At 41.5% G+C, this 72,089-nt stretch overlaps 3 protein-coding genes across 3 annotated transcripts; all 3 read right to left on the bottom strand.

The window, feature by feature from the left end:
* Window positions 1–16,847: 16,847 nt before the first annotated feature.
* On the bottom strand, window positions 16,848–17,918 carry LOC311123694 (4-galactosyl-N-acetylglucosaminide 3-alpha-L-fucosyltransferase 9-like; the record flags this gene model as incomplete). The annotated part of the gene is made up of 1 exon (XM_084197938.1): window positions 16,848–17,918. The coding sequence occupies one exon, from the start codon at window positions 17,916–17,918 to the stop codon at window positions 16,848–16,850; it is 1,071 nt and encodes a 356-aa protein (XP_084054064.1).
* A 19,006-nt stretch (window positions 17,919–36,924) lies between these two features.
* Window positions 36,925–37,995, bottom strand: LOC311123693 (4-galactosyl-N-acetylglucosaminide 3-alpha-L-fucosyltransferase 9-like; the record flags this gene model as incomplete). The annotated part of the gene is made up of 1 exon (XM_084197937.1): window positions 36,925–37,995. The coding sequence occupies one exon, from the start codon at window positions 37,993–37,995 to the stop codon at window positions 36,925–36,927; it is 1,071 nt and encodes a 356-aa protein (XP_084054063.1).
* Window positions 37,996–54,139: 16,144 nt separating this feature from the next.
* LOC311123696 (4-galactosyl-N-acetylglucosaminide 3-alpha-L-fucosyltransferase 9-like) lies at window positions 54,140–55,210 on the bottom strand (the record flags this gene model as incomplete). Its single annotated transcript, XM_084197940.1, has 1 exon — window positions 54,140–55,210. One exon carries the CDS (start codon window positions 55,208–55,210, stop codon window positions 54,140–54,142), a length of 1,071 nt encoding a protein of 356 aa, XP_084054066.1.
* Between the last annotated feature and the right edge of the window lie 16,879 nt (window positions 55,211–72,089).

The following is a 72,089-nucleotide window of genomic DNA, read 5'->3' on the forward strand; positions in this document are numbered from 1 at the left end:
TTCAGTAAGATTGGATTTTTAGCATTTATAGCAATGGTTATTAATTGTACTGCAGGGATGGAACGTAAGAAAATGGAGGTTGTGGTGGCAGCTGCAGAGTGGTATTTGGGTGTGCGAGACTTGACATCAGAAGAGTTACAGGGAGTGTTAAGTGGTGATGTCCCATTTCAGGTTGAGGGCATGAGGTAGGCATGAATATATTTAAATAGTGGAGTAGTGTGGTGTTAATTATTAATATTTTTGAATTTGTGAGTGTAGTGTTAGATGGTAGGGTATTTCTTTATTTTATTTTTCAAGCAAAATGTAAGGGAGTTGTACTCCAGTCTAGTAGGTGGCGGTATTGCATCAAATTGGATGCCAACCGCCGTTAAACCTCATTGAAGAAGAAGGGAAACTGTTCCAATTGTTCTTTTCCCTTAGAGGATTTTAGAAACAGTTAAAATAAGGGCTGTGTTTCGTGTAGGCTTTCCCTGGCGTGACATTTTGACGTGTAAATCTCTCTCGGACAAGGTGACTTTTATCAATATATTTGCCTGTATTTACTCCCAACTAATGAAATGCTAATTAGCTGCTAATGTGGCTATCATAAAGAACTACAAATGCCATCATGATCTGGACGAGACTGCCAAATGGAGGCAAAAGTAACTTTCTCTGGATGAACTATCTAATGTTAGCTAAATGTAGTAATGAATAAATTGGCTACATTTCTTTAAATGTACCTGTTAGCAAAGGTGCCTGCTAGAGATGAGTTGCAGGAGCTTGCAGAGATTTGTAGTCTTGCATGATGTCTACTTTGATGCTAAATATCATCGAATCTGAGCATAAATAGAGCCGAATATATTGATAAGTCACCTTGTCCACGAGAGATTTACATGGTTATGAAGGGTAAACCTACACGAAACACAGCCCTTATTTTAAGTTTTTCTAAAATCCCCTATGGAAAACTGGATGGTGGAAAAATGATTGGAACCATTTCCCTGTTTGACCGCTAGGTTTTATGGGTATTATGACACCTCTACTGTGGGGGCTCTATTCATATGTTTCAACTGAAGTGAATTCAAACTTGTTGATTTATTTAAGCCCGTGTGTCATTGCATACTTTTAACTTGGGTGTCTGGTTCCTCCAGGAGAAACTGCAAATGCCTGCAAGACTTGAATAAACTCAAACTCATGTTGGAGAATATTCTGTATTCAGAATACAGAAAAGCTACAGCTTCACAGCCTGTTCCAAACAGCAACCAGGTCCCCTCTTCTTGTGAGCCTCTGTATCCATGGGGTAAGTTGCCAGAATCCTTTTTCTTTTGTTTAGCAGGGCTTCTGCTGTGTAACACATCCCACTGGGCACAGACATCAATTCAACGTCTATTCCATGTTGGTTCAATGTAATTTAATTGAAATGATGTGAAAACAACATTGTTTCAACCAGTGTGTGCCCAGTGGGATGTTCCCAGTTTGATAGACACACAATCTGGGACAAGCTAGCTGTTGAAAATGAATTGGGCAACTAATAGATAGTAATCAACCTGTCACTTTGCAGTTGGTCCTTTTGTAGGTAGGAATTTGTGAAGAAATATCCACAGGGAAGTATTATTAAACAGAGATTATCACCTGGCACATGCGCAAAAACATGTAAACGCATGCAAGACTTTGGGGGTAGTATATATGCATGGTGTCTTGTGCTCACGCCTTGGTGATGAACAAACAAATCGTGATAGCCAAGTCAAAACTGACTTGTTTTGAAGTCAGTTTAATAATACTTTCCTGTGGATATTTTGTCTCACATTTCCAACGGCAGAAGGATGAAATCAGCTGACAACAGGTAGAGTTCTGTGACCCAGGGTTTCCCAAACTCGGTCCTGCCCGAGTTTGGAAAATGTGTAGTTTCCAAGGATGAATGTGTACTTTCCAAGTACAGACTCCGGATGGCAGTAAAAGACAAATAATGTGTTTTCATTGACGTCTGCAGCTGGCGTATGGTAGCATGAACCCAATCACACCACTATCACAGCACTGTCATGGCAGATCTGAAAAGGAAGCCACTATAATAAGTCTCAGTTGTCTGGACTAGCAAGTACAGTGATGTCTAGACTCACATACATACATTCTTATAAGCTGTTTTTACCCATGGGAACCAATTATGCACTGCAAAAAGTGAAATCTAAGCAAGTCTAAATATGTTATATTGAGTGATAATTCACTTAAAATGTGTGTTCTTTCCTTGTTTTTTCTTACCAAGCTAAATTATCTAACATCATTGGCAAATTATTTTGCTTATTTTAACTTAAAAAAGGCTTAATAAATGTAATTCTTATTTCAATATATAAGGTAAAATATCTTGAAACATATCTTGAAATAAGATAAGTGACTTGTATTAAGCATTTTTTAGGTGAAAAAAAATATATTTATCTGCCAATGACATCAAATAATTTCGCTTGGTAACAAAAAAACAAAAACCCCCCACTAATTTTAAGTGAATTATCGCTCAATATAAGATATTGAGATTTCACTTTTTGCATTGTGGTCTTATTTTAGGTTATGGTTACGGATATGGACCAAAGGATAGTTTTTCATTTCTGCAAAATCCCCCTTAGAGATAAGCATGGCTTTCTCATTTGAGAAGATTTCAGTGGAATGGGAATGCAGTGCTCTATATAGCAGCTGCAGGAAAATGCCTCTGTCCTTGTAGCCTCTCTCTCTCTCTCTGCCCCCCCTCTCTCTCTGCCCCCCCTCTCTCTGCCCCCTCTCTCTCTCCTTTCTGCTCTCCCTGATTAACCTGTGAGCCCTGCCGTGTCCAGTGTCAGCCTGCTCCATCCTCAGACAGAGCTATTTCATTTTCACTAGGATTCTTTTCATTTTCCTCTTCAAAATGGACTCCATTGGTGCCTGCAAAGAGATTAAATAACTTTTAAAGGTAGACTCAGTGATATGCCGTAGATGCAGAACGTAAACAGCATAGTGGGTCAATTTCCACAACAACTAAGAGTGCTGAAGCCTGAGGCTACACTTCTCCACTGTTTTGGTCCCCTGGCTACCACGCTGTAACAGCGTGAAGCGTATCAATCAATCAATCAATCAATTTTATTTTATATAGCCCTTCTTACATCAGCTAATATCTCGAAGTGCTGTACAGAAACCCAGCCTAAAACCCCAAACAGCTAGTAATGCAGGTGTAGAAGCACGGTGGCTAGGAAAAACTCCCTAGAAAGGCAAAACCTAGGAAGAAACCTAGAGAGGAACCAGGCTATGAGGGGTGGCCAGTCCTCTTCTGGCTGTGCCGGGTGGAGATTATAACAGAACCATGCCAAGATGTTCAAAAATGTTCATAAGTGACAAGCATGGTCAAATAATAATCAGGAATAAATCTCAGTTGGCTTTTCATAGCCGATCATTAGAGTTTAAAACAGCAGGTCTGGGACAGGTAGGGGTTCCATAACCGCAGGCAGAACAGTTTAAACTGGAATAGCAGCAAGGCCAGGCGGACTGGGGACAGCAAGGAGTCACCACGGCCGGTAGTCCCGACGTATGGTCCTAGGGCTCAGGTCTCTCAGTTGGCTTTTCATAGCCGATCATTTAGAGTTGAAAACAGCAGGTCTGGGACAGGTAGGGGTTTCGTAGCCGCAGGCAGAACAGTTGAAACTGGAATAGCAGCAAGGCCAGGCGGACTGGGGACAGCAAGGTGTCATCATGCCCGGTAGTCCTGACGTATGGTCCTAGGGCTCAGGTTCTCAGAGAGAAAGAGAGAACGAGAGAATTAGAGAGAGCATACTTAAATTCACACAGGACACTGGATAAGACAGGAGAAGTACTCCAGGTATAACCAACTAACCCCAGCCCCCCGACACATAAACTACTGCAGCATAAATACTGGAGGCTGAGACAGGAGCGGTCCGGAGACACTGTGGCCCCATCCGAAGAAACCCCCGGACAGGGCCAAACAGGAAGGATATAACCCCACCCACTCCGCCAAAGCACAGCCCCCGCACCACTAGAGGGATATCCCCAACCACCAACTTACAATCCTGAGACAAGGCCGAGTATAGCCCACAGAGGTCTCCACCACAGCACAAACCAAGGGGGGGGGGGCGCCAACCCAGACAGGAAGATCACGTCAGTAACTCAACCCACTCAAGTGACGCACCCCCCCCAGGGACGGCATGAAAGAGCACCAGCAAGCCAGTGACTCAGCCCCTGCAACAGGGTTAGAGGCAGAGAACCCCAGTGGAGAGGGGAACCGGCCCGGCAGAGACAGCAAGGGCTGTTCGTTGCTCCAGCCTTTCCGTTCACCTTCACACTCCTGGGCCAGACTACACTCAATCATATGACCTACTGAAGAGATAAGTCTTCAGTAAAGACTTAAAGGTTGAGACCGAGTCTGCGTCTCTCACATGGGTAGGCAGACTGTTCCATAAAAATGGAGATCTATAGGAGAAAGCCCTGCCTCCCGCTGTTTGCTTAGAAATTCTAGGGACAATTAGGAGGCCTGCGTCTTGTGACCGTAGCGTACGTATTGGTATGTACGGCAGGACCAACTCGGAAAGATAGGTAGGAGCAAGCCCATGTAACGCTTTATAGGTTAACAGTAAAACCTTGAAATCAGCCCTTGCCTTAACAGGAAGCCAGTGTAGGGAAGCTAGCACTGGAGTAATATGATAAAATTTCTTGGTTCTAGTCAGGATTCTAGCAGCCGTATTTAGCACTAACTGAAGTTTATTTAGTGCTTTATCCGGGTAGCCGGAAAATAGAGCATTGCAGTAGTCTAACCTAGAAGTAACAAATGCATGGATTAATTTTTCTGCATCATTTTTGGACAGAAAATTTCTGATTTTTGCAATGTTACGTAGATGGAAAAAAGCTGTCCTTGAAACAGTCTTGATATGTTCGTCAAAAGAGAGATCAGGGTCAAGAGTAACGCCTAGGTCCTTCACAGTTTTATTTGAGACGACATATATGCAGCACATATGCAGATCATCTCAATGGCCGTGTTCGAGAGGATCAAACCGTAATGTATCATGGGTAAATTGATCTACAAAATGATCTACAAATAATAATGAGTAGTTATTTATGATGCAAGGTTCTTTGTAGATCAGTCAGTCGGCAGTCGCCTGCACTGTCGGCTGCAATGTCGAACAAGCCCATTATATACAGTGATACTTTTAGCTGATGCCTGTACACATCGTGACGTATTTCATTATGACGTACGTGATCTTCATGCAATCTCATTCCGTTACTGGACGGAGAGCATATGGTTTCACAATGCAAGACAAGATGGAGGAGAGCCTCTCGTCAGAGATCGCATTTATTTTGGGAGATTGCAAAATATAACCTTTTCATTCAAGACAGGAGACACATATTGTTCCAGGTGATAAAAAAAACATGTTATGTTTAGTTACTTTTTCCTCAACTTGTTTCTCTAACTTTCTAGCATGTCAAATTAGCTTACAGAGCAGCTAGCTAGCTAAAAGCTAGGCTAGGTTGAAGACACTGTAGCTAGCGAACTCCACCTAACAATGATTAAAAAAACAAGCGTCATTACCATCACAATAAACTAAAACAGCAGGCAACAGTCATAATATAATTGGCCTAATGGGCAATGTGTATTATTTAACATTACTATTAAAATAGTACTCACTTATAGGAATGGGTAATTGTTTACAAATTGCTAGCTATCCCATAAAGCCATCGATGACATCAACCTATTGTTTCCTATGTGAAGTCTCAGTGGTGCTTTTGAAGACCAGGAAGTGTTGTTTTGGCGTGTTGCCATCTTGTTTCATGGAGGAGTTTTTGGGAACATTGCATGTGCAATTTGAGCTGCTCTAGGAAGTGATGTTGCAGGCTAGCTCAGTGCTGCCCCAGCTCATTGAGTATCTCAAGTTGAAGGCCAAGCAGGGTACTGCAGGCTGCACATTTCCCCTATAACTTCTTCTATGTGCGATTTTAAAATAATTGGTTAAAGGACCTACATCTGGTGAAATAGAGGTAAGTATTGGCACCATGAGTTTGTTCTAAAAATTGTGTATACCCATGAATATTGACCACGAAGATCGCCATACTCCTATTGACTATAATGCTTTCTGAAAACATTGCCTGCAGTACCCCGGTTGGCCTTGAACTTGAAATCCTCAATAAGAGGGGGCAGTTGTTCTCCCCGGACTGCACTAAAGATGATTCAGTTTGGAACATTTTTAAGTATGTGGCATCCGTTTCGCAACCGAGCCTTCAACCACAAGGGGAGCGCTGCTATACCACTCCGTTGCGGACAGTCCCCATTGAAATGAATGATATCCGGCGCATCGCAACAGACTGCTCAGATGTAATGTGAATGAGGCTTGAGTCTACCTTTAAGTACTCATATGTAGGCCTGACTGTGAAGATACTGTACATAAAGTGCCTTCAGAAAGTATACACACCCCTTGACTTTTTCCACATTTTGTTGTTACAACCTGAATTTAAAATTGATTAAATTGAGATTGTTGGTCACTGGCCTATACACAATAGCCTATAATGTCAAAGTGGAATTATGTTTTTCAAATTGTTTTTGCTAATTAATAAAAAATGGAAAGCTGAAATATCTTGATTCAATAAGTATTCAACCCCTTTGTTATGGCAAGCCTAAATAAGTTCAGGAGTAAAATTTTGCTTAAGAAGTCACATAATAAGTTGCATGGACTCAACCCCTGTAAGTCTAATAATTGTTTTAAGATGGCCATAACATGTACCATTAGCCATTTTGATTTTGAATTTGACAACCCCTGTAGGTATAAAATAAAATATATATACAGTGGGGAGAACAAGTATTTGATACACTGCCGATTTTGCAGGTTTTCCTACTTACAAAGCATGTAGAGGTCTGTAATTTTTATCATAGGTACACTTCAACTGTGAGAGACGGAATCTAAAACATAAATCCAGAAAATCACATTGTATGATTTTTAAGTAATTAATTTTCATTTTATTGCATGACATAAGTATTTGATACATCAGAGAAGCAGAACTTAATATTTGGTATAGAAACCTTTGTTTGCAATTACAGAGATCATACGTTTCCTGTAGGTCTTGACCAGGTTTGCACACACTGCAGCAGGGATTTTGTCCCACTCCTCCATACAGACCTTCTCCAGATCTTTCAGGTTTCGGGGCTGTCGCTGGGCAATACGGACTTTCAGCTCCCTCCAAAGATTTTCTATTGGGTTCAGGTCTGGAGACTGGCTAGGCCACTCCAGGACCTTGAGATGCTTCTTACGGAGCCACTCCTTAGTTGCCCTGGCTGTGTGTTTTGGGTCGTTGTCATGCTGGAAGACCCAGCCACGACCCATCTTCAATGCTCTTACTGAGGGATGGAGGTTGTTGGCCAAGATCTCGCGATACATGGCCCCATCCATCCTCCCCTCAATATGATGCAGTCGTCCTGTCCCCTTTGCAGAAAAGCATCCCCAAAGAATGATGTTTCCACCTCCGTGCTTCACGATTGGGATGGTGTTCTTGGGGTTGTACTCATCCTTCTTCTTCCTCCAAACACGGCGAGTGGAGTTTAGACCAAAAAGCTCTATTTTTGTCTCATCAGACCAGATGACCTTCTCCCATTTCTCCTCTGGATCATCCAGATGGTCATTGGCAAACTTCAGACGGGCCTGGACATGCGCTGGCTTGAGCAGGGGGACCTTGCGTGCGCTGCAGGATTTTAATCCATGACGGCGTAGTGTGTTACTAATGGTTTTCTTTGAGACTGAGGTCCCAGCTCTCTTCAGGTCATTGACCATGTCCTGCTGTGTAGTTCTGGGCTGATCCCTCACCTTCCTCATGATCATTGATGAGGTGACAAGGTGAGGTCTTGCATGGAGCCCCAGACCGAGGGTGATTGACCGTCATCTTGAACTTCTCCTACTTAGCTAGTTCATTTGCTAGCTTCACGTTAACGTTCCATAAGTTAGCAAGATAGCTAGCAATCAATCAATATCCATTGTTGTGCTTAGCGATTTAGCTAGCCAACAATGGATTTAGCTAGCCAAATAGCTAGGACTGTAGTTATAGATAGCTATTTTGCACTAGCCAGCTTGCATTACCTCTGCACTGTGTCAGCAAACTGTGCTCTCTGAAAATCCGCTTCCAGACGTCTGATTTCTTCCCAGGCGGCTGCCATTGTATTTGTTGGCTTCTAAAACTGTTCAATTGTATAACTGTTTTAGTACAGCTTTGCACGGAGGTAAACTTCAGCTTTATGACTATATTGCCACTACTATCTAAACCATGTTGTGTAAAGTACAGCAAGGAGGCTAGTGATCCACAAAATCCACACGTCAACATACTACGGAAAGCATGTGAGTCCAAAAAACGCCACCATTTATTCCACCCCTTTTTCCCGCCACACCTCCTCCTTCCTCACTCGTGACGTCACGGAATTCAATTAATCATCATCATCATCATCTGACAACTGAACACAATTCACACAAAAAACACAATTCTAGTTTGTGAATTTCACTGATTCACACACATTTATTATCAAGCTCAGTTGGTAGAGCATGGCGTTTGCAACGCCAGGGTTGTGGGTTCGATTCCCACGGGGGTATGAAAAAAAATAAAATAATGTATGCACTCACTAACTGTAAATCGCTTTGGATAAGAGCGTCTGCTAAATGACTAAAATGTAAATGTAATAATGGCCTAATTTCATAAAAACTGCTTGAGAGCAGGAAATGCAAGCTTTCTACAAATGGTTTGATCATCCACTGTTGTAAATTGCTCACTGGAAACCAGTGTTAGAAATTGCGTAATTCAAATCTGGTATTGGAATAAGAGAAAACATAATCAAGAGATATTCAATCCAAGCTAAATTTATTATATGCAAAATGTATGTATGATAAGTATGATGGTTCGTATACGGGCTCACTGAAATACCACGCAGGGCAGACAGAGAACTAAACCATTGTTTACAGGTTCTTTCTCAAATACTCTGACAGAGAGTTCCCACCTCTTCTGTTGGCCAATCAGAGTAAAGGACTGAGTGTGGTTTAGACTTTACTCAGCCAATCCGTTGGCGCACGGGTTAGTCCCAACCCCTTGGCGCTCCACCCCTTGGCGCTCCACCGTTCCCAGGCATAAGTTGCTATCATAATAACCTGTAGAGTCAGCACCCAAAAGACACCCTTCCAATCTGTACTCTATGTACCTACGTTCAAGGATGGTTTCACAGACAACAAAGAGAGAGTGTTCGTATCTGTAAGAAATACAAGTCTTATCTGTCCTACCCCCTAACGTTCCTTACATGAATCACAGCCTGTTATGTGAAACAATTTATATCAGTATAGTACAAACCTATTCTTATCATTAATGCATTCCTTCTAAGTTATTCATCACATACAGATCCAATTATGAGAAAAATAGAACCCAACAATCCCCCTTTTCACACCCACTAGGGTGTGAACCCAAAATAAGAAAACACAGGATGTCAGTCATTAAAATACAATACAAACAAAAAGAATCACAGTTTTATTAATAGGCAATAATGATACTGAAAAATAAAAACCCTCAGTCCTTCCATCTACACCCAACTTGCAAACGGTTGGCTACCAGTCACCCAGGAACTTCAAACCTTCACATAAGGAAAGACAAACATTCACAATGGTTAGCTTGATTAATAAAGCATAAAACACAAACAGGGAAGTAAATTTTGGCCCCCTTTAGACACCCTCTAGGGTGTCACTCCTCCAAGTCTGGTAGGTCATATCCTTCATTCCTTAGGTCGGAGTCCGGGATTGGGCCGTATCTCACCATCTGTTTGGAAACCACCTTCTCCATCTCCTTTTCTTACCAACCCTCAGACACAGGGAATAAGACAACATCCACAAAGAACAAGTATACCCATAGAAGCTATAACTTCACCCAGAATAGTTACAACAATAGTTTTCCATTTACCAAATATGTTATCAAACCAACCGTTTATGGAGCTATCAATACCAGAGTTCTCAACCAGTTCGTTCGCCAGTGTGGTCACTCCCTGAAGCGCTTTGGTCACGGACCCGTCCGGTGCTGTGTTGCTGGAGATGAAAGTACAGCACAGAGATCCAAACAGAACACAAACCCCGTCCCGCTCAGCCAAAAGCATATCTAAAGCTATTCTATTCTGCCATGTCATTAAGCTAGTTGCCGCTGTCTGCTCAGCTAATCCCTTTATTGCATCACAAGTGTGGTTTATAAATCTTTTGCTGGTTATATTAAATATAATTTATCCAATCTACATTTTTATTAATTGTTGACCACCAGAAAATACTTGATTCAAACCCAGCTGCGATCTGATTCCTAGCTTTGAATTGTTCTGGAACCCCTCGAGGTACTCCTATCCCATCAATATATATATATATCCTTTCATCAAAGGATCCCGGGAGGAGGTCCTACTTTCTATGTGACAACTCACCAGTCTCTGACACGTTTGATTGTTTGCGTATGTAGGTGAGTTCACAATCAGTTATCACCACACAACCATCAGATGTCAGCACGGGCCTGGTTTTGGATCCTAAAATCCTCTGGCTGCAACAAAGAGGAGAGATTAGTCATGGTCTCTTTAGTTGTGATATTCTCTGTGTGGGAGCAGGAGCTAAGATGCCCTACCCTGTATCCTATCTTATTAGTCCTAGAAAAACAATAAGAATCCCCTGTGACTTCAAACGTAGGCAACCTAGGTCGGAATGACTTTTGTTATCGGGGGATACAGATAGTTCAAGTTACTACAAGACTCTTTCACCACATTCCCAGTGGCTTGCATGGAGGATAAACCTGACAGAGAGTTAAAGCCTGTCAAGGGGAACGGAGTAGTTGTTAACCTTGGTTTGGCTGTCCTACAGGCATAACAGTCCTCTTTAGACCGTATACTGAATCCATTCCAACCACAGGTTAAAATCTATTTACTCCGTCTCCATCTGTACTACTTCCTTCAGGTCTATAGTTTGCACTGTCTCACTACCTCCCTCAGAGAGGTTTACTCTATAGGGTGCCCCAGTTGAAGAGGATATCTCACATGTCAGGTCTGTAATCTGTTTTAGCATAATTCAGACTTTCAGACAGTACCTACCCTTATATGGGTCGCACTGCCATTTCTGATAATTCCCTACTTTCACAATACTACACCTGTCCCTAAACTGTGTATTGAGATTGACATATCCCCCCCCCCCCCCCCCCCCCGCTTGGTATAAGCAACTACATAGTCCCAGGATGTACATGGTGACATACATATGGTGATGTCCTTCCCTAAAGTCCCTAGTACTTCCCCTTTCCCTACGTCTAGCTGTCTCCTATGCCTTATCAACTTGTGTTAGGTTAACTACTACTTCTGGCTGATCAGGAGGGTCTGTGTGTGTTAGGAATATGGCCCCCACAATCAGACAGCTACCTACCGTCGGGAGACCTGTGAATCCCCACCCTCGCCCTGAGAACATGTCAGACGCCAGAGGCCAACCCATTGCTTCACCTTCTATCGAACTCACACAGGGATGATCAGACAGGGTAAGGGAATCTTCGTTAAGGAGCCAACCCCCGAGCCCTAGTGGTGATCGGTTCTTTCTCCTAACTCTGTGTTTGTTCGTCAGGTGTAGCTGGGTTTACCTTTTTGCAGTGAGTGACATACACCCAGATGGATCTCTCAGCTATTCTGCTGGCAAAGGCAGTACTTGGTAGGGCCCTTCCCGCCAGGCCTGCTTCAGTCTCCTGGTTAGATAGAGTGGGTCACCTTCTCCTTTAGTTCACCTGTGGGGCACAAAACCTCTGACATACAGGTGTGGTTAATACATTATCTTCACACATACATGTTCAGCTCTCAATTTCTAATAATTTTTTTTTAAAGTATTTTGTCCTCTCCTTCATATATAGTTATTATTTAATCCTACCTATCACCCTTGACCTGCTGAAAACCCCCCAAAATTGAAACAACAAGGCTTTATAAACATCATACTAGGTGTGTTGTTTTTTGTTTGAAAAACCCAATTTGAAAAATAACAACCACAAATAGCCAGGCCTCACTTAATTTGGTAGCTCACTTTTATGACCTAAATACTGCCTAACTTCACTACTGCTCCCCTAGCCCTGGGCAACATTCCAATGAGATGAGCTAATCTCTTTCTCCTGGTTATAATCTAAAAATGGGAGTACACACAAAACATGATACAGATATCCCCAGTCTTAACCCATCAATAATTGTTTGTATCAATCTAATTCCTCATAACTAATCCATAAAACCACTCAAAATTCCTCGAGTATACAATTATTATTTAATTGATTACCCTAACTCTGCTACATGTGATCTCATCTCAAATGATCCATTATCAATTATTTGTTCAACCCCCTAGGAAAATCTGTCTCCCCTTGCTCCTTCGGGGAAATCGCATGGGGACCTTATAACATATTTTCATAGACCTTTCTAGAATACTTCTATTTAAGCTATCTAATTCAACCTTTCACATTTCTCAATCCACATAGTAATCTAGGTATATAGCCCCACTGCGAAAGCTTTACTCACTGTCCCTACCTGTTTTCGAACCAGGAACCCTTTACATACATCGCCAGGCACTCCACACCATCTGCGATGCTCTCAAAGTAACTACTCCCAGTTCATAGAGCAAGTGACGTCACCAAATGAAAATCGCAGTAGCTTTCACCTCAGCAAAAAACTCTCTCTCCCTTCACCCATTCCCTATTGAATAAGTTAGTTTTTCTATTTAACCCCAAAACACGCTACAAATAGTCCATTCAACATTACCAAACTAAATACTCAGTAGCATCCGGTCACCACCCACACCAGCCGTTGACTTCGCCTCATGCCACCGAAATGCCAAATAAACCATAATAGTTCAATGGAGCCCCCTATTGGTTCTCCACTATTGATACATTACTTCCATAACCACATTAGTTATGGTCCGATTACCCATTAAACCTTATCACATGATCAAACAACGCCACAACCTTAAACTCATATGGGGCGGCAGGCAGCTTAGTGATCAATAGCGCCGCGCCAACAACCGAGAGGTCGCCGGTTCCAATCCCCGAGCCGACCAGGCGAAAAATCTGCCGATGTGCCCTCGAGCAAGGCACTCAACCCCAATCGCTCCTGCAAGACGCTCTAGACAAGAGCGTCTGCCAAATCACCAAAAATGCAAATGTAAATATTCTCTACTTTCTCACCCATGACGTACGTCTACGTTCGGGTGAGCAAGTTTAGAACATCCCTCGTCAGAAACCCACATGCACCTCTCAAATAATCACCCCGTGGTGTTCCCAGCCAACTCCCAGTCTTTCCTGGCTCCAAAAGCCACACTCTCGCTCTCTCCAGCCCCTCCCCTCTCAACTCTCTCTTCCCTCTCCAGCGGGAGTAGGCTTTGAGGAGCTATTTCTCGTTTTAGTGTTTCCAATATTCTGTCGTAATTTAAGGTACTTTAGTCTATTTATTTAAATCAAATCATTCCCACCTAATTAGTTAAAGTTGGTGCACGTTTATATTTCAACGATAAACCGAATTATTTCAGTCTAATTGTTTAACCAGTATTTTGCATGGTCAAACATCAAACGTTACATCAAATAATCAACAAAAAAGCCTCAACCCAAGCACCTACAACCAGTATTATGCTATGTCTAACACCAAACGCCACAGTTCAATCATATCAGCTCAAACGTTTCAGTTCAGTCACACAATTCATCACTTTAGCTTTATGTTCCTAATTGTTATTAACGGGTTATATGGTTTAAGCAACCACAAACCCAACAGTTATCCCCAAATTATACAGTTTGGACAGGCACAGACGTCTTTGATTCCCAATTAGTTTTCTATCAAGGTATACTGGTTTATCATTCACACTCTCATGCATACGTCACCCCGTCTTAAAGAATTGTAAGTGTCTCCTTTTGAACCTAGTCATATCTAGTCTGAACTGATATGTGCCATAGCGTCGTACTGCCTATCTATTTAAAGTATCTCCTATGGGTGTCTTTTGTTAACGTTTGCACAATTTAAACTTTATTTCCTAATTGTAATTCTCATTATTTACTGTTTTAAAATATTGTTTGTATTCTCAGCCAAAATGGTACACAGTTATTACACAGTTAAACGTAGTATACAGTTATCACACAGCAAAATTAGTACACAGTTATCACACTCACTCACAATACACAGTCATAATCCTATCACACAGTCATAAATGACACACTTACACTCGACACACAATCGTAATTCTTTGTCACACAACTAAAGTTTCTTAGGACACACAGATAACAAAGGTATACAATGGGGCACACAGCCTCCTCTACTATGGGGCACACAGCCTCCTCTACTATGGGGCACACAGCCACCTCTACTATGGGGCACACAGCCACCTCTACTATGGGGCACACAGCCACCTCTAATATGGGGCACACAGCCACCTCTACTATGGGGCACACAGCCACCTCTACTATTCCATGGGTTTAACCATCAGAATTATCAAACATTTGCATAGTATATTATGAAATCGAAATAGTATACTGTAATCGTTATTTATAGTACAATAGGGTTCACTTACATCAAACAGGTGTTTCACAAAATTAATTTGGATAAAGCCAATATGCAGAACTTTAGTTATATAAACAATAGGTGTCTGCTTACCTGTGTTTTTAGAAGCCCGGGCACTTTGTGAAACACACAGTTCGATGACAGCGATGTCCAATAGGCTGGATGAATCCCAGCGAAGTTCCGCTACCAGATCACAGTCGGAGGTCACCAATTGTTAGAAATTGCGTAATTCAAATCTGGTATTGGAATAAGAGAAAACATAATCAAGAGATATTCAATCCAAGCTAAATGTATTATATGCAAAATGTATGTATGATAAGTATGATGGTTCGTATACGGGCTCACTGAAATACCACGCAGGGCAGACAGAGAACTAAACCATTGTTTACAGGTTCTTTCTCAAATACTCTGACAGAGAGTTCCCACCTCTTCTGTTGGCCAATCAGAGTAAAGGACTGAGTGTGGTTTAGACTTTACTCAGCCAATCCGTTGGCGCACGGGTTAGTCCCAACCCCTTGGCGCTCCACCCCTTGGCGCTCCACCGTTCCCAGGCATAAGTTGCTATCATAATAACCTGTAGAGTCAGCACCTGGTTGCGCCTGTTTCACGGTCTGCCCACAGAGATTGCGTGCACCCGGTATCAAACATGCTTGTTTTTAGATGCGTGAGTGTGTGTAGGAAAAAACGACCTATTTTAAATATCAACAGTACTGCAGCTATCATTTGATTTACATCATTTTGCCGACGCTCTTATCCAGAGCGACTTACTGTTAGTGAGTGCATAATTTTTTTTCATACTGGCCCCCCGTGGGAATCGAACCCACAACCCTGGCGTTGCAAGCGCCATGCTCTACCAACTGAGCTACACGGGGCCTCATCATCACTATTCTGTATGTCTGGTTGGCTGATACGCGCAGCAGAGAGAGGCAGAAAGACAGATGAGCAGCAGAGAGAGGCAAGAAACTGGATTCTTCCGCTGCTCTATTGGTGCTTTCATACGGAAGTCCAGAGAGGTCATATTAATAAAACATATATATTTGGAGATCACAACTTAATTATCTCATGATCACTACATAACAAAAGTCTTACATGTGAAACAGCCCACAAGGCAGAATCGTGATTTATGCCTGCCAAGACTAGAGCTCACCCACTCTGGGTTATATGCATCAGTCTATAAAGCGTTGACAGCTGATCTGCCTGCAATGAGCTTTACCTATGAAACAGCACACAAGGCAGCATCCTTATTTCTGAGCCTCTGAGGCTGAAATTGAATCTGATCAGCCTGACTGGAATGGAGCTCACCCACTGTACATTTTAATAGTATCCACAAAACATGAAGTGTCCCTTATAATTATACACATATCAGTTATGCAGCATAGATAACAAGCTAGCTTACTAGACTGCCTAGCTAACTAGCTAGCTCACAACACTAGGCAAATTAACTGCGTTATTCCTTGCATGCGATTGGCTGTGGTCTTGGGGGCGGCCTGTCAGGCATGTTCAGGACCCTACGAACGCATTGCGATCAATGCAGCCACAGGTGATGAGTGGGTTATCGTGCATCTGAACAAATGAATGGCTGATGCGTGGTACTTTTGATTATCTCGTGATCTCCACAAAATAACTTTTGTTAGGTCGTGATCACAACAAAATTATCTTGTGATCTCGACAAACAACTTTTGTTATGTAGTGTTGAGATAAATAAGTCGTGATCTTGACATAACAAGGTATTTTTTATTCATATGTCCTCTCTGGACTTCCGTACTTTCAAGACAACTGGGAACTCGGAAAACAAAGCTAGGTCAAATCATGACATCAGTGATTTTCAGGTCGGAAAGTCGGAGCTCTAGAAAAATGCCAGAGTTTGCGACTTGGAATTTCGAGTTGGATGACCGTTCAAAACTACTTTTCCCAGTCGGAGCTCATTTTTTCACGAGTTCCCAGTTGTCTTGAAAGCACCAATACTTCAGTCTGAGACTGCCATCATAGAGATCGCACAATTGGCCCAGCGTCGTCCAGGGTAGGGTAGGGAATGGCCGGCAAGGATGTAGCTCAGTTGGTAGAGCATGGCGTTTGCAACGCCAGGGTTGTGGGTTCGATTCCCACGGGGGGCCAGTATGAAAAAAAGTAAAAATTAAATGTATGCACTCACTAACTGTAAGTCGCTCTGGATAAGAGCGTCTGCTAAATGACTCGAATGTAAATGTAAACTCCAGCAACTGCGGGAAGGATCTGGATGTGCTTATGTTCTTCAGCTTTCGTATATGTTTTATGAGATACCATAACATTGAACCCCAACATTGCAGAAGCAAATGAGCTGTCAACCCCAAAACCAAGTGTCAAGGTTATTACAAACTTTATATTCCTTGTGTCTTTTAATGTAATCGCAGGCATGACATGTGTGTTCAGCCCAGAAATGGGACCTCTTGACATTGAAATGTCTGCGCCAGTCAAAATACCGCAGATACATTTCTTCATTTGTATGTAACAGTGTGAGATGGTTAGCCAGCTCTTTGGGAGAGAGGAAATCATCCACATGTATAAAGGCATCTCCAGGCACAAAGTTCTCATAGTTCTGCCTAGGTGGCCCAAGAGCAATTGGCACAGATCCAGCAGCTAGTGGGTTGTACAGCTTTTCAGTGATGTAATCTTTGTGAATTGAGTTCTCAAACGAAAGATAGAATTTACAACTGGATATTGTGTCCAGGAAGTCTTGATCATTGATGTGTTCTCCAAAGGCTTTTCCATAGGTGTGTATCTCTATGTGTTTATGCAATTCATTGTAGTACCTCGCTCTGGCATGGTCAGGGTTCCAGTTGCTCACAATCCAGCAGACCAATTTAGTTTTATTTGGCAATACGAAAGCTTCCCCCTCCTCTTGGCTGAATACAACTGACCCATACGGCACTTCAATATCTGCATCTTGCCTATAATTCAAAGTCAAATTGAAAATATTTCCAAGACCTGGGTTTTTATACGTGTGTGACGGGGACTCTAGATTCATCCACACCCACTTTTGGAAAGGTGGGCGCTGCAATGGTGGTAGATTTGATAAATCACTTTTTATGTCTCTATGGTGAATGATGACCCCACTTGACTTATTGTATAGGTCTCGGTCAGCTGTTAAAAAACAGCCTTCAATATTGAACAGGGGGCTGCATGTGTCCAGATCATAGGACTGGCCAAAAGGCCACAGCCATAATAGAACAATGGTCTTATTATTAACCTCATTTGCTTCCAGATGTTCTTCCTTCTGAATTGGTAGTGTTGATGATGCAAGCCAATTACTTGACCATTTAAAATACATGAGGAAAACAGTCACAAAACAGCCTATTGCAATGATTGCAGTCACAAGTCGGCGCATTAAGCGGTTAAAAGTTGCCATCGCCATTTTTGTCCTGTAAAAAAATTAATAATGTCATTAGTTTGATTCAAAACAATGTTGATGACACTGGTTCAATAATGAAACAAACAATGCAGTAATGTACTGGTTTGGTTCAGTGCATATATTTTCTCAGGTGATATGGATTGTGTATCTTATAGCCTTTTATATCACAAAAACCTGACACTATCTAGTCACAGATGTCCAACATAGAAACAGGTCTACATATTTTAGCTTACTTATGCAAGATCACAATCAATGCATAGGCTAAGATTATGAAATAAGTAGCCTAGACGTTGATGAATAATGACCTATAACAACTCATTTCATACATGACTAACAAATTGGAACATGGGATAGCTAGAGAAACTCAGAGGATAATCTAATCAATAGGCTGCTGATTCATTATACTACTGCTGCTTGTAGCCTACGTTTTAAAAGGCAATTCCACCTACATGCAGACGTTTAGTTTTACTTTAGAAAATAGCCTAAACATGGCCAATAGCAATATTAACATCATAGGACCTGCCCTTACCTGGCACAAACCTAAAACAGGTATACTTTCAAAATGTCAATGAACAGTGCTAATAGGCTACAATGTGATTGCTCAATTAACATAAATGACCAACAATTAACACATTAAACAATATAAAGGCGATTTGCATAAACATGGTCGTTTCTAATAATAATGAAAATAGGTGCTACCTACCCTCGAAACTTGAGAAAGCAAATAACCAGAGACGCGAAACCTGTGAGCCTTGAATTTGAGCCACGCCCAAGAGTCATATCACAGCGGAGGTGAGCAGAGCAGGGCCAGGTTGTCGAAACAGACAAACATTTCTAAATAAATGACATGATTAGGCTACCGGACTCTGGCGTCTGATCATAATAATGTTTTAAGGGATTAGAAATCACATAGTTAAAGGTCAACATCATGAGTAATCGACAATTGTGTGCAGAAAATTAAGCCTAGGCCTTTTGTGTGGGGAGAAAAGGGATCGAATGTCCAGCACAGGCCTATTATTAGCCTTCTTAATTTATTTACATTAATACATTTATCAACTGAAGTGAATTCGCTTTTAATTTGGGTATCTATCTGGTTCCTCCAGGTCAGGAAAAACAACCTGTTGACTGGCATGGCTCATGTAGGCCCTATATAACCCACAGTGGTGGTGAGCAGATAGAAAGTTGGCAATTATCCCATTTAATAGAATAAAAAGACAAACATCTCTAAATGACTATATGATTACCAGACCCTGGCGTTTGTTCAGTTACATTAACTAAAGCATAGGCCTAATGTTTCAAGCGATTACTGATAGCATAGTCATAGGTTAACAAGAGTAGCCTAGGCCTAAAACTAACAATTAGTCAGTTTGTGTGTGGAGAAATTGAGGGAAATTACCAACATGACTTCACAGGCATAAATAAGATCACCAATAGAGTACCACAGTATGAATCATAATACCCATAAAACCTAGCGGTCAAACAGGGAAATGGTTTTGGGTATAGTGGAATCGGTGAGGGTAACCAGAAGTGGTCTAGTGATAATTGTTTGTGTTTCCGTTGGTCAGAGGGAGAAGGCGCTCAGAGTTAAACAAATGGGGGAAAGAATTGTGAATTGTTTCGCTCTCAAGAAAAGGGCGCCATTGAAAGGAGTGATTACTGGGGTAGCAGTAAATGTAAAAGTTGACCAACTGAAGGGGAAGATTCCTGGTGTTTGTGATGCTCGTTGTTTGGTGCGACGCAAACAGGGTGGCGAGAGTGGGGAAACAGAAGTGTCATGTCTGTTATTTTGAGTTTTGAAGTTGAGTCTTTGCCTGACAAAGTGAAGTTAGGATATACAAGTTATCCTGTACGAGCTTATGTGCCGAATACATTACGATGTTACAGGTGTCAAACTTATGGGCATGTGGTTGCAGTGTGTACAAGGGAGGTTCCAAGGTGTGTAGAAGGGCATGAGACAAAGTAGTGTTATGTGCTAATTGTAGGGGTGCCCATGGGGCTGGGGATCAGAAATGTGTGAGAGAGGCAGGTTGAGGTTTGCAGGGTAAGAGTAGTGCAGTGAAGAAAGTAGAGGAAGATGGGTCAAGGGTGAGGAGTGGTGATAGCAGTAGGTTTGTACCAGTACAGAGGGATAGGCCAACAAGTGATATATGTTTCAGTAAGATTGGATTTTTAGCATTTATAGCAATGGTTATTAATTGTACTGCAGGGATGGAACGTAAGTCAAAGAAAATGGAGGTTGTGGTGGCAGCTGCAGAGTGGTATTTGGGTGTGCGAGACTTGACATCAGAAGAGTTACAGGGAGTGTTAAGTGGTGATGTCCCATCATTTCAGGTTGAGGGCATGAGGTAGGAATGAATATATTTAAATAGTGGAGTAGTGTGGTGTTAATTATTAATATTTTTGAATTTGTGAGTGTAGTGTTAGATGGTAGGGTATTTCTTTATTAGATTTTTCAAGCAAAATGTAAGGGAGTTGTACTCCAGTCTAGTAGGTGGCGGTATTGCATCAAATTGGATGCCAACCGCCGTTAAACCTCATTGAAGAAGAAGGGAAACTGTTCCAATCGTTCTTTTCCCTTAGAGGATTTTAGAAACAGTTAAAATAAGGGCTGTGTTTCGTGTAGGCTTTCCCTGGCGTGACATTTTGACGTGTAAATCTCTCTCGGACAAGGTGACTTTTATCAATATATTTGCCTGTATTTACTCCCAACTAATGAAATGCTAATTAGCTGCTAATGTGGCTATCATAAAGAACTACAAATGCCATCATGATCTGGACGAGACTGCCAAATGGAGGCAAAAGTAACTTTCTCTGGATTAACTATCTAATGTTAGCTAAATGTAGTAATGAATGAATTGGCTACATTTCTTTAAATGTACCTGTTAGCAAAGGTGCCTGCTAGAGATGAGTTGCAGGAGCTTGCAGAGATTTGTAGTCTTGCATGATGTCTACTTTGATGCTAAATATCATCGAATCTGAGCATAAATAGAGCCGAATATATTGATAAGTCACCTTGTCCACGAGAGATTTACATGGTTATGAAGGGTAAACCTACACGAAACACAGCCCTTATTTTAAGTTTTTCTAAAATCCCCTATGGAAAACTGGATGGTGGAAAAATGATTGGAACCATTTCCCTGTTTGACCGCTAGGTTTTATGGGTATTATGACACCTCTACTGTGGGGGCTCTATTCATATGTTTCAACTGAAGTGAATTCAAACTTGTTGATTTATTTAAGCCTGTGTGTCATTGCATACTTTTAACTTGGGTGTCTGGTTCCTCCAGGAGAAACTGCAAATGCCTGCAAGACTTGAATAAACTCAAACTCATGTTGGAGAATATTCTGTATTCAGAATACAGAAAAGCTACAGCTTCACAGCCTGTTCCAAACAGCAACCAGGTCCCCTCTTCTTGTGAGCCTCTGTATCCATGGGGTAAGTTGCCAGAATCCTTTTTCTTTTGTTTAGCAGGGCTTCTGCTGTGTAACACATCCCACTGGGCACAGACATCAATTCAACGTCTATTCCATGTTGGTTCAATGTAATTTAATTGAAATGATGTGAAAACAACATTGTTTCAACCAGTGTGTGCCCAGTGGGATGTTCCCAGTTTGATAGACACACAATCTGGGACAAGCTAGCTGTTGAAAATGAATTGGGCAACTAATAGATAGTAATCAACCTGTCACTTTGCAGTTGGTCCTTTTGTAGGTAGGAATTTGTGAAGAAATATCCACAGGGAAGTATTATTAAACAGAGATTATCACCTGGCACATGCGCAAAAACATGTAAACGCATGCAAGACTTTGGGGGTAGTATATATGCATGGTGTCTTGTGCTCACGCCTTGGTGATGAACAAACAAATCGTGATAGCCAAGTCAAAACTGACTTGTTTTGAAGTCAGTTTAATAATACTTTCCTGTGGATATTTTGTCTCACATTTCCAACGGCAGAAGGATGAAATCAGCTGACAACAGGTAGAGTTCTGTGACCCAGGGTTTCCCAAACTCGGTCCTGCCCGAGTTTGGAAAATGTGTAGTTTCCAAGGATGAATGTGTACTTTCCAAGTACAGACTCCGGATGGCAGTAAAAGACAAATAATGTGTTTTCATTGACGTCTGCAGCTGGCGTATGGTAGCATGAACCCAATCACACCACTATCACAGCACTGTCATGGCAGATCTGAAAAGGAAGCCACTATAATAAGTCTCAGTTGTCTGGACTAGCAAGTACAGTGATGTCTAGACTCACATACATACATTCTTATAAGCTGTTTTTACCCATGGGAACCAATTATGCACTGCAAAAAGTGAAATCTAAGCAAGTCTAAATATGTTATATTGAGTGATAATTCACTTAAAATGTGTGTTCTTTCCTTGTTTTTTCTTACCAAGCTAAATTATCTAACATCATTGGCAAATTATTTTGCTTATTTTAACTTAAAAAAGGCTTAATAAATGTAATTCTTATTTCAATATATAAGGTAAAATATCTTGAAACATATCTTGAAATAAGATAAGTGACTTGTATTAAGCATTTTTTAGGTGAAAAAAAATATATTTATCTGCCAATGACATCAAATAATTTCGCTTGGTAACAAAAAAACAAAAACCCCCCACTAATTTTAAGTGAATTATCGCTCAATATAAGATATTGAGATTTCACTTTTTGCATTGTGGTCTTATTTTAGGTTATGGTTACGGATATGGACCAAAGGATAGTTTTTCATTTCTGCAAAATCCCCCTTAGAGATAAGCATGGCTTTCTCATTTGAGAAGATTTCAGTGGAATGGGAATGCAGTGCTCTATATAGCAGCTGCAGGAAAATGCCTCTGTCCTTGTAGCCTCTCTCTCTCTCTCTGCCCCCCCTCTCTCTCTGCCCCCCCTCTCTCTGCCCCCTCTCTCTCTCCTTTCTGCTCTCCCTGATTAACCTGTGAGCCCTGCCGTGTCCAGTGTCAGCCTGCTCCATCCTCAGACAGAGCTATTTCATTTTCACTAGGATTCTTTTCATTTTCCTCTTCAAAATGGACTCCATTGGTGCCTGCAAAGAGATTAAATAACTTTTAAAGGTAGACTCAGTGATATGCCGTAGATGCAGAACGTAAACAGCATAGTGGGTCAATTTCCACAACAACTAAGAGTGCTGAAGCCTGAGGCTACACTTCTCCACTGTTTTGGTCCCCTGGCTACCACGCTGTAACAGCGTGAAGCGTATCAATCAATCAATCAATCAATTTTATTTTATATAGCCCTTCTTACATCAGCTAATATCTCGAAGTGCTGTACAGAAACCCAGCCTAAAACCCCAAACAGCTAGTAATGCAGGTGTAGAAGCACGGTGGCTAGGAAAAACTCCCTAGAAAGGCAAAACCTAGGAAGAAACCTAGAGAGGAACCAGGCTATGAGGGGTGGCCAGTCCTCTTCTGGCTGTGCCGGGTGGAGATTATAACAGAACCATGCCAAGATGTTCAAAAATGTTCATAAGTGACAAGCATGGTCAAATAATAATCAGGAATAAATCTCAGTTGGCTTTTCATAGCCGATCATTAGAGTTTAAAACAGCAGGTCTGGGACAGGTAGGGGTTCCATAACCGCAGGCAGAACAGTTTAAACTGGAATAGCAGCAAGGCCAGGCGGACTGGGGACAGCAAGGAGTCACCACGGCCGGTAGTCCCGACGTATGGTCCTAGGGCTCAGGTCTCTCAGTTGGCTTTTCATAGCCGATCATTTAGAGTTGAAAACAGCAGGTCTGGGACAGGTAGGGGTTTCGTAGCCGCAGGCAGAACAGTTGAAACTGGAATAGCAGCAAGGCCAGGCGGACTGGGGACAGCAAGGTGTCATCATGCCCGGTAGTCCTGACGTATGGTCCTAGGGCTCAGGTTCTCAGAGAGAAAGAGAGAACGAGAGAATTAGAGAGAGCATACTTAAATTCACACAGGACACTGGATAAGACAGGAGAAGTACTCCAGGTATAACCAACTAACCCCAGCCCCCCGACACATAAACTACTGCAGCATAAATACTGGAGGCTGAGACAGGAGCGGTCCGGAGACACTGTGGCCCCATCCGAAGAAACCCCCGGACAGGGCCAAACAGGAAGGATATAACCCCACCCACTCCGCCAAAGCACAGCCCCCGCACCACTAGAGGGATATCCCCAACCACCAACTTACAATCCTGAGACAAGGCCGAGTATAGCCCACAGAGGTCTCCACCACAGCACAAACCAAGGGGGGGGGGGCGCCAACCCAGACAGGAAGATCACGTCAGTAACTCAACCCACTCAAGTGACGCACCCCCCCCAGGGACGGCATGAAAGAGCACCAGCAAGCCAGTGACTCAGCCCCTGCAACAGGGTTAGAGGCAGAGAACCCCAGTGGAGAGGGGAACCGGCCCGGCAGAGACAGCAAGGGCTGTTCGTTGCTCCAGCCTTTCCGTTCACCTTCACACTCCTGGGCCAGACTACACTCAATCATATGACCTACTGAAGAGATAAGTCTTCAGTAAAGACTTAAAGGTTGAGACCGAGTCTGCGTCTCTCACATGGGTAGGCAGACTGTTCCATAAAAATGGAGATCTATAGGAGAAAGCCCTGCCTCCCGCTGTTTGCTTAGAAATTCTAGGGACAATTAGGAGGCCTGCGTCTTGTGACCGTAGCGTACGTATTGGTATGTACGGCAGGACCAACTCGGAAAGATAGGTAGGAGCAAGCCCATGTAACGCTTTATAGGTTAACAGTAAAACCTTGAAATCAGCCCTTGCCTTAACAGGAAGCCAGTGTAGGGAAGCTAGCACTGGAGTAATATGATAAAATTTCTTGGTTCTAGTCAGGATTCTAGCAGCCGTATTTAGCACTAACTGAAGTTTATTTAGTGCTTTATCCGGGTAGCCGGAAAATAGAGCATTGCAGTAGTCTAACCTAGAAGTAACAAATGCATGGATTAATTTTTCTGCATCATTTTTGGACAGAAAATTTCTGATTTTTGCAATGTTACGTAGATGGAAAAAAGCTGTCCTTGAAACAGTCTTGATATGTTCGTCAAAAGAGAGATCAGGGTCAAGAGTAACGCCTAGGTCCTTCACAGTTTTATTTGAGACGACATATATGCAGCACATATGCAGATCATCTCAATGGCCGTGTTCGAGAGGATCAAACCGTAATGTATCATGGGTAAATTGATCTACAAAATGATCTACAAATAATAATGAGTAGTTATTTATGATGCAAGGTTCTTTGTAGATCAGTCAGTCGGCAGTCGCCTGCACTGTCGGCTGCAATGTCGAACAAGCCCATTATATACAGTGATACTTTTAGCTGATGCCTGTACACATCGTGACGTATTTCATTATGACGTACGTGATCTTCATGCAATCTCATTCCGTTACTGGACGGAGAGCATATGGTTTCACAATGCAAGACAAGATGGAGGAGAGCCTCTCGTCAGAGATCGCATTTATTTTGGGAGATTGCAAAATATAACCTTTTCATTCAAGACAGGAGACACATATTGTTCCAGGTGATAAAAAAAACATGTTATGTTTAGTTACTTTTTCCTCAACTTGTTTCTCTAACTTTCTAGCATGTCAAATTAGCTTACAGAGCAGCTAGCTAGCTAAAAGCTAGGCTAGGTTGAAGACACTGTAGCTAGCGAACTCCACCTAACAATGATTAAAAAAACAAGCGTCATTACCATCACAATAAACTAAAACAGCAGGCAACAGTCATAATATAATTGGCCTAATGGGCAATGTGTATTATTTAACATTACTATTAAAATAGTACTCACTTATAGGAATGGGTAATTGTTTACAAATTGCTAGCTATCCCATAAAGCCATCGATGACATCAACCTATTGTTTCCTATGTGAAGTCTCAGTGGTGCTTTTGAAGACCAGGAAGTGTTGTTTTGGCGTGTTGCCATCTTGTTTCATGGAGGAGTTTTTGGGAACATTGCATGTGCAATTTGAGCTGCTCTAGGAAGTGATGTTGCAGGCTAGCTCAGTGCTGCCCCAGCTCATTGAGTATCTCAAGTTGAAGGCCAAGCAGGGTACTGCAGGCTGCACATTTCCCCTATAACTTCTTCTATGTGCGATTTTAAAATAATTGGTTAAAGGACATACATCTGGTGAAATAGAGGTAAGTATTGGCACCATGAGTTTGTTCTAAAAATTGTGTATACCCATGAATATTGACCACGAAGATCGCCATACTCCTATTGACTATAATGCTTTCTGAAAACATTGCCTGCAGTACCCCGGTTGGCCTTGAACTTGAAATCCTCAATAAGAGGGGGCAGTTGTTCTCCCCGGACTGCACTAAAGATGATTCAGTTTGGAACATTTTTAAGTATGTGGCATCCGTTTCGCAACCGAGCCTTCAACCACAAGGGGAGCGCTGCTATACCACTCCGTTGCGGACAGTCCCCATTGAAATGAATGATATCCGGCGCATCGCAACAGACTGCTCAGATGTAATGTGAATGAGGCTTGAGTCTACCTTTAAGTACTCATATGTAGGCCTGACTGTGAAGATACTGTACATAAAGTGCCTTCAGAAAGTATACACACCCCTTGACTTTTTCCACATTTTGTTGTTACAACCTGAATTTAAAATTGATTAAATTGAGATTGTTGGTCACTGGCCTATACACAATAGCCTATAATGTCAAAGTGGAATTATGTTTTTCAAATTGTTTTTGCTAATTAATAAAAAATGGAAAGCTGAAATATCTTGATTCAATAAGTATTCAACCCCTTTGTTATGGCAAGCCTAAATAAGTTCAGGAGTAAAATTTTGCTTAAGAAGTCACATAATAAGTTGCATGGACTCAACCCCTGTAAGTCTAATAATTGTTTTAAGATGGCCATAACATGTACCATTAGCCATTTTGATTTTGAATTTGACAACCCCTGTAGGTATAAAATAAAATATATATACAGTGGGGAGAACAAGTATTTGATACACTGCCGATTTTGCAGGTTTTCCTACTTACAAAGCATGTAGAGGTCTGTAATTTTTATCATAGGTACACTTCAACTGTGAGAGACGGAATCTAAAACATAAATCCAGAAAATCACATTGTATGATTTTTAAGTAATTAATTTTCATTTTATTGCATGACATAAGTATTTGATACATCAGAGAAGCAGAACTTAATATTTGGTATAGAAACCTTTGTTTGCAATTACAGAGATCATACGTTTCCTGTAGGTCTTGACCAGGTTTGCACACACTGCAGCAGGGATTTTGTCCCACTCCTCCATACAGACCTTCTCCAGATCTTTCAGGTTTCGGGGCTGTCGCTGGGCAATACGGACTTTCAGCTCCCTCCAAAGATTTTCTATTGGGTTCAGGTCTGGAGACTGGCTAGGCCACTCCAGGACCTTGAGATGCTTCTTACGGAGCCACTCCTTAGTTGCCCTGGCTGTGTGTTTTGGGTCGTTGTCATGCTGGAAGACCCAGCCACGACCCATCTTCAATGCTCTTACTGAGGGATGGAGGTTGTTGGCCAAGATCTCGCGATACATGGCCCCATCCATCCTCCCCTCAATATGATGCAGTCGTCCTGTCCCCTTTGCAGAAAAGCATCCCCAAAGAATGATGTTTCCACCTCCGTGCTTCACGATTGGGATGGTGTTCTTGGGGTTGTACTCATCCTTCTTCTTCCTCCAAACACGGCGAGTGGAGTTTAGACCAAAAAGCTCTATTTTTGTCTCATCAGACCAGATGACCTTCTCCCATTTCTCCTCTGGATCATCCAGATGGTCATTGGCAAACTTCAGACGGGCCTGGACATGCGCTGGCTTGAGCAGGGGGACCTTGCGTGCGCTGCAGGATTTTAATCCATGACGGCGTAGTGTGTTACTAATGGTTTTCTTTGAGACTGAGGTCCCAGCTCTCTTCAGGTCATTGACCATGTCCTGCTGTGTAGTTCTGGGCTGATCCCTCACCTTCCTCATGATCATTGATGAGGTGACAAGGTGAGGTCTTGCATGGAGCCCCAGACCGAGGGTGATTGACCGTCATCTTGAACTTCTCCTACTTAGCTAGTTCATTTGCTAGCTTCACGTTAACGTTCCATAAGTTAGCAAGATAGCTAGCAATCAATCAATATCCATTGTTGTGCTTAGCGATTTAGCTAGCCAACAATGGATTTAGCTAGCCAAATAGCTAGGACTGTAGTTATAGATAGCTATTTTGCACTAGCCAGCTTGCATTACCTCTGCACTGTGTCAGCAAACTGTGCTCTCTGAAAATCCGCTTCCAGACGTCTGATTTCTTCCCAGGCGGCTGCCATTGTATTTGTTGGCTTCTAAAACTGTTCAATTGTATAACTGTTTTAGTACAGCTTTGCACGGAGGTAAACTTCAGCTTTATGACTATATTGCCACTACTATCTAAACCATGTTGTGTAAAGTACAGCAAGGAGGCTAGTGATCCACAAAATCCACACGTCAACATACTACGGAAAGCATGTGAGTCCAAAAAACGCCACCATTTATTCCACCCCTTTTTCCCGCCACACCTCCTCCTTCCTCACTCGTGACGTCACGGAATTCAATTAATCATCATCATCATCATCTGACAACTGAACACAATTCACACAAAAAACACAATTCTAGTTTGTGAATTTCACTGATTCACACACATTTATTATCAAGCTCAGTTGGTAGAGCATGGCGTTTGCAACGCCAGGGTTGTGGGTTCGATTCCCACGGGGGTATGAAAAAAAATAAAATAATGTATGCACTCACTAACTGTAAATCGCTTTGGATAAGAGCGTCTGCTAAATGACTAAAATGTAAATGTAATAATGGCCTAATTTCATAAAAACTGCTTGAGAGCAGGAAATGCAAGCTTTCTACAAATGGTTTGATCATCCACTGTTGTAAATTGCTCACTGGAAACCAGTGTTAGAAATTGCGTAATTCAAATCTGGTATTGGAATAAGAGAAAACATAATCAAGAGATATTCAATCCAAGCTAAATTTATTATATGCAAAATGTATGTATGATAAGTATGATGGTTCGTATACGGGCTCACTGAAATACCACGCAGGGCAGACAGAGAACTAAACCATTGTTTACAGGTTCTTTCTCAAATACTCTGACAGAGAGTTCCCACCTCTTCTGTTGGCCAATCAGAGTAAAGGACTGAGTGTGGTTTAGACTTTACTCAGCCAATCCGTTGGCGCACGGGTTAGTCCCAACCCCTTGGCGCTCCACCCCTTGGCGCTCCACCGTTCCCAGGCATAAGTTGCTATCATAATAACCTGTAGAGTCAGCACCCAAAAGACACCCTTCCAATCTGTACTCTATGTACCTACGTTCAAGGATGGTTTCACAGACAACAAAGAGAGAGTGTTCGTATCTGTAAGAAATACAAGTCTTATCTGTCCTACCCCCTAACGTTCCTTACATGAATCACAGCCTGTTATGTGAAACAATTTATATCAGTATAGTACAAACCTATTCTTATCATTAATGCATTCCTTCTAAGTTATTCATCACATACAGATCCAATTATGAGAAAAATAGAACCCAACAATCCCCCTTTTCACACCCACTAGGGTGTGAACCCAAAATAAGAAAACACAGGATGTCAGTCATTAAAATACAATACAAACAAAAAGAATCACAGTTTTATTAATAGGCAATAATGATACTGAAAAATAAAAACCCTCAGTCCTTCCATCTACACCCAACTTGCAAACGGTTGGCTACCAGTCACCCAGGAACTTCAAACCTTCACATAAGGAAAGACAAACATTCACAATGGTTAGCTTGATTAATAAAGCATAAAACACAAACAGGGAAGTAAATTTTGGCCCCCTTTAGACACCCTCTAGGGTGTCACTCCTCCAAGTCTGGTAGGTCATATCCTTCATTCCTTAGGTCGGAGTCCGGGATTGGGCCGTATCTCACCATCTGTTTGGAAACCACCTTCTCCATCTCCTTTTCTCACCAACCCTCAGACACAGGGAATAAGACAACATCCACAAAGAACAAGTATACCCATAGAAGCTATAACTTCACCCAGAATAGTTACAACAATAGTTTTCCATTTACCAAATATGTTATCAAACCAACCGTTTATGGAGCTATCAATACCAGAGTTCTCAACCAGTTCGTTCGCCAGTGTGGTCACTCCCTGAAGCGCTTTGGTCACGGACCCGTCCGGTGCTGTGTTGCTGGAGATGAAAGTACAGCACAGAGATCCAAACAGAACACAAACCCCGTCCCGCTCAGCCAAAAGCATATCTAAAGCTATTCTATTCTGCCATGTCATTAAGCTAGTTGCCGCTGTCTGCTCAGCTAATCCCTTTATTGCATCACAAGTGTGGTTTATAAATCTTTTGCTGGTTATATTAAATATAATTTATCCAATCTACATTTTTATTAATTGTTGACCACCAGAAAATACTTGATTCAAACCCAGCTGCGATCTGATTCCTAGCTTTGAATTGTTCTGGAACCCCTCGAGGTACTCCTATCCCATCAATATATATATATATCCTTTCATCAAAGGATCCCGGGAGGAGGTCCTACTTTCTATGTGACAACTCACCAGTCTCTGACACGTTTGATTGTTTGCGTATGTAGGTGAGTTCACAATCAGTTATCACCACACAACCATCAGATGTCAGCACGGGCCTGGTTTTGGATCCTAAAATCCTCTGGCTGCAACAAAGAGGAGAGATTAGTCATGGTCTCTTTAGTTGTGATATTCTCTGTGTGGGAGCAGGAGCTAAGATGCCCTACCCTGTATCCTATCTTATTAGTCCTAGAAAAACAATAAGAATCCCCTGTGACTTCAAACGTAGGCAACCTAGGTCGGAATGACTTTTGTTATCGGGGGATACAGATAGTTCAAGTTACTACAAGACTCTTTCACCACATTCCCAGTGGCTTGCATGGAGGATAAACCTGACAGAGAGTTAAAGCCTGTCAAGGGGAACGGAGTAGTTGTTAACCTTGGTTTGGCTGTCCTACAGGCATAACAGTCCTCTTTAGACCGTATACTGAATCCATTCCAACCACAGGTTAAAATCTATTTACTCCGTCTCCATCTGTACTACTTCCTTCAGGTCTATAGTTTGCACTGTCTCACTACCTCCCTCAGAGAGGTTTACTCTATAGGGTGCCCCAGTTGAAGAGGATATCTCACATGTCAGGTCTGTAATCTGTTTTAGCATAATTCAGACTTTCAGACAGTACCTACCCTTATATGGGTCGCACTGCCATTTCTGATAATTCCCTACTTTCACAATACTACACCTGTCCCTAAACTGTGTATTGAGATTGACATATCCCCCCCCCCCCCCCCCCCCCCCGCTTGGTATAAGCAACTACATAGTCCCAGGATGTACATGGTGACATACATATGGTGATGTCCTTCCCTAAAGTCCCTAGTACTTCCCCTTTCCCTACGTCTAGCTGTCTCCTATGCCTTATCAACTTGTGTTAGGTTAACTACTACTTCTGGCTGATCAGGAGGGTCTGTGTGTGTTAGGAATATGGCCCCCACAATCAGACAGCTACCTACCGTCGGGAGACCTGTGAATCCCCACCCTCGCCCTGAGAACATGTCAGACGCCAGAGGCCAACCCATTGCTTCACCTTCTATCGAACTCACACAGGGATGATCAGACAGGGTAAGGGAATCTTCGTTAAGGAGCCAACCCCCGAGCCCTAGTGGTGATCGGTTCTTTCTCCTAACTCTGTGTTTGTTCGTCAGGTGTAGCTGGGTTTACCTTTTTGCAGTGAGTGACATACACCCAGATGGATCTCTCAGCTATTCTGCTGGCAAAGGCAGTACTTGGTAGGGCCCTTCCCGCCAGGCCTGCTTCAGTCTCCTGGTTAGATAGAGTGGGTCACCTTCTCCTTTAGTTCACCTGTGGGGCACAAAACCTCTGACATACAGGTGTGGTTAATACATTATCTTCACACATACATGTTCAGCTCTCAATTTCTAATAATTTTTTTTAAAAGTATTTTGTCCTCTCCTTCATATATAGTTATTATTTAATCCTACCTATCACCCTTGACCTGCTGAAAACCCCCCAAAATTGAAACAACAAGGCTTTATAAACATCATACTAGGTGTGTTGTTTTTTGTTTGAAAAACCCAATTTGAAAAATAACAACCACAAATAGCCAGGCCTCACTTAATTTGGTAGCTCACTTTTATGACCTAAATACTGCCTAACTTCACTACTGCTCCCCTAGCCCTGGGCAACATTCCAATGAGATGAGCTAATCTCTTTCTCCTGGTTATAATCTAAAAATGGGAGTACACACAAAACATGATACAGATATCCCCAGTCTTAACCCATCAATAATTGTTTGTATCAATCTAATTCCTCATAACTAATCCATAAAACCACTCAAAATTCCTCGAGTATACAATTATTATTTAATTGATTACCCTAACTCTGCTACATGTGATCTCATCTCAAATGATCCATTATCAATTATTTGTTCAACCCCCTAGGAAAATCTGTCTCCCCTTGCTCCTTCGGGGAAATCGCATGGGGACCTTATAACATATTTTCATAGACCTTTCTAGAATACTTCTATTTAAGCTATCTAATTCAACCTTTCACATTTCTCAATCCACATAGTAATCTAGGTATATAGCCCCACTGCGAAAGCTTTACTCACTGTCCCTACCTGTTTTCGAACCAGGAACCCTTTACATACATCGCCAGGCACTCCACACCATCTGCGATGCTCTCAAAGTAACTACTCCCAGTTCATAGAGCAAGTGACGTCACCAAATGAAAATCGCAGTAGCTTTCACCTCAGCAAAAAACTCTCTCTCCCTTCACCCATTCCCTATTGAATAAGTTAGTTTTTCTATTTAACCCCAAAACACGCTACAAATAGTCCATTCAACATTACCAAACTAAATACTCAGTAGCATCCGGTCACCACCCACACCAGCCGTTGACTTCGCCTCATGCCACCGAAATGCCAAATAAACCATAATAGTTCAATGGAGCCCCCTATTGGTTCTCCACTATTGATACATTACTTCCATAACCACATTAGTTATGGTCCGATTACCCATTAAACCTTATCACATGATCAAACAACGCCACAACCTTAAACTCATATGGGGCGGCAGGCAGCTTAGTGATCAATAGCGCCGCGCCAACAACCGAGAGGTCGCCGGTTCCAATCCCCGAGCCGACCAGGTGAAAAATCTGCCGATGTGCCCTCGAGCAAGGCACTCAACCCCAATCGCTCCTGCAAGACGCTCTAGACAAGAGCGTCTGCCAAATCACCAAAAATGCAAATGTAAATATTCTCTACTTTCTCACCCATGACGTACGTCTACGTTCGGGTGAGCAAGTTTAGAACATCCCTCGTCAGAAACCCACATGCACCTCTCAAATAATCACCCCGTGGTGTTCCCAGCCAACTCCCAGTCTTTCCTGGCTCCAAAAGCCACACTCTCGCTCTCTCCAGCCCCTCCCCTCTCAACTCTCTCTTCCCTCTCCAGCGGGAGTAGGCTTTGAGGAGCTATTTCTCGTTTTAGTGTTTCCAATATTCTGTCGTAATTTAAGGTACTTTAGTCTATTTATTTAAATCAAATCATTCCCACCTAATTAGTTAAAGTTGGTGCACGTTTATATTTCAACGATAAACCGAATTATTTCAGTCTAATTGTTTAACCAGTATTTTGCATGGTCAAACATCAAACGTTACATCAAATAATCAACAAAAAAGCCTCAACCCAAGCACCTAAAACCAGTATTATGCTATGTCTAACACCAAACGCCACAGTTCAATCATATCAGCTCAAACGTTTCAGTTCAGTCACACAATTCATCACTTTAGCTTTATGTTCCTAATTGTTATTAACGGGTTATATGGTTTAAGCAACCACAAACCCAACAGTTATCCCCAAATTATACAGTTTGGACAGGCACAGACGTCTTTGATTCCCAATTAGTTTTCTATCAAGGTATACTGGTTTATCATTCACACTCTCATGCATACGTCACCCCGTCTTAAAGAATTGTAAGTGTCTCCTTTTGAACCTAGTCATATCTAGTCTGAACTGATATGTGCCATAGCGTCGTACTGCCTATCTATTTAAAGTATCTCCTATGGGTGTCTTTTGTTAACGTTTGCACAATTTAAACTTTATTTCCTAATTGTAATTCTCATTATTTACTGTTTTAAAATATTGTTTGTATTCTCAGCCAAAATGGTACACAGTTATTACACAGTTAAACGTAGTATACAGTTATCACACAGCAAAATTAGTACACAGTTATCACACTCACTCACAATACACAGTCATAATCCTATCACACAGTCATAAATGACACACTTACACTCGACACACAATCGTAATTCTTTGTCACACAACTAAAGTTTCTTAGGACACACAGATAACAAAGGTATACAATGGGGCACACAGCCTCCTCTACTATGGGGCACACAGCCTCCTCTACTATGGGGCACACAGCCACCTCTACTATGGGGCACACAGCCACCTCTACTATGGGGCACACAGCCACCTCTAATATGGGGCACACAGCCACCTCTACTATGGGGCACACAGCCACCTCTACTATTCCATGGGTTTAACCATCAGAATTATCAAACATTTGCATAGTATATTATGAAATCGAAATAGTATACTGTAATCGTTATTTATAGTACAATAGGGTTCACTTACATCAAACAGGTGTTTCACAAAATTAATTTGGATAAAGCCAATATGCAGAACTTTAGTTATATAAACAATAGGTGTCTGCTTACCTGTGTTTTTAGAAGCCCGGGCACTTTGTGAAACACACAGTTCGATGACAGCGATGTCCAATAGGCTGGATGAATCCCAGCGAAGTTCCGCTACCAGATCACAGTCGGAGGTCACCAATTGTTAGAAATTGCGTAATTCAAATCTGGTATTGGAATAAGAGAAAACATAATCAAGAGATATTCAATCCAAGCTAAATGTATTATATGCAAAATGTATGTATGATAAGTATGATGGTTCGTATACGGGCTCACTGAAATACCACGCAGGGCAGACAGAGAACTAAACCATTGTTTACAGGTTCTTTCTCAAATACTCTGACAGAGAGTTCCCACCTCTTCTGTTGGCCAATCAGAGTAAAGGACTGAGTGTGGTTTAGACTTTACTCAGCCAATCCGTTGGCGCACGGGTTAGTCCCAACCCCTTGGCGCTCCACCCCTTGGCGCTCCACCGTTCCCAGGCATAAGTTGCTATCATAATAACCTGTAGAGTCAGCACCTGGTTGCGCCTGTTTCACGGTCTGCCCACAGAGATTGCGTGCACCCGGTATCAAACATGCTTGTTTTTAGATGCGTGAGTGTGTGTAGGAAAAAACGACCTATTTTAAATATCAACAGTACTGCAGCTATCATTTGATTTACATCATTTTGCCGACGCTCTTATCCAGAGCGACTTACTGTTAGTGAGTGCATAATTTTTTTTCATACTGGCCCCCCGTGGGAATCGAACCCACAACCCTGGCGTTGCAAGCGCCATGCTCTACCAACTGAGCTACACGGGGCCTCATCATCACTATTCTGTATGTCTGGTTGGCTGATACGCGCAGCAGAGAGAGGCAGAAAGACAGATGAGCAGCAGAGAGAGGCAAGAAACTGGATTCTTCCGCTGCTCTATTGGTGCTTTCATACGGAAGTCCAGAGAGGTCATATTAATAAAACATATATATTTGGAGATCACAACTTAATTATCTCATGATCACTACATAACAAAAGTCTTACATGTGAAACAGCCCACAAGGCAGAATCGTGATTTATGCCTGCCAAGACTAGAGCTCACCCACTCTGGGTTATATGCATCAGTCTATAAAGCGTTGACAGCTGATCTGCCTGCAATGAGCTTTACCTATGAAACAGCACACAAGGCAGCATCCTTATTTCTGAGCCTCTGAGGCTGAAATTGAATCTGATCAGCCTGACTGGAATGGAGCTCACCCACTGTACATTTTAATAGTATCCACAAAACATGAAGTGTCCCTTATAATTATACACATATCAGTTATGCAGCATAGATAACAAGCTAGCTTACTAGACTGCCTAGCTAACTAGCTAGCTCACAACACTAGGCAAATTAACAGCGTTATTCCTTGCATGCGATTGGCTGTGGTCTTGGGGGCGGCCTGTCAGGCATGTTCAGGACCCTACGAACGCATTGCGATCAATGCAGCCACAGGTGATGAGTGGGTTATCGTGCATCTGAACAAATGAATGGCTGATGCGTGGTACTTTTGATTATCTCGTGATCTCCACAAAATAACTTTTGTTAGGTCGTGATCACAACAAAATTATCTTGTGATCTCGACAAACAACTTTTGTTATGTAGTGTTGAGATAAATAAGTCGTGATCTTGACATAACAAGGTATTTTTTATTCATATGTCCTCTCTGGACTTCCGTACTTTCAAGACAACTGGGAACTCGGAAAACAAAGCTAGGTCAAATCATGACATCAGTGATTTTCAGGTCGGAAAGTCGGAGCTCTAGAAAAATGCCAGAGTTTGCGACTTGGAATTTCGAGTTGGATGACCGTTCAAAACTACTTTTCCCAGTCGGAGCTCATTTTTTCACGAGTTCCCAGTTGTCTTGAAAGCACCAATACTTCAGTCTGAGACTGCCATCATAGAGATCGCACAATTGGCCCAGCGTCGTCCAGGGTAGGGTAGGGAATGGCCGGCAAGGATGTAGCTCAGTTGGTAGAGCATGGCGTTTGCAACGCCAGGGTTGTGGGTTCGATTCCCACGGGGGGCCAGTATGAAAAAAAGTAAAAATTAAATGTATGCACTCACTAACTGTAAGTCGCTCTGGATAAGAGCGTCTGCTAAATGACTCGAATGTAAATGTAAACTCCAGCAACTGCGGGAAGGATCTGGATGTGCTTATGTTCTTCAGCTTTCGTATATGTTTTATGAGATACCATAACATTGAACCCCAACATTGCAGAAGCAAATGAGCTGTCAACCCCAAAACCAAGTGTCAAGGTTATTACAAACTTTATATTCCTTGTGTCTTTTAATGTAATCGCAGGCATGACATGTGTGTTCAGCCCAGAAATGGGACCTCTTGACATTGAAATGTCTGCGCCAGTCAAAATACCGCAGATACATTTCTTCATTTGTATGTAACAGTGTGAGATGGTTAGCCAGCTCTTTGGGAGAGAGGAAATCATCCACATGTATAAAGGCATCTCCAGGCACAAAGTTCTCATAGTTCTGCCTAGGTGGCCCAAGAGCAATTGGCACAGATCCAGCAGCTAGTGGGTTGTACAGCTTTTCAGTGATGTAATCTTTGTGAATTGAGTTCTCAAACGAAAGATAGAATTTACAACTGGATATTGTGTCCAGGAAGTCTTGATCATTGATGTGTTCTCCAAAGGCTTTTCCATAGGTGTGTATCTCTATGTGTTTATGCAATTCATTGTAGTACCTCGCTCTGGCATGGTCAGGGTTCCAGTTGCTCACAATCCAGCAGACCAATTTAGTTTTATTTGGCAATACGAAAGCTTCCCCCTCCTCTTGGCTGAATACAACTGACCCATACGGCACTTCAATATCTGCATCTTGCCTATAATTCAAAGTCAAATTGAAAATATTTCCAAGACCTGGGTTTTTATACGTGTGTGACGGGGACTCTAGATTCATCCACACCCACTTTTGGAAAGGTGGGCGCTGCAATGGTGGTAGATTTGATAAATCACTTTTTATGTCTCTATGGTGAATGATGACCCCACTTGACTTATTGTATAGGTCTCGGTCAGCTGTTAAAAAACAGCCTTCAATATTGAACAGGGGGCTGCATGTGTCCAGATCATAGGACTGGCCAAAAGGCCACAGCCATAATAGAACAATGGTCTTATTATTAACCTCATTTGCTTCCAGATGTTCTTCCTTCTGAATTGGTAGTGTTGATGATGCAAGCCAATTACTTGACCATTTAAAATACATGAGGAAAACAGTCACAAAACAGCCTATTGCAATGATTGCAGTCACAAGTCGGCGCATTAAGCGGTTAAAAGTTGCCATCGCCATTTTTGTCCTGTAAAAAAATTAATAATGTCATTAGTTTGATTCAAAACAATGTTGATGACACTGGTTCAATAATGAAACAAACAATGCAGTAATGTACTGGTTTGGTTCAGTGCATATATTTTCTCAGGTGATATGGATTGTGTATCTTATAGCCTTTTATATCACAAAAACCTGACACTATCTAGTCACAGATGTCCAACATAGAAACAGGTCTACATATTTTAGCTTACTTATGCAAGATCACAATCAATGCATAGGCTAAGATTATGAAATAAGTAGCCTAGACGTTGATGAATAATGACCTATAACAACTCATTTCATACATGACTAACAAATTGGAACATGGGATAGCTAGAGAAACTCAGAGGATAATCTAATCAATAGGCTGCTGATTCATTATACTACTGCTGCTTGTAGCCTACGTTTTAAAAGGCAATTCCACCTACATGCAGACGTTTAGTTTTACTTTAGAAAATAGCCTAAACATGGCCAATAGCAATATTAACATCATAGGACCTGCCCTTACCTGGCACAAACCTAAAACAGGTATACTTTCAAAATGTCAATGAACAGTGCTAATAGGCTACAATGTGATTGCTCAATTAACATAAATGACCAACAATTAACACATTAAACAATATAAAGGCGATTTGCATAAACATGGTCGTTTCTAATAATAATGAAAATAGGTGCTACCTACCCTCGAAACTTGAGAAAGCAAATAACCAGAGACGCGAAACCTGTGAGCCTTGAATTTGAGCCACGCCCAAGAGTCATATCACAGCGGAGGTGAGCAGAGCAGGGCCAGGTTGTCGAAACAGACAAACATTTCTAAATAAATGACATGATTAGGCTACCGGACTCTGGCGTCTGATCATAATAATGTTTTAAGGGATTAGAAATCACATAGTTAAAGGTCAACATCATGAGTAATCGACAATTGTGTGCAGAAAATTAAGCCTAGGCCTTTTGTGTGGGGAGAAAAGGGATCGAATGTCCAGCACAGGCCTATTATTAGCCTTCTTAATTTATTTACATTAATACATTTATCAACTGAAGTGAATTCGCTTTTAATTTGGGTATCTATCTGGTTCCTCCAGGTCAGGAAAAACAACCTGTTGACTGGCATGGCTCATGTAGGCCCTATATAACCCACAGTGGTGGTGAGCAGATAGAAAGTTGGCAATTATCCCATTTAATAGAATAAAAAGACAAACATCTCTAAATGACTATATGATTACCAGACCCTGGCGTTTGTTCAGTTACATTAACTAAAGCATAGGCCTAATGTTTCAAGCGATTACTGATAGCATAGTCATAGGTTAACAAGAGTAGCCTAGGCCTAAAACTAACAATTAGTCAGTTTGTGTGTGGAGAAATTGAGGGAAATTACCAACATGACTTCACAGGCATAAATAAGATCACCAATAGAGTACCACAGTATGAATCATAATACCCATAAAACCTAGCGGTCAAACAGGGAAATGGTTTTGGGTATAGTGGAATCGGTGAGGGTAACCAGAAGTGGTCTAGTGATAATTGTTTGTGTTTCCGTTGGTCAGAGGGAGAAGGCGCTCAGAGTTAAACAAATGGGGGAAAGAATTGTGAATTGTTTCGCTCTCAAGAAAAGGGCGCCATTGAAAGGAGTGATTACTGGGGTAGCAGTAAATGTAAAAGTTGACCAACTGAAGGGGAAGATTCCTGGTGTTTGTGATGCTCGTTGTTTGGTGCGACGCAAACAGGGTGGCGAGAGTGGGGAAACAGAAGTGTCATGTCTGTTATTTTGAGTTTTGAAGTTGAGTCTTTGCCTGACAAAGTGAAGTTAGGATATACAAGTTATCCTGTACGAGCTTATGTGCCGAATACATTACGATGTTACAGGTGTCAAACTTATGGGCATGTGGTTGCAGTGTGTACAAGGGAGGTTCCAAGGTGTGTAGAAGGGCATGAGACAAAGTAGTGTTATGTGCTAATTGTAGGGGTGCCCATGGGGCTGGGGATCAGAAATGTGTGAGAGAGGCAGGTTGAGGTTTGCAGGGTAAGAGTAGTGCAGTGAAGAAAGTAGAGGAAGATGGGTCAAGGGTGAGGAGTGGTGATAGCAGTAGGTTTGTACCAGTACAGAGGGATAGGCCAACAAGTGATATATGTTTCAGTAAGATTGGATTTTTAGCATTTATAGCAATGGTTATTAATTGTACTGCAGGGATGGAACGTAAGTCAAAGAAAATGGAGGTTGTGGTGGCAGCTGCAGAGTGGTATTTGGGTGTGCGAGACTTGACATCAGAAGAGTTACAGGGAGTGTTAAGTGGTGATGTCCCATCATTTCAGGTTGAGGGCATGAGGTAGGAATGAATATATTTAAATAGTGGAGTAGTGTGGTGTTAATTATTAATATTTTTGAATTTGTGAGTGTAGTGTTAGATGGTAGGGTATTTCTTTATTAGATTTTTCAAGCAAAATGTAAGGGAGTTGTACTCCAGTCTAGTAGGTGGCGGTATTGCATCAAATTGGATGCCAACCGCCGTTAAACCTCATTGAAGAAGAAGGGAAACTGTTCCAATCGTTCTTTTCCCTTAGAGGATTTTAGAAACAGTTAAAATAAGGGCTGTGTTTCGTGTAGGCTTTCCCTGGCGTGACATTTTGACGTGTAAATCTCTCTCGGACAAGGTGACTTTTATCAATATATTTGCCTGTATTTACTCCCAACTAATGAAATGCTAATTAGCTGCTAATGTGGCTATCATAAAGAACTACAAATGCCATCATGATCTGGACGAGACTGCCAAATGGAGGCAAAAGTAACTTTCTCTGGATTAACTATCTAATGTTAGCTAAATGTAGTAATGAATGAATTGGCTACATTTCTTTAAATGTACCTGTTAGCAAAGGTGCCTGCTAGAGATGAGTTGCAGGAGCTTGCAGAGATTTGTAGTCTTGCATGATGTCTACTTTGATGCTAAATATCATCGAATCTGAGCATAAATAGAGCCGAATATATTGATAAGTCACCTTGTCCACGAGAGATTTACATGGTTATGAAGGGTAAACCTACACGAAACACAGCCCTTATTTTAAGTTTTTCTAAAATCCCCTATGGAAAACTGGATGGTGGAAAAATGATTGGAACCATTTCCCTGTTTGACCGCTAGGTTTTATGGGTATTATGACACCTCTACTGTGGGGGCTCTATTCATATGTTTCAACTGAAGTGAATTCAAACTTGTTGATTTATTTAAGCCTGTGTGTCATTGCATACTTTTAACTTGGGTGTCTGGTTCCTCCAGGAGAAACTGCAAATGCCTGCAAGACTTGAATAAACTCAAACTCATGTTGGAGAATATTCTGTATTCAGAATACAGAAAAGCTACAGCTTCACAGCCTGTTCCAAACAGCAACCAGGTCCCCTCTTCTTGTGAGCCTCTGTATCCATGGGGTAAGTTGCCAGAATCCTTTTTCTTTTGTTTAGCAGGGCTTCTGCTGTGTAACACATCCCACTGGGCACAGACATCAATTCAACGTCTATTCCATGTTGGTTCAATGTAATTTAATTGAAATGATGTGAAAACAACATTGTTTCAACCAGTGTGTGCCCAGTGGGATGTTCCCAGTTTGATAGACACACAATCTGGGACAAGCTAGCTGTTGAAAATGAATTGGGCAACTAATAGATAGTAATCAACCTGTCACTTTGCAGTTGGTCCTTTTGTAGGTAGGAATTTGTGAAGAAATATCCACAGGGAAGTATTATTAAACAGAGACTATCACCTGGCACATGCGCAAAAACATGTAAACGCATGCAAGACTTTGGGGTAGTATATATGCATGGTGTCTTGTGCTCACGCCTTGGTGATGAACAAACAAATCGTGATAGCCAAGTCAAAACTGACTTGTTTTGAAGTCAGTTTAATAATACTTTCCTGTGGATATTTTGTCTCACATTTCCAACGGCAGAAGGATGAAATCAGCTGACAACAGGTAGAGGGTCCTGCCCGAGTTTGGAAAATGTGTAGTTTCCAAGGATGAATGTGTAGTTTCCAAGTACAGACTCCGGATGGCAGTAAAAGACAAATAATGTGTTTTCATTGACGTCTGCAGCTGGCGTATGGTAGCATGAACCCAATCACACCACGATCACAGCACTGTGATTGCAGGTCTGAAAAGGAAGCCACTATAATAAGTCTCAGTTGTCTGGACTAGCGAGTACAGTGATGTCTAGACTCACATACATACATTCTTATAAGCTGTTTTTACCCATGGGAACCAATTATGCACTGCAAAAAGTGAAATCTAAGCAAGTCTAAATATGTTATATTGAGTGATAATTCACTTAAAATGTGTGTTCTTTCCTTGTTTTTTCTTACCAAGCTAAATTATCTAACATCATTGGCAAATTATTTTGCTTATTTTAACTTAAAAAAGGCTTAATAAATGTAATTCTTATTTCAATATATAAGGTAAAATATCTTGAAACATATCTTGAAATAAGATAAGTGACTTGTATTAAGCATTTTTTAGGTGAAAAAAAAATACATTTATCTGCCAATGACATCAAATAATTTAGCTTGGTAACAAAAAAACAAAAACCCCCCACTAATTTTAAGTGAATTATCGCTCAATATAAGATATTGAGATTTCACTTTTTGCATTGTGGTCTTATTTTAGGTTATGGTTACGGATATGGACCAAAGGATAGTTTTTTCATTTCTGCAAAATCCCCCTTAGAGATAAGCATGGCTTTCTCATTTGAGAAGATTTCAGTGGAATGGGAATGCAGTGCTCTATATAGCAGCTGCAGGAAAATGCCTCTGTCCTTGTAGCCTCTCTCTCTCTCTCTGCCCCCCCCCCCTCTCTCTGCCCCCTCTCTCTCTCCTTTCTGCTCTCCCTGATTAACCTGTGAGCCCTGATGTGTCCAGTGTCAGCCTGCTCCATCCTCAGACAGAGCTATTTCATTTTCACTAGGATTCTTTTCATTTTCCTCTTCAAAATGGACTCCATTGGTGCCTGCAAAGAGATTAAATAACTTTTAAAGGTAGACTCAGTGATATGCCGTAGATGCAGAACGTAAACAGCATAGTGGGTCAATTTCCACAACAACTAAGAGTGCTGAAGCCTGAGGCTACACTTCTCCACTGTTTTGGTCCCCTGGCTACCACGCTGTAACAGCGTGAAGCGTATCCATGCACATATGCAGATACTGTGTGTGACTGTGTGAGAGCGAAGTCTTGCATTTCGCTCATCTCAATGGCCGTGTTCGAGAGGATCAAACCGTAATGTATCATGGGTAAATTGTGACTGGCTGAATGATCTACAAATAATAATGAGTAGTTATTTATGATGCAAGGTTCTTTGTAGATCAGTCAGTCGGCAGTCGCCTGCACTGTCGGCTGCAATGTCGAACAAGCCCATTATATACAGTGATACTTTTAGCTGATGCCTGTACACATCGTGACGTATTTCATTATGACGTACGTGATCTTCATGCAATCTCATTCCGTTACTGGACGGAGAGCATATGGTTTCACAATGCAAGACAAGATGGAGGAGAGCCTCTCGTCAGAGATCGCATTTATTTTGGGAGATTGCAAAATATAACCTTTTCATTCAAGACAGTAGACACATATTGTTCCAGGTGATAAAAAAACATGTTATGTTTAGTTACTTTTTCCTCAACTTGTTTCTCTAACTTTCTAGCATGTCAAACTAGCTTACAGAGCAGCTAGCTAGCTAAAAGCTATGCTAGGTTGAAGACACTGTAGCTAGCGAACTCCACCTAACAATGATTTAAAAAACAAGCGTCATTACCATCACAATAAATTAAAACAGCAGGCAACAGTCATAATATAATTGGCCTAATGGCCAATGTGTATTATTTAACATTACTATTAAAATAGTACTCACTTATAGGAATGGGTAATTGTTTACAAATTGCTAGCTATCCCATAAAGCCATCGATGACATCAACCTATTGTTTCCTATGTGAAGTCTCAGTGGTGCTTTTGAAGACCAGGAAGTGTTGTTTTGGCGTGTTGCCATCTTGTTTCATGGAGGAGTTTTTGGGAACATTGCATGTGCAATTTGAGCTGCTCTAGGAAGTGATGTTGCAGGTTAGCTCAGTGCTGCCCCAGCTCATTGAGTATCTCAAGTTGAAGGCCAACCAGGGTACTGCAGGCTGCACATTTCCCCTATAACTTCTTCTATGTGCGATTTTAAAATAATTGGTTAAAGGACATACATCTGGTGAAATAGAAGTAAGTATTGGCACCATGAGTTTGTTCTAAAAATTGTGTATACCCATGAATATTGACCACGAAGATCGCCATACTCCTATTGACTATAATGCTTTCTGAAAACATTGCCTGCAGTACCCCGGTTGGCCTTGAACTTGAAATCCTCAATAAGAGGGGGCAGTTGTTCTCCCCGGACTGCACTAAAGACGATTCAGTTTGGAACATTTTTAAGTATGTGGCATCCGTTTCGCAACCGAGCCTTCAACCACAAGGGGAGCGCTGCTATACCACTCCGTTGCGGACAGTCCCCATTGAAATGAATGATATCCGGCGCATCGCAACAGACTGCTCAGATGTAATGTGAATGAGGCTTGAGTCTACCTTTAAGTACTCGGCAGGTAGCTTAGTGGTTAAGAGCGTTGTGCCAGTAACCGAAAGGTCGCTGGTTCTAATCCCCGAGCTGACTACGTGAAAAATCTGTCGATGTGCACTTGAGCAAGGCACTTAACCCTAATTGCTCCTGTAAGTCGCTCTGGATAAGAGCGTCTGCTAAATGACCTATTTATTTTTATTTTATTTTACTCATATGTAGGCCTGACTGTGAAGATACTGTACATAAAGTGCCTTCAGAAAGTATACACACCCCTTGACTTTTTCCACATTTTGTTGTTACAACCTGAATTTAAAATGGATTAAATTGAGATTGTTGGTCACTGGCCTATACACAATAGCCTATAATGTCAAAGTGGAATTATGTTTTTCAAATTGTTTTTGCTAATTAATAAAAAATGGAAAGCTGAAATATCTTGATTCAATAAGTATTCAACCCCTTTGTTATGGCAAGCCTAAATATGTTCAGGAGTAAAATTTTGCTTAAGAAGTCACATAATAAGTTGCATGGACTCAATGTGTGCAATAATAGTGTTTAACCCCTGTAAGTCTAATAATTGTTTTAAGATGGCCATAAAATGTACCATTAGCCATTTTGATTTTGAATTTGACAACCCCTGTAGGTATAAAATAAAATATATATACAGTGGGGAGAACAAGTATTTGATACACTGCCGATTTTGCAGGTTTTCCTACTTACAAAGCATGTAGAGGTCTGTAATTTTTATCATAGGTACACTTCAACTGTGAGAGACGGAATCTAAAACATAAATCCAGAAAATCACATTGTATGATTTTTAAGTAATTAATTTGCATTTTATTGCATGACATAAGTATTTGATACATCAGAGAAGCAGAACTTAATATTTGGTACAGAAACCTTTGTTTGCAATTACAGAGATCATACGTTTCCTGTAGGTCTTGACCAGGTTTGCACACACTGCAGCAGGGATTTTGGCCCACTCCTCCATACAGACCTTCTCCAGATCTTTCAGGTTTCGGGGCTGTCGCTGGGCAATACGGACTTTCAGCTCCCTCCAAAGATTTTCTATTGGGTTCAGGTCTGGAGACTGGCTAGGCCACTCCAGGACCTTGAGATGCTTCTTACGGAGTCACTCCTTAGTTGCCCTGGCTGTGTGTTTCGGGTCGTTGTCATGCTGGAAGACCCAGCCACGACCCATCTTCAATGCTCTTACTGAGGGATGGAGGTTGTTGGCCAAGATCTCGCGATACATGGCCCCATCCATCCTCCCCTCAATATGATGCAGTCGTCCTGTCCCCTTTGCAGAAAAGCATCCCCAAAGAATGATGTTTCCACCTCCATGCTTCACGGTTGGGATGGTGTTCTTGGGGTTGTTCTCATCCTTCTTCTTCCTCCAAACACGGCGAGTGAAGCTCTATTTTTGTCTCATCAGACCACATGACCTTCTCCCATTCCTCATCTGAATCATCCAGATGGTCATTGGCAAACTTCAGACGGACCTGGACATGCGCTGGCTTGAGCAGGGGGACCTTGCGTGCGCTGCAGGATTTTAATCCATGACGGCGTAGTGTGTTACTAATGGTTTTCTTTGAGACTGAGGTCCCAGCTCTCTTCAGGTCATTGACCATGTCCTGCTGTTTAGTTCTGGGCTGATCCCTCACCTTCCTCATGATCATTGATGAGGTGACAAGGTGAGGTCTTGCATGGAGCCCCAGACCGAGGGTGATTGACCGTCATTTTGAACTTCTCCTACTTAGCTAGTTCATTTGCTAGCTTCACGTTAACGTTCCATAAGTTAGCAAGATAGCTAGCAATCAATCAATATCCATTGTTGTGCTTAGCGATTTAGCTAGCCAACAATGGATTTAGCTAGCCAAATAGCTAGGACTGTAGTTATAGATAGCTATTTTGCACTAGCCAGCTTGCATTACCTCTGCACTGTGTCAGCAAACTGTGCTCTCTGAAAATCCGCTGCAAGACGTCTGATTTCTTCCCAGGCGGCTGCCATTGTATTTGTTGGCTTCTAAAACTGTTCAATTGTATAACTGTTTTAGTACAGCTTTGCACGGAGGTAAACTTCAGCTTTATGACTATATTGCCACTACTAGCTAAACCATGTTGTGTAAAGTACAGCAAGGAGGCTAGTGATCCACAAAATCCACACGTCAACATACTACGGAAAGCATGTGAGTCCAAAAAACGCCACCATTTATTCCACCCCTTTTTCCCGCCACACCTCCTCCTTCCTCACTCGTGACGTCACGGAATTCAATTAATCATCATCATCATCATCTGACAACTGAACACAATTCACACAAAAAACACAATTCTAGTTTGTGAATTTCACTGATTCACACACATTTATTATCAAGCTCAGTTGGTAGAGCATGGCGTTTGCAACGCCAGGGTTGTGGGTTCGATTCCCACGGGGGTATGAAAAATAAAAAAATAATGTATGCACTCACTAACTGTAAATCGCTCTGGATAAGAGCGTCTGCTAAATGACTAGAATGTAAATGTAATAATGGCCTAATTTCATAAAAACTGCTTGAGAGCAGGAAATGCAAGCTTTCTACAAATGGTTTGATCATCCACTGTTGTAAATTGCTCACTGGAAACCAGTGTTAGAAATTGCGTAATTCAAATCTGGTATTGGAATAAGAGAAAACATAATCAAGAGATATTCAATCCAAGCTAAATTTATTATATGCAAAATGTATGTATGATAAGTATGATGGTTCGTATACGGGCTCACTGAAATACCACGCAGGGCAGACGGAGAACTAAACCATTATTTACAGGTTCTTTCTCAAATACTCTGACAGAGAGTTCCCACCTCTTCTGTTGGCCAATCAGAGTAAAGGACTGAGTGTGGTTTAGACTTTACTCAGCCAATCCGTTGGCGCACGGGTTAGTCCCAACCCCTTGGCGCTCCACCCCTTGGCGCTCCACCGTTCCCAGGCATAAGTTGCTATCATAATAACCTGTAGAGTCAGCACCCAAAAGACACCCTTCCAATCTGTACTCTATGTACCTACGTTCAAGGACGGTTTCACAGACAACAAAGAGAGAGTGTTCGTATCTGTAAGAAATACAAGTCTTATCTGTCCTACCCCCTAACGTTCCTTACATGAATCACAGCCTGTTATGTGAAACAATTTATATCAGTATAGTACACACCTATGCTTATCATTAATGCATTCCTTCTAAGTTATTCATCACATACAGATCCAATTATGAGAAAAATAGAAACAAACAATCCCCCTTTTCACACCCACTAGGGTGTGAACCCAAAATAAGAAAACACAGGATGTCAGTCATTAAAATACAATACAAACAAAAAGAATCACACTTTTATTAATAGGCAATAATGATACTGAAAAATAAAAACCCTCAGTCCTTCCATCTACACCCAACTTGCAAACGGTTGGCTACCAGTCACCCAGGAACTTCAAACCTTCACATAAGGAAAGACAAACATTCACAATGGTTAGCTTGATTAATAAAGCATAAAACACAAACAGGGAAGTACATTTTGGCCCCCTTTAGACACCCTCTAGGGTGTCACTCCTCCAAGTCTGGTAGGTCATATCCTTCATTCCTTAGGTCGGAGTCCGTGATTGGGCCGTATCTCACCATCTGTTTGGAAACCACCTTCTCCATCTCCTTTTCTCACCAACCGTCAGACACAGGGAATAAGACAACATCCACAAAGAACAAGTATACCCATAGAAGCTATAACTTCACCCAGAATAGTTACAACAATAGTTTTCCATTTACCAAATATGTTATCAAACCAACCGTTTATGGAGCTATCAATACCAGAGTTCTCAACCAGTTCGTTCGCCAGCGTGGTCACTCCCTGAAGCGCTTTGGTCACGGACCCGTCCGGTGCTGTGTTGTTGGAGATGAAAGTACAGCACAGAGATCCAAACAGAACACAAACCCCGTCCCGCTCAGCCAAAATCATATCTAAAGCTTTTCTATTCTGCCATGTCATTAAGCTAGTTGCCGCTGTCTGCTCAGCTAATCCCTTTATTGCATCACGAGTGTGGTTTTATAAATCTTTTGCTGGTTATATTAAATATAATTTATCCAATCTACATTTTTATTAATTGTTGACCACCAGAAAATACTTGATTCAAACCCAGCTGCGATCTGATTCCTAGCTTTGAATTGTTCTGGAACCCCTCGAGGTACTCCTATCCCATCAATATATATATCCTTTCATCAAAGGATCCCGGGAGGAGGTCCTACTTTCTATGTGACAACTCACCAGTCTCTGACACGTTTGATTGTTTGCGTATGTAGGTGAGTTCACAATCAGTTATCACCACACAACCATCAGATGTCAGCACGGGCCTGGTTTTGGTTCCTAAAACCCTCTGGCTGCAACAAAGAGGAGAGATTAGTCATGGTCTCTTTAGTTGTGATATTCTCTGTGTGGGAGCAGGAGCTAAGATGCCCTACCCTGTATCCTATCTTATTAGTCCTAGAAAAACAATAAGAATCCCCTGTGACTTCAAACGTAGGCAACCTAGGTCGGAATGACTTTGTTATCGGGGGATACAGATAGTTCAAGTTACTACAAGACTCTTTCACCACATTCCCAGGTGGCTTGCATGGAGGATAAACCTGACAGAGAGTTAAAGCCTGTCAAGGGGAACGGAGTAGTTGTTAACCTTGGTTTGGCTGTCCTACAGGCATAACAGTCCTCTTTAGACCGTATACTGAATCCATTCCAACCACAGGTTAAAATCTATTTACTCCGTCTCCATCTGTACTACTTCCTTCAGGTCTATAGTTTGCACTGTCTCACTACCTCCCTCAGAGAGGTTTACTCTATAGGGTGCCCCAGTTGAAGAGGATATCTCACTTGTCAGGTCTGTAATCTGTTTTAGCATAATTCAGACTTTCAGACTGTACCTACCCTTATATGGGTCGCACTGCCATTTCTGATAATTCCCTACTTTCACAATACTACACCTGTCCCTAAACTGTGTATGGAGATTGACATATCCCTCCCCGCTTGGTATAAGCAACTACATAGTCCCAGGATGTACATGGTGACATACATATGGTGATGTCCTTCCCTAAAGTCCCTAGTACTTCCCCTTTCCCTACGTCTAGCTGTCTCCTATGCCTTATCAACTTTTGTTAGGTTAACTACTACTTCTGGCTGATCAGGAGGGTCTGTGTGTGTTAGGAATATGGCCCCCACAATCAGACAGCTACCTACCGTCGGGAGACCTGTGAATCCCCACCCTCGTCCTGAGAACATGTCAGACGCCAGAGGCCAACCCATTGCTTCAGCTTCTATCGAACTCACACAGGGATGATCAGACAGGGTAAGGGAATCTTCGTTAAGGAGCCAACCCCCTCCCCTCTCAACTCTCTCTTCCCTCTCCAGCGGGAGTAGGCTTTGAGGAGCTATTTCTCGTTTTAGTGTTTCCAATATTCTGTCGTTATTTAAGGTACTTTAGTCTATTTATTTAAATCAAATCATTCCCACCTAATTAGTTAAAGTTGGTGCACGTTTATATTTCAACGATAAACCGAATTATTTCAGTCTAATTGTTTAACCAGTATTTTGCAGGGTCAAACATCAAACGTTACATCAAATAATCAACAAAAAAGCCTCAACCCAAGCACCTAAAACCAGTATTATGCTATGTCTAACACCAAACGCCACAGTTCAATCATATCAGCTCAAACGTTTCAGTTCAGTCACACAATTCATCACTTTAGCTTTATGTTCCTAATTGTTATTAACGGGTTATATGGTTTAAGCAACCACAAACCCAACAGTTATCCCCAAATTATACAGTTTGGACAGGGACAGACGTCTTTGATTCCCAATTAGTTTTCTATCAAGGTATACTGGTTTATCATTCACACTCTCATGCATACGTCACCCCGTCTTAAAGAATTGTAAGTGTCTCCTTTGAACCTAGTCATATCTAGTCTGAACTGATATGTGCCATTGCGTCGTACTGCCTATCTATTTAAAGTACCTCCTATGGGTGTCTTTTGTTAACGTTTGCACAATTTAAACTTTATTTCCTAATTGTAATTCTCATTATTTACTGTTTTAAAATATTGTTTGTATTCTCAGCCAAAATGGTACACAGTTATTACACAGTTAAACGTAGTATACAGTTATCACACAGCAAAAATAGTACACAGTTATCACACTCACTCACAATACACAGTCATAAATGACACACTTACACTCGACACACAATCATAATTCTTTGTCACACAACTAAAGTTTCTTAGGACACACAGATAACAAAGGTATACAATGGGGCACACAGCCTCCTCTACTATGGGGCACACAGCCTCCTCTACTATGGGGCACACAGCCTCCTCTACTATGGGGCACACAGCCACCTCTACTATGGGGCACACAGCCACCTCTACTATGGGTCACACAGCCACCTCTACTATGGGGCACACAGCCACCTCTACTATGGGGCACACAGCCACCTCTACTATGGGGCACACAGCCACCTCTACTATGGGGCACACAGCCACCTCTACTATTCCATGGGTTTAACCATCAGAATTATCAAACATTTGCATAGTATATTATGAAATCGAAATAGTATACTGTAATCGTTATTTATAGTACAATAGGGTTCACTTACATCAAACAGGTGTTTCACAAAATTAATTTGGATAAAGCCAATATGCAGAACTTTAGTTATATAAACAATAGGTGTCTGCTTACCTGTGTTTTTAGAAGCCCGGGCACTTTGTGAAACACACAGTTCGACGACAGCGATGTCCAATAGGCTGGATGAATCCCAGCGAAGTTCCGCTACCAGATCACAGTCGGAGGTCACCAATTGTTAGAAATTGCGTAATTCAAATCTGGTATTGGAATAAGAGAAAACATAATCAAGAGATATTCAATCCAAGCTAAATTTATTATATGCAAAATGTATGTATGATAAGTATGATGGTTCGTATACGGGCTCACTGAAATACCACGCAGGGCAGACAGAGAACTAAACCATTGTTTACAGGTTCTTTCTCAAATACTCTGACAGAGAGTTCCCACCTCTTCTGTTGGCCAATCAGAGTAAAGGACTGAGTGTGGTTTAGACTTTACTCAGCCAATCCGTTGGCGCACGGGTTAGTCCCAACCCCTTGGCGCTCCACCCCTTGGCGCTCCACCGTTCCCAGGCATAAGTTGCTATCATAATAACCTGCAGAGTCAGCACCCAAAAGACACCCTTCCAATCTGTACTCTATGTACCTACGTTCAAGGACGGTTTCACAGACAACAAAGAGAGAGTGTTCGTATCTGTAAGAAATACAAGTCTTATCTGTCCTACCCCCTAACGTTCCTTACATGAATCACAGCCTGTTATGTGAAACAATTTATATCAGTATAGTACAAACCTATGCTTATCATTAATGCATTCCTTCTAAGATATTCATCACATACAGATCCAATTATGAGAAAAATAGAACCCAACACCAGCCTACAAACAAATTGGCTTATTGAAAGACGAAATGAATGAACCCTTTGAGCAACCCTTTTTGGTTCCAGGTAGAATCCTTTTGGTTGCAGGTAGAACTCTTTTGGTTCCATGTGGAACCCTTTCCACAGAGAGTTATACCCGGAACCAAAGAGGGTTCTACCTGGAACCAAAAAAAGGGTTATCCTATGGGGACAGCCGAACCGAAGAACCCTTTTGGAACAATTTTTTCTAAGAGTGTACAGAAGAGATTACAAGGATGGAAATTCTGCTGAAAAACATGTTGGCAGTTTTCTTAACATCAGGCACGTGCACAGAAATAGGTCTACCTGTGCCTGAGTACATTGCCCTCCCACTCGCCAAGTGTCTTTTTGTGTGGTATAATATACTTGGTCGTAAAGTTCGCCACCCCCACCCCGTCCGTCGGTCGGTTGCACCCTACTTTTTATAGTCTATGGTTGCGCATGTTGGTCTGCCCTGGAGCTCGTGCACGATAGGTTGCGCCTGTTTCGCGGTCTGCCCACAGAGATAGCGTGCACCCGGTATCAAACATGCTTGTTTTTAGATGCGTGAGTGTGTGTAGGAAAAAACTACCTATTTTAAATATCAACAGTACTGCAGCTATCATTTGATTAACACTTGATTTACATCATTTTGCAGACGCTCTTATCCAGAGCGACTTACTGTTAGTGAGTGCATCATTTTTTTTCAAACTGGCCCCCCGTGAGAATCGAACCCACAACCCTGGCGTTGCAAGCGCCATGCTCTACCAACTGAGCTACATGGGGCCTCATCATCACTATTCTGTATGTCTGGTTGGCTGATACGCGCAGCAGAGAGAGGCAGAAAGACAGATGAGCAGCAGAGAGAGGCAAGAAACTGGATTCTTCCGCTGCTCTATTGGTGCTTTCATACGGAAGTCCAGAGAGGTCATATTAATAAAACATATATATTTGGAGATCACAACTTAATTATCTCATGATCACTACATAACAAAAGTCTTACATGTGAAACAGCCCACAAGGCAGAATCGTGATTTATGCCTGCCAAGACTAGAGCTCACCCACTCTGGGTTATATGCATCAGTCTATAAAGCGTTGACAGCTGATCTGCCTGCAATGAGCTTTACCTATGAAACAGCACACAAGGCAGCATCCTTATTTCTGAGCCTCTGAGGCTGAAATTGAATCTGATCAGCCTGACTGGAATGGAGCTCACCCACTGTACATTTTAATAGTATCCACAAAACATGAAGTGTCCCTTATAATTATACACATATCAGTTATGCAGCATAGATAACAAGCTAGCTTACTAGACTGCCTAGCTAACTAGCTAGCTCACAACACTAGGCAAATTAACAGCGTTATTCCTTGCATGCGATTGGCTGTGGTCTTGGGGGCGGCCTGTCAGGCAACTTTTGTTATGTAGTGTTGAGATAAATAAGTCGTGATCTTGACATAACAAGGTATTTTTTATTCATATGTCCTCTCTGGACTTCCGTACTTTCAAGACAACTGGGAACTCGGAAATCAAAGCTAGGTCAAATCAAGACATCAGTGATTTTCAGGTCGGAAAGTCGGAGCTCTAGAAAAATGCCAGAGTTTGCGACTTGGAATTTCGAGTTGACCGTTCAAAACTACTTTTCCCAGTCGGAGCTCATTTTTTCACGAGTTCCCAGTTGTCTTGAAAGCACCAATACTTCAGTCTGAGATTGCCATCATAGAGATCGCACAATTGGCCCAGCGTCGTCCAGGGTAGGGTAGGGAATGGCCGGCAGGGATGTAGCTCAGTTGGTAGAGCATGGCATTTGCAACGCCAGGGTTGTGGGTTCGATTCCCACGGGGGGCCAGTATGAAATAAATAAAAAATAAAATGTATGCACTCACTAACTGTAAGTCGCTCCGGATAAGAGCGTCTGCTAAATGACTCGAATGTAAATGTAAACTCCAGCAACTGCGGGAAGAATCTGGATGTGCTTATGTTCTTCAGCTTTCGTATATGTTTTATCAGATACCATAACATTGAACCCCAACATTGCAGAAGCAAATGAGCTGTCAACCCCAAAACCAAGTGTCAAGGTTATTACAAACTTTATATTCCTTGTGTCTTTTAATGTAATCGCAGGCATGACATGTGTGTTCAGCCCAGAAATGGGACCTCTTGACATTGAAATGTCTGCGCCAGTCAAAATACCGCAGATACATTTCTTCATTTGTATGTAACAGTGTGAGATGGTTAGCCAGCTCTTTGGGAGAGAGGAAATCATCCACATGTATAAAGGCATCTCCAGGCACAAAGTTCTCATAGTTCTGCCTAGGTGGCCCAAGAGCAATTGGCACAGATCCAGCAGCTAGTGGGTTGTACAGCTTTTCAGTGATGTAATCTTTGTGAATTGAGTTCTCAAACGAAAGATAGAATTTACAACTGGATATTGTGTCCAGGAAGTCTTGATCATTGATGTGTTCTCCAAAGGCTTTTCCATAGGTGTGTATCTCTATGTGTTTATGCAATTCATTGTAGTACCACGCTCTGGCATGGTCAGGGTTCCAGTTGCTCACAATCCAGCAGACCAATTTTGTTTTATTTGGCAATACGAAAGCTTCCCCCTCCTCTTGGCTGAATACAACTGACCCATACGGCACTTCAATATCTGCATCTTGCCTATAATTCAAAGTCAAATTGAAAATATTTCCAAGACCTGGGTTTTTATACGTGTGTGACGGGGACTCTAGATTCATCCACACCCACTTTTGGAAAGGTGGGCGCTGAGATGGTGGTAGATTTGATAAATCACTTTTCATGTCTCTATGGTGAAGGATGACCCCACTTGACTTATTGTATAGGTCTCGGTCAGCTGTTAAAAAACAGCCTTCAATATTGAACAGGGGGCTGCATGTGTCCAGATCATAGGACTGGCCAAAAGGCCACAGCCATAATAGAACAATGGTCTTATTATTAACCTCATTTGCTTCCAGATGTTCTTTCTTCTGAATTGGTAGTGTTGATGATGCAAGCCAATTACTTGGCCATTTAAAATACATGAGGAAAACAGTCACAAAACAGCCTATTGCAATGATTGCAGTCACAAGTCGGCGCATTAAGCGGTTAAAAGTTGCCATCGCCATTTTTGTCCTGTAAAAAAATTAAAAATGTCATTAGTTTGATTCAAAACAATGTTGATGACACTGGTTCAATAATGAAACAAACAATGCAGTAATGTACTGGTTTGGTTCAGTGCATATATTTTCTCAGGTGATATGGATTGTGTATCTTATAGCCTTTTATATCACAAAAACCTGACACTATCTAGTCACAGATGTCCAACATAGAAACAGGTCTACATATTTTAGCTTACTTATGCAAGATCACAATCAATGCATAGGCTAAGATTATGAAATAAGTAGCCTAGAGGTTGATGAATAATGACCTATAACAACTCATTTCATACATGACTAACAAATGGGAACATGGGATAGCTAGAGAAACTCAGAGGATAATCTAATCAATAGGCTGCTTATTCATTATACTACTGCTGCTTGTAGCCTACATTTTAAAAGGCAATTCCACCTACATGAAGACGTTTAGTTTTACTTTAGAAAATAGCCTAAACATGGCCAATAGCAATATTAACATCATAGGACCTGCCCTTACCTGGCACAAACCTAAAACAGGTATACTTTCAAAATGTCAATGAACAGTGCTAATAGGCTACAATGCGATTGCTCAATTAACATAAATGACCAACAATTAACACATTAAACAATATAAAGGCAATTAGCATAAACATGGTCGTTTCTAATAATAATGAAAATAGGTGCTACCTACCCTCGAAACTTGAGAAAGCAAATAACCAGAGACGCGAAACCTGTGAGCCTTGAATTTGAGCCACGCCCAAGAGTCATATCGCAGCGGAGGTGAGCAGAGCAGGGCCAGGTTGTCGAAACAGACAAACATTTCTAAATAAATGACATGATTAGGCTAGCGTCTGGCGTCTGATCATAATAATGTTTTAAGGGATTAGAAATCACATAGTTATAGGTCAACATCATGAGTAATCGACAATTGTGTGCAGAAAATTAAGCCTAGGCCTTTTGTGTGGGGAGAAAAGGGATCGAATGTCCAGCACAGGCCTATTATTAGCCTTCTTAATTTATTTACATTAATACATTTATCAACTGAAGTGAATTCGCTTTTAATTTGGGTATCTATCTGGTTCCTCCAGGTCAGGAAAAACAACCTGTTGACTGGCATGGCTCATGTAGGCCCTATATAACCCACAGTGGTGGTGAGCAGATAGAAAGTTGGCAATTATCCCATTTAATACAATAAAAAGACAAACATCTCTAAATGACTATATGATTACCAGACCCTGGCGTTTGTTCAGTTACATTAACTAAAGCATAGGCCTAATGTTTCAAGCGATTACTGATAGCATAGTCATAGGTTAACAAGAGTAGCCTAGGCCTAAAACTAACAATTAGTCAGTTTGTGTGTGGAGAAATTGAGGGAAATGACCAACATGACTTCACAGGCATAAATAAGATCACCAATAGAGTACCACAGTATGAATCATAATACCCATAAAACCTAGCGGTCAAACAGGGAAATGGTTTTGGGTATAGTGGAATCGGTGAGGGTAACCAGAAGTGGTCTAGTGATAATTGTTTGTGTTTCCGTTGGTCAGAGGGAGAAGGCGCTCAGAGTTAAACAAATGGGGGAAAGAATTGTGAATTGTTTCGCTCTCAAGAAAAGGGCGCCATTGAAAGGAGTGATTACTGGGGTAGCAGTAAATGTAAAAGTTGACCAACTGAAGGGGAAGATTCCTGGTGTTTGTGATGCTCGTTGTTTGGTGCGACGCAAACAGGGTGGCGAGAGTGGGGAAACAGAAGTGTCATGTCTGTTATTTTGAGTTTTGAAGTTGAGTCTTTGCCTGACAAAGTGAAGTTAGGATATACAAGTTATCCTGTACGAGCTTATGTGCCGAATACATTACGATGTTACAGGTGTCAAACTTATGGGCATGTGGTTGCAGTGTGTACAAGGGAGGTTCCAAGGTGTGTAGAAGGGCATGAGACAAAGTAGTGTTATGTGCTAATTGTAGGGGTGCCCATGGGGCTGGGGATCAGAAATGTGTGAGAGAGGCAGGTTGAGGTTTGCAGGGTAAGAGTAGTGCAGTGAAGAAAGTAGAGGAAGATGGGTCAAGGGTGAGGAGTGGTGATAGCAGTAGGTTTGTACCAGTACAGAGGGATAGGCCAACAAGTGATATATGTTTCAGTAAGATTGGATTTTTAGCATTTATAGCAATGGTTATTAATTGTACTGCAGGGATGGAACGTAAGTCAAAGAAAATGGAGGTTGTGGTGGCAGCTGCAGAGTGGTATTTGGGTGTGCGAGACTTGACATCAGAAGAGTTACAGGGAGTGTTAAGTGGTGATGTCCCATCATTTCAGGTTGAGGGCATGAGGTAGGAATGAATATATTTAAATAGTGGAGTAGTGTGGTGTTAATTATTAATATTTTTGAATTTGTGAGTGTAGTGTTAGATGGTAGGGTATTTCTTTATTTTATTTTTCAAGCAAAATGTAAGGGAGTTGTACTCCAGTCTAGTAGGTGGCGGTATTGCATCAAATTGGATGCCAACCGCCGTTAAACATCATTGAAGAAGAAGGGAAACTGTTCCAATTGTTCTTTTCCCTTAGAGGATTTTAGAAACAGTTAAAATAAGGGCTGTGTTTCGTGTAGGCTTTCCCTGGCGTGACATTTTGACGTGTAAATCTCTCTCGGACAAGGTGACTTTTATCAATATATTTGCCTGTATTTACTCCCAACTAATGAAATGCTAATTAGCTGCTAATGTGGCTATCATAAAGAACTACAAATGCCATCATGATCTGGACGAGACTGCCAAATGGAGGCAAAAGTAACTTTCTCTGGATTAACTATCTAATGTTAGCTAAATGTAGTAATGAATAAATTGGCTACATTTCTTTAAATGTACCTGTTAGCAAAGGTGCCTGCTAGAGATGAGTTGCAGGAGCTTGCAGAGATTTGTAGTCTTGCATGATGTCTACTTTGATGCTAAATATCATCGAATCTGAGCATAAATAGAGCCGAATATATTGATAAGTCACCTTGTCCACGAGAGATTTACATGGTTATGAAGGGTAAACCTACACGAAACACAGCCCTTATTTTAAGTTTTTCTAAAATCCCCTATGGAAAACGATGGTGGAAAAATGATTGGAACCATTTCCCTGTTTGACCGCTAGGTTTTATGGGTATTATGACACCTCTACTGTGGGGGCTCTATTCATATGTTTCAACTGAAGTGAATTCAAACTTGTTGATTTATTTAAGCCTGTGTGTCATTGCATACTTTTAACTTGGGTGTCTGGTTCCTCCAGGAGAAACTGCAAATGCCTGCAAGACTTGAATAAACTCAAACTCATGTTGGAGAATATTCTGTATTCAGAATACAGAAAAGCTACAGCTTCACAGCCTGTTCCAAACAGCAACCAGGTCCCCTCTTCTTGTGAGCCTCTGTATCCATGGGGTAAGTTGCCAGAATCCTTTTTCTTTTGTTTAGCAGGGCTTCTGCTGTGTAACACATCCCACTGGGCACAGACATCAATTCAACATCTATTCCATGTTGGTTCAATGTAATTTAATTGAAATGATGTGAAAACAACATTGTTTCAACCAGTGTGTGCCCAGTGGGATGTTCCCAGTTTGATAGACACACAATCTGGGACAAGCTAGCTGTTGAAAATGAATTGGGCAACTAATAGATAGTAATCAACCTGTCACTTTGCAGTTGGTCCTTTTGTAGGTAGGAATTTGTGAAGAAATATCCACAGGGAAGTATTATTAAACAGAGATTATCACCTGGCACATGCGCAAAAACATGTAAACGCATGCAAGACTTTGGGGTAGTATATATGCATGGTGTCTTGTGCTCACGCCTTGGTGATGAACAAACAAATCGTGATAGCCAAGTCAAAACTGACTTGTTTTGAAGTCAGTTTAATAATACTTTCCTGTGGATATTTTGTCTCACATTTCCAACGGCAGAAGGATGAAATCAGCTGACAACAGGTAGAGTTCTGTGACCCAGGGTTTCCCAAACTCGGTCCTGCCCGAGTTTGGAAAATGTGTAGTTTCCAAGGATGAATGTGTACTTTCCAAGTACAGACTCCGGATGGCAGTAAAAGACAAATAATGTGTTTTCATTGACGTCTGCAGCTGGCGTATGGTAGCATGAACCCAATCACACCACTATCACAGCACTGTCATGGCAGATCTGAAAAGGAAGCCACTATAATAAGTCTCAGTTGTCTGGACTAGCGAGTACAGTGATGTCTAGACTCACATACATACATTCTTATAAGCTGTTTTTACCCATGGGAACCAATTATGCACTGCAAAAAGTGAAATCTAAGCAAGTCTAAATATGTTATATTGAGTGATAATTCACTTAAAATGTGTGTTCTTTCCTTGTTTTTTCTTACCAAGCTAAATTATCTAACATCATTGGCAAATTATTTTGCTTATTTTAACTTAAAAAAGGCTTAATAAATGTAATTCTTATTTCAATATATAAGGTAAAATATCTTGAAACATATCTTGAAATAAGATAAGTGACTTGTATTAAGCATTTTTTAGGTGAAAAAATAATACATTTATCTGCCAATGACATCAAATAATTTAGCTTGGTAACAAAAAAACAAAAACCCCCCACTAATTTTAAGTGAATTATCGCTCAATATAAGATATTGAGATTTCACTTTTTGCATTGTGGTCTTATTTTAGGTTATGGTTACGGATATGGACCAAAGGATAGTTTTTCATTTCTGCAAAATCCCCCTTAGAGATAAGCATGGCTTTCTCATTTGAGAAGATTTCAGTGGAATGGGAATGCAGTGCTCTATATAGCAGCTGCAGGAAAATGCCTCTGTCCTTGTAGCCTCTCTCTCTCTCTCTCTCTCTCTGCCCCCCCCCCCTCTCTCTGCCCCCCCTCTCTCTGCCCCCTCTCTCTCTCCTTTCTGCTCTCCCTGATTAACCTGTGAGCCCTGCTGTGTCCAGTGTCAGCCTGCTCCATCCTCAGACAGAGCTATTTCATTTTCACTAGGATTCTTTTCATTTTCCTCTTCAAAATGGACTCCATTGGTGCCTGCAAAGAGATTAAATAACTTTTAAAGGTAGACTCAGTGATATGCCGTAGATGCAGAACGTAAACAGCATAGTGGGTCAATTTCCACAACAACTAAGAGTGCTGAAGCCTGAGGCTACACTTCTCCACTGTTTTGGTCCCCTGGCTACCACGCTGTAACAGCGTGAAGCGTATCCATGCACATATGCAGATACTGTGTGTGACTGTGTGAGAGCGAAGTCTTGCATTTCGCTCATCTCAATGGCCGTGTTCGAGAGGATCAAACCGTAATGTATCATGGGTAAATTGATCTACAAAATGATCTACAAATAATAATGAGTAGTTATTTATGATGCAAGGTTCTTTGTAGATCAGGCAGTCGGCAGTCGCCTGCACTGTCGGCTGCAATGTCGAACAAGCCCATTATATACAGTGATACTTTTAGCTGATGCCTGTACACATCGTGACGTATTTCATTATGACGTACGTGATCTTCATGCAATCTCATTCCGTTACTGGACGGAAAGCATATGGTTTCACAATGCAAGACAAGATGGAGGAGAGCCTCTCGTCAGAGATCGCATTTATTTTGGGAGATTGCAAAATATAACCTTTTCATTCAAGACAGGAGACACATATTGTTCCAGGTGATAAAAAAACATGTTATGTTTAGTTACTTTTTCCTCAACTTGTTTCTCTAACTTTCTAGCATGTCAAACTAGCTTACAGAGCAGCTAGCTAGCTAAAAGCTAGGCTAGGTTGAAGACACTGTAGCTAGCGAACTCCACCTAACAATGATTAAAAAAAACAAGCGTCATTACCATCACAATAAACTAAAACAGCAGGCAACAGTCATAATATAATTGGCCTAATGGGCAATGTGTATTATTTAACATTACTATTAAAATAGTACTCACTTATAGGAATGGGTAATTGTTTACAAATTGCTAGCTATCCCATAAAGCCATCGATGACATCAACCTATTGTTTCCTATGTGAAGTCTCAGTGGTGCTTTTGAAGACCAGGAAGTGTTGTTTTGGCGTGTTGCCATCTTGTTTCATGGAGGAGTTTTTGGGAACATTGCATGTGCAATTTGAGCTGCTCTAGGAAGTGATGTTGCAGGCTAGCTCAGTGCTGCCCCAGCTCATTGAGTATCTCAAGTTGAAGGCCAAGCAGGGTACTGCAGGCTGCACATTTCCCCTATAACTTCTTCTATGTGCGATTTTAAAATAATTGGTTAAAGGACATACATCTGGTGAAATAGAAGTAAGTATTGGCACCATGAGTTTGTTCTAAAAATTGTGTATACCCATGAATATTGACCACGAAGATCGCCATACTCCTATTGACTATAATGCTTTCTGAAAACATTGCCTGCAGTACCCCGGTTGGCCTTGAACTTGAAATCCTCAATAAGAGGGGGCAGTTGTTCTCCCCGGACTGCACTAAAGACGATTCAGTTTGGAACATTTTTAAGTATGTGGCATCCGTTTCGCAACCGAGCCTTCAACCACAAGGGGAGCGCTGCTATACCACTCCGTTGCGGACAGTCCCCATTGAAATGAATGATATCCGGCGCATCGCAACAGACTGCTCAGATGTAATGTGAATGAGGCTTGAGTCTACCTTTAAGTACTCATATGTAGGCCTGACTGTGAAGATACTGTACATAAAGTGCCTTCAGAAAGTATACACACCCCTTGACTTTTTCCACATTTTGTTGTTACAACCTGAATTTAAAATGGATTAAATTGAGATTGTTGGTCACTGGCCTATACACAATAGCCTATAATGTCAAAGTGGAATTATGTTTTTCAAATTGTTTTTGCTAATTAATAAAAAATGGAAAGCTGAAATATCTTGATTCAATAAGTATTCAACCCCTTTGTTATGGCAAGCCTAAATAAGTTCAGGAGTAAAATTTTGCTTAAGAAGTCACATAATAAGTTGCATGGACTCAATGTGTGCAATAATAGTGTTTAACCCCTGTAAGTCTAATAATTGTTTTAAGATGGCCATAAAATGTACCATTAGCCATTTTGATTTGGAATTTGACAACCCCTGTAGGTATAAAATAAAATATATATACAGTGGGGAGAACAAGTATTTGATACACTGCCGATTTTGCAGGTTTTCCTACTTACAAAGCATGTAGAGGTCTGTAATTTTTATCATAGGTACACTTCAACTGTGAGAGACGGAATCTAAAACATAAATCCAGAAAATCACATTGTATGATTTTTAAGTAATTAATTTGCATTTTATTGCATGACATAAGTATTTGATACATCAGAGAAGCAGAACTTAATATTTGGTACAGAAACCTTTGTTTGCAATTACAGAGATCATACGTTTCCTGTAGGTCTTGACCAGGTTTGCACACACTGCAGCAGGGATTTTGGCCCACTCCTCCATACAGACCTTCTCCAGATCTTTCAGGTTTCGGGGCTGTCGCTGGGCAATACGGACTTTCAGCTCCCTCCAAAGATTTTCTATTGGGTTCAGGTCTGGAGACTGGCTAGGCCACTCCAGGACCTTGAGATGCTTCTTACAGAGCCACTCCTTAGTTGCCCTGGCTGTGTGTTTCGGGTCGTTGTCATGCTGGAAGACCCAGCCATGACCCATCTTCAATGCTCTTACTGAGGGATGGAGGTTGTTGGCCAAGATCTCGCGATACATGGCCCCATCCATCCTCCCCTCAATATGATGCAGTCGTCCTGTCCCCTTTGCAGAAAAGCATCCCCAAAGAATGATGTTTCCACCTCCATGCTTCACGGTTGGGATGGTGTTCTTGGGGTTGTACTCATCCTTCTTCTTCCTCCAAACACGGCGAGTGGAGTTTAGACCAAAAAGCTCTATTTTTGTCTCATCAGACCACATGACCTTCTCCCATTCCTCCTCTGGATCATCCAGATGGTCATTGGCAAACTTCAGACGGGCCTGGACATGCGCTGGCTTGAGCAGGGGGACCTTGCGTGTGCTGCAGGATTTTAATCCATGACGGCGTAGTGTGTTACTAATGGTTTTCTTTGAGACTGAGGTCCCAGCTCTCTTCAGGTCATTGACCATGTCCTGCTGTGTAGTTCTGGGCTGATCCCTCACCTTCCTCATGATCATTGATGAGGTGACAAGGTGAGGTCTTGCATGGAGCCCCAGACCGAGGGTGATTGACCGTCATCTTGAACTTCTTCCATTTTCTAATAATTGCGCCAACAGTTTTTGCCTTCTCATCAAGCTGCTTGCCTATTGTCCTGTAGCACATCCCAGCCTTGTGCAGGTCTACAATTTTATCCCTGATGTCCTTACACAGCTCTCTGGTCTTGGCCATTGTGGAGAGGTTGGAGTCTGTTTGATTGAGTGTGTGGACAGGTGTCTTTTATACAGGTAACGAGTTCAAACAGGTGCAGTTAATACAGCTAATGAGTGGAGAACAGGAGGGCTTCTTAAAGAAAAACTAACAGGTCTGTGAGAGCCGGAATTCTAACTGGTTGGTAGGTGATCAAATACTTATGTCATGCAATAAAATGCAAATTAATTACTTAAAAATCATACAATGTGATTTTCTGGATTTTTGTTTTAGATTCCGTCTCTCACAGTTGAAGTGTACCTATGAAAAAAATTACAGACCTCTACATGCTTTGTAAGTAGGAAACCTGCAAAATCGGCAGTGTATCAAATACTTGTTCTCCCCACTGTATATATAAAACATGATTTGATGAAACATTGAATTTACTGCTATAACCCATAGAAACGCATTGAATTACACATTTGTACATGGCAAAACGGACAGTCAAAAAATAAGTCATAAGGAACAATGTTGTGAAGTGTTTGTCCTATATCTGAGAGAGATAATAAAACTCCCCCCAAAATTATAATCACTTAGGCCCATGTTTGCACTTTTTACAATTTTTACAGCCCAGTACTCTTCGAAATGAGGATGTCCACAACAGAGTTCAGATGACTGCAATGAAGTTGTGGATGTCGTGGAGCCAAACAACCGACAATGTCGTTCGTGAGAGTCTCATCTTTCGATGGTGATGATTTTGTAGCTCACACGGTTTGGGTTTTACAGACGACTTTGTGAAGATTTTCTTGTCCGGATCCTCTTGTGTAGAAAAAGGCAGCTTTCACAAGCCCCATGTTATGGGATAGGAACAAACTTTATATCAGTGGAAAGAGGGGATTGAGATGCAGCCACTACAAGACACGGTAAGTCTCTAGCATAAATACACAGGGAGCTATTCAATATTCAAAAGGACGTCACCGTGTGATGCACTGATGCGTCAATTGACTCTATTAACATGCGTTTTGAATGACTACCTCATCTCTGTAAAGTCCCTCAGTCAAGAAGTGAATTTCAAACACAGATTCAACCACAAAGAACAAGGAGGTTTTCCAATGCTTCGCAAAGAAGGGCACCTATTGGTAGATGGGTAACATTTTTAAAAAGCAGACATTGAATATCCCTTTGAGCATGGTGAAGTTATTAATTACACTTTGTATGGTGTATCAATTCACACAGTCACTACAAAGATACAGGCGTCCTTCCTAACTCAGTTGCCGGAGAGGAAGGAAACCGCTCAGGGATTTCACCATGAGGCCAATGGTGACTTTAAAACAGTTACAGAGTTTAATGGCTATGATATGAGAACTGAGGATGGCTAAACAACATTGTTGTTACTCCACAATACTAACTTAATTGACAGAGTGAAAACAAGGAAGCCTGTACAGCATCAAAATATTCAAAAACATGCATCCTGTTTGCAACAAGGCACTAAAGTAAAACTGAAAAAATATATATATGTTTGGGGCAAATCCAATACAAAACATTACTGAGTACCACTCTCCATATTTTCAAGCATCGTGGTGGCTACGACATGTTATGGGTATGCTTGTAATTGTTAAGGACTGGGGAGTTTTTCAGGATAAAAATAAGCTAAGCACAGGCAAAATCCTAGAGGAAACCCTTGTTCAGTCTGCTTTCCACCAGACACTGGGAGATGAATTCACCTTTCAGCAGGACAATAACCTAAAACACAAGGCCAAATCTACACTGGAGTTGCTTACCAAGAAGGCGAGTTACAGTTTTGACTTAAATCTACTTCAAAATCTATGGCAAGACCTGAAAATTGTTTTCTAGCAATGATCAACAACCAATTTGACAGAGCTTGAAGAATCTTAAAAGAATAATGGGCAAATGTTGCACAATCCAGGTGAGGAAAGCTTTTAGGGACTTACCCAGAAAGCCTCACAGCTGTAATCGCTGCCAAATATGCTTCTAAATATGCCATTTAGCAGACGCTTTTATCCAAAGCGACTTACAGTCATGCGTGCATACATTTTTGTGTATGGGTGGTCCTGGGGTTCGAACCCACTACCTTGGCGTTACAAGCGCCGTGCTCTACCAGCTGAGCTACAGAGGACCACCTGCAGCTCCCATCTACTTCTACAAAGTATTGACTCAGGGGTTTGAATACTTATGTGAATTAGATATTTCTGTTTGTAATTTTCAATAAATTTGCAAATATGTCTAAAAACATGTTTTTAATCCATTTTGAATTCATGCTGTAACCCAACAAAATGTGGAATATGTCAAGGGGTATTAATACTTTCTGAAGGCACTGTATACGATTTACAACAGCAAAGTGCATGGTCTTTTCTCCCACCATAGAATGGAGCTCTGTGTGCATTACACAAAGAACTAGTGAACCTCCCCTGCATTTAATCTAATCGTCAGTACATATTACGAGTGGAAGGTGCAGGCTAAAGTGGCCAATTTAGATGGGAGCTGCAGGTGGCTATTTCTTCTTTGTGTAAGACCAAACTCTCATACTGTATGTTTAGAATAAAATAGGACTGGCCTTAGAGGAAAACAGGGAAACCATTCCGGAAATGAATCACTAATCACATTAAATAACTAGGGCTTTACAATGATGGTGAAACTTGGATACATTTTGGGATTAAGTGGGTTGAACTCTTCCTAGAAGTGACACAGGGTTGATGGAGGGACATGTTAAAATGATACATTTTAGCACTTTAGCAAGCCTTTATTCATATAAAAAATCTGATTTATTGAATTCTCCATATATTAAAGGGCACTTAATTTAATATAACAGGCTTTTAAAATGCAATATTGGTGCACAATTTCTACTTAGAATATCAAAGAGATGCAAAAGGCACTCTTTTCGTGGAACGACCCAGCAACAGTCTGGATGACTGGGAGCAATAAACGTGTTAATTTGCACCACTCCTGAAAATCTAGCTAATTCCCTGTTATCACATATTCAGCATGTAATGTATGTTGATTGTAATGAGATTACACTGTTTAAGGACAAACGACATGTTGCTCAAACTTTTCTTCGAACTTTTGTGTCAACCTTCTGTTAAGTGTGTCAAGACCAGCAAAGTGGTTTGTCAATGAATAAATATATCAGAGCACTTCTAAAGCTGTGAGTTTGAATATTTAATAAACAAAACATATGTTCGATAAGCCGTCCCCCACCAAAGGAGGGACAAGAGTTCACCAATCTAAATCTAAACTTCAAAGGCACCCTCTCATCTCTGATGTTAGCTTCCCTTTCAAAAAATTAGGTCAAGTTTCCTCAGCAATTTAGAAATTAAGAGACTGCCTCTTTGAAATGTAATCACGTTTAGCAGCACGAGTAAACACATTGCAGACACTCTTCTATTGCTTCAAACAATTGAACTTTAGATATTGTCACTAATAATTCTTCTAAATGTGTATAGCTTTGATGCAGCAGAACAAGCACAATACACTTGTTAGGATAAATATTTGTTGTCTGTAATAGTAATACATTTGTAACAATGGTTGGAATTCAATTGTAATACATTATAGTCGACATTATACACAGACACACAAAATAACGACATGGCGACGGACAGTGATGGCTGAGTTGGAGGAGATGAGTCTCTCATGGGACGGGGCGCAAGCTGCGGCCAAAGACCGACTCTAGTGGCTGAAGATTATTGCAGCCTTATCTCCCACAAGGAACAAAGAAGACTAAGTAAGTAAATAACATTATACTCTTCTGCAATACAGTTTCAACCAAGTTGTTGCTATGCCATATCATGTCAACAGAGGTGTCAACTGGGTTATGGTCCGATGACCAGGGCCCAGTCGGATCTACTTGGACTGAGACTGAGACAGGGATTGCAGAGAAAGGTGATTCCACACAACCTGTCAAAGGTGTTGACACCCTCTTGGTGATCTTCTGATTCCTTGAAAGGGAAAGAGTTAATATTTTTCTTATAGTTTCTCTGTTGTACGGGGTGGAATGTAGGAGGAAGATTAGTTATTCAGGACAAGCAACCATTTATTGCAGTAAAACCTCCCACAGAGAAGGAGCTCTCAAATCATTATGCAAAGAAATTGGGATCACTAACACCACCACTTGGTTACTGTGGGAAAAGTTGCTATAAAATGTCTTCATTTGTGTTCTTTCTTGTGTAACACCGGAAACATGTTCATAGGGCATGTTTGACAGTGTGGTTCAGAATTCTAGTCTCAACAGCTTGTTATACAGTGGGGAAAAAAAGTATTTAGTTAGTCACCAATTGTGCAAGTTCTCCCACTTAAAAAGATGAGAGAGGCCTGTAATTTTCATCATAGGTACATGTCAACTATGACAGACAAATTGAGAAAAATAATTTTTTTCCAGAAAGTCACATTGTAGGATTTTTAATGAATTTATTTGCAAATTATGGTGGAAAATAAGTATTTGGTCACCTACAAACAAGCAAGAGTTCTGGCTCTCACAGACCTGTAACTTCTTCTTTGAGAGGCTCCTCTGTCCTCCACTTGTTACCTGTATTAATGGCACCTGTTTGAACTTGTTATCAGTATAAAAGACACCTGTCCACAACCTCAAACAGTCACACTCCAAACTCCACTATGGCCAAGACCAAAGCGCTGTCAAAGGACACCAGAAACAAAATTGTAGACCTGCACCAGGCTGGGAAGACTGAATCTGCAATAGGTAAGCAGCTTGGTTTGAAGAAATCAACTGTGGGAGCAATTATTAGGAAATGGAAGACATACAAGACCACTGATAATCTCCCTCGATCTGGGGCTCCACGCAAGATCTCACCCCGTGGGGTCAAAATGATCACAAGAACGGTGAGCAAAAATCCCAGAACCACACGGGGGGACCTAGTGAATGACCTGCAGAGAGCTGGGACCAAAGTAACAAAGCCTACCATCAGTAACACACTACGCCGCCAGGGACTCAAATCCTGCAGTGGCAGATGTGTCCCCCTGCTTAAGCCAGTACATGTCCAGGCCCATCTGAAGTTTGCTAGAGTGCATTTGGATGATCCAGAAGAGGATTGGGAGAATGTCATATGGTCAGATGAAGCCAAAATAGAACTTTTTGGTAAAAACTCAACACGTCGTGTTTGGAGGACAAAGAATGCTGAGTTGCATCCAAAGAACACCATACCTACTGTGAAGCATGGGGGTGGAAACATCATGCTTTGGGGCTGTTTTTCTGCAAAGGGACCAGGACGACTGATCCGTGTAAAGGAAAGAATGAATGGGGCCATGTATCGTGAGATTTTGAGTGAAAACCTCCTTCCATCAGCAAGGGCATTGAAGATGAAACGTGGCTGGGTCTTTCAGCATGACAATGATCCCAAACACACCGCCCGGGCAACGAAGGAGTGGCTTCGTAAGAAGCATTTCAAGGTCCTGGAGTGGCCTAGCCAGTCTCCAGATCTCAACCCCATAGAAAATCTTTGGAGGGAGTTGAAAGTCTGTGTTGCCCAGCGACAGCCCCAAAACATCACTGCTCTAGAGGAGATCTGCATGGAGGAATGGCCCAAAATACCAGCAACAGTGTGTGAAAACCTTGTGAAGACTTACAGAAAACGTTTGACCTGTGTCATTGCCAACAAAGGGTATATAACAAAGTATTGAGAAACTTTTGTTATTGACCAAATACTTATTTTCCACCATAATTTGCAAATAAATTCATTAAAAATCCTACAATGTGATATTCTGGATTTTTTTTTTCTCGTTTTGTCTGTCATAGTTGATGTGTACCTATGATGAAAATTACAGGCCTCTCTCATCTTTTTAAGTGGGAGAACTTGCACAATTGGTGGCTGACTAAATACTTTTTTTCCCCACTGTAAATGGCCTCCATACACTGTTTATTCCTGTTCTTATGCTGCCTCTGAAGAGTTAAGTTATACATGGGTTATACATGTCACTGTTTTTAGTTCATGGCATAAAATGAAATGTGCTAAATGTGTATTTACATTTGAGTCATTTAGCAGACGCTTTTATCCAGAGTGACATACAGTTAGTGAGTGCATACATTTTTTTTATACTGGCCCCCAGTGGGAATCGAACCCACAACCCTGGCGTTGCAAGCGCCATGCTCTACCAACTGAGCTACACAGGGTATTGTCTCATTGTCATCAAAGACAGTGATCCATAACATTTCACCTTGATGTTGAGACTCATTTCCCAATATGGCAAAAGCAATGAGCCCATTTGTACAATTATTAGTTCAACACTTTGGATTTTTGAATTGATTATGGTGTATTTCTTAGCTGGAGTGTAAAGATATTAAGCACTACTCTTCTCTAAGCATAATGGTCTCAGGTGTGCTCTCCCTGCTGTCCCCACCAGGAGGGGAAAAGGAACAACACTGATGTGCTCACTTGACATTTGGCTCTCTAACAGGTAGAATAGAAAATGCTGAAAGGACTTGTAAGGAACAATTCTGCTTGTCCAAACTACCATTTTGTAATGATGAGAAACATCTCCTAGCCTGTTCGTTGTTAAGCAGAGAAGGAAATTAAACATGAGAAAGACAGGAAAACAAGTAGTGCCACTGTGTGAGCACAAGAAGGACCTTCACAGTAGTGTCTCTCTGGGTTGCTCTCTTTGATTCAACACTGCTATTACATCATATGGGTGGTATTCATGCAGGCCTGAATGCATGTTAGAAATCTTTGCATGTTTTTGGTTTGGTCTGAGTGAATGCAGATCATCATTGCATGTTCTGGTTAGGAATACATTATTAACATGAATTTCTGTCTGCTCTAAATATGACTATCAAAAACATCTAGCTTAACAAGTATTACAGTGCAGAAGGGTTTTATCCAGTATTCCTCTTTCTCAGCTTTGACCAACATTTAAATGCCCCACTGACGATAGCTCTAACAAGCTCAGTTTCACAGTGGTCCCACAGTATTTAGCTTTGTTCAGGAATTATTAAAATTCAGACATTTCAGTTTTGTCTCTGTAAAAGTGAATTCCTCTTGATTGAAACGCATCTTACTAATTATCCATAAGCCAACTGAACATTGTGTAAGATGACTATACAGTTGGCAACAAGAAGGGTAGAACGGGGAGGGGGAGAGAGAGAGACGGAGAGAGGGAGATCTTCAGCTGTCCAAGTCTCCTGCAGTAGTTGGAGAGGATTGGGGGGTTACGTACACAGCAGCCAGCACTCCTTTCAGGGGATATATAGTCAACTACACCAGCGGTCTCTATTTAAGCAAAGCCAACACGTTCAGTGAGGGAGGGAAGGGTAGACAGTTTACTTTTTTTCTCTCCTGGGTGAGCTGCCTATCTATCATGCAGCAGAAGTTCTGGGTGAATTCACTCAGGGATTGTATTGCCCACAGCGGGGACCTTGAGCTGGCGCTTATCTTTTCATTCGCTGACAGGAGAAAAAGCCCCATGGTCCCAGGTATCACCCTGGTATCACCACTCAACAAACCCTCCAACCTCTGGGGACAGCTGGTGGTCAGCGAGTGGTGAGGTGGAGCCTCATCTGATAGGGTATAGCCCAGCACTGTGATCTGCCCTGATCCAATCACAGGGGTGGAAATGAATTTGTAAAAGGGGGCCATACTCAAAGGGTCGTCATAACCTGAAGATGGCATGGCGGTCACCTATGTCCTGGGTTCTGACTGATGCACATGTGATTATATGAATTTCATGAGTGCCCTGCTCTCCCTTATGCATTCACAAGATGTGTTCATATTGACTATGTTGTGTGGGAATGTACCGTTTATAGATGTCAGAAATCATATTGGATGAAAGTGTAGGCAGTGAAAAGTCTGTGTAATTGTTGTCCGTATCTTAGCCAGAAAGGACCATGTTCTTGTGGCATTGTGGACTTGGTGCTGGTAACATTGGCTGTCTGTCTGTCTTTCTCTCTCAGCATGTCATTGTCATTCCTGAGGGTACCGCTGGGAGATCCCCTTGACTGGCCATCTGGATACCTACTGTAGAAACATGCTCTGTCCACATCCACTAGCTTGACAGATATCCTTATTTTGCCTGAGCCGAAACCTGGTTATAGGGAGCTGTACGTGTCCTTGGTTTTACTGGGGCACATATTTTTATTGAAATAACACAGGAGTTGCTGACAAAAAGGGGTGTCTGGTGAAAACGTGTAGGAAATGGATGCTTCGTAAATGGCTGACTGCCACTCAGAAAGTGGAACTGAAGTATTGGTTTTGTCATTGAAGTTTGTCAGCACCCAAAAGGAGAGGAAGAATATAAAACATGTCTGAATTTATAGTGTGATACAGGCTTGGTACATCTACACTAGAATAAATAGCACCCAATATAGTGTATACGTACATACACTGTGTGTACAAAACACCTGCTCTTTCCATGACATAGACTGACCAGGTGAATCCAGGTGAAAGCTATGATCCCTTATTGATGTCACTTGTTAAATCCACTTCAATTAGTGTAGATGAAGGGGAGGAGACAGGTTAAAGAAGGATCTTTAAGCCTTGAGGCAATTGAGACCTTGATTGTGTATGTGTGTCATTCAGAGGGTGAATGGGCAAGATAAAAGATGCC

The sequence above is a fragment of the Coregonus lavaretus genome (assembly GCF_964263955.1).
Source record: "Coregonus lavaretus genome assembly, contig: HAP1_SCAFFOLD_744, whole genome shotgun sequence".
Classification (NCBI taxonomy): domain Eukaryota; kingdom Metazoa; phylum Chordata; class Actinopteri; order Salmoniformes; family Salmonidae; genus Coregonus; species Coregonus lavaretus.